Source organism: Anopheles coluzzii, chromosome 2 (genome assembly GCF_943734685.1).
Source record: "Anopheles coluzzii chromosome 2, AcolN3, whole genome shotgun sequence".
In the NCBI taxonomy this organism is placed as follows: Eukaryota; Metazoa; Arthropoda; class Insecta; order Diptera; family Culicidae; genus Anopheles; species Anopheles coluzzii.
The window spans coordinates 72,351,887-72,420,364 of NC_064670.1; the positions used below are offsets into that span (position 1 = coordinate 72,351,887).

General features: G+C 40.3%; 10 protein-coding genes, 1 long non-coding RNA gene and 2 other non-coding genes across 23 annotated transcripts in view; 7 read left to right on the top strand and 6 right to left on the bottom strand.

The window, feature by feature from the left end:
- Positions 1-2,209: 2,209 nt before the first annotated feature.
- LOC120952407 (lysosome membrane protein 2) lies at positions 2,210-8,831 on the bottom strand. Its single transcript, XM_040371718.2, has 6 exons — positions 8,439-8,831; positions 4,652-4,743; positions 4,346-4,567; positions 3,991-4,275; positions 3,320-3,914; positions 2,210-3,246 (listed from the first exon to the last, which is right to left on the bottom strand). Exons 1-6 carry the CDS (start codon positions 8,614-8,616, stop codon positions 3,023-3,025), a joined length of 1,596 nt encoding a protein of 531 aa, XP_040227652.1. The 5' UTR covers positions 8,617-8,831; the 3' UTR covers positions 2,210-3,022.
- Positions 8,832-9,934: 1,103 nt separating this feature from the next.
- Positions 9,935-11,935, top strand: LOC120953747 (cytokine-inducible SH2-containing protein). The gene is made up of 2 exons (XM_040373972.2): positions 9,935-11,078; positions 11,152-11,935. The coding sequence occupies exons 1-2, from the start codon at positions 10,180-10,182 to the stop codon at positions 11,444-11,446; spliced, it is 1,194 nt and encodes a 397-aa protein (XP_040229906.2). The 5' UTR covers positions 9,935-10,179; the 3' UTR covers positions 11,447-11,935.
- Positions 11,936-12,113: 178 nt separating this feature from the next.
- On the bottom strand, positions 12,114-16,050 carry LOC120953748 (ubiquinone biosynthesis protein COQ9, mitochondrial). The gene is made up of 4 exons (XM_040373973.2): positions 15,740-16,050; positions 12,642-13,321; positions 12,354-12,563; positions 12,114-12,283 (listed from the first exon to the last, which is right to left on the bottom strand). Exons 1-4 carry the CDS (start codon positions 15,786-15,788, stop codon positions 12,245-12,247), a joined length of 978 nt encoding a protein of 325 aa, XP_040229907.1. The 5' UTR covers positions 15,789-16,050; the 3' UTR covers positions 12,114-12,244.
- Positions 13,446-15,733, bottom strand: LOC120953746 (uncharacterized). Its single transcript, XM_040373969.2, has 2 exons — positions 14,721-15,733; positions 13,446-14,638 (listed from the first exon to the last, which is right to left on the bottom strand). The coding sequence occupies exons 1-2, from the start codon at positions 15,406-15,408 to the stop codon at positions 13,467-13,469; spliced, it is 1,860 nt and encodes a 619-aa protein (XP_040229903.2). The 5' UTR covers positions 15,409-15,733; the 3' UTR covers positions 13,446-13,466.
- Positions 16,051-16,164: 114 nt separating the features above from the next.
- On the top strand, positions 16,165-24,700 carry LOC120953745 (F-actin-uncapping protein LRRC16A). Of its 5 annotated transcripts, none has more exons than XM_040373966.2 (20): positions 16,165-16,395; positions 17,122-17,219; positions 17,324-17,374; positions 17,498-17,626; positions 17,697-17,780; positions 17,840-18,228; positions 18,303-18,400; positions 18,468-18,655; positions 18,741-18,818; positions 18,895-19,781; positions 19,854-20,106; positions 20,188-20,363; positions 20,460-20,622; positions 20,697-20,768; positions 20,913-20,933; positions 21,168-21,429; positions 21,494-22,270; positions 22,343-22,402; positions 22,653-22,966; positions 23,200-24,700. In XM_040373966.2, exons 1-20 carry the CDS (start codon positions 16,359-16,361, stop codon positions 23,290-23,292), a joined length of 4,230 nt encoding a protein of 1,409 aa, XP_040229900.1. In that variant the 5' UTR covers positions 16,165-16,358; the 3' UTR covers positions 23,293-24,700. The 5 variants fall into 5 exon arrangements, with proteins under 5 accessions (XP_040229900.1, XP_040229901.1, XP_040229902.2 ...); XM_040373964.2 differs by lacking the exon at positions 16,165-16,395 and adding an exon at positions 16,872-17,016; XM_040373967.2 differs by lacking the exon at positions 20,913-20,933.
- A 476-nt stretch (positions 24,701-25,176) lies between these two features.
- Positions 25,177-27,050, top strand: LOC120953749 (uncharacterized protein F13E9.13, mitochondrial). 2 transcript variants are annotated; one of them, XM_040373975.2, is made up of 5 exons: positions 25,177-26,012; positions 26,074-26,156; positions 26,219-26,559; positions 26,624-26,760; positions 26,819-26,931. In XM_040373975.2, exons 1-5 carry the CDS (start codon positions 25,940-25,942, stop codon positions 26,830-26,832), a joined length of 648 nt encoding a protein of 215 aa, XP_040229909.1. In that variant the 5' UTR covers positions 25,177-25,939; the 3' UTR covers positions 26,833-26,931. The 2 variants fall into 2 exon arrangements, with proteins under 2 accessions (XP_040229909.1, XP_040229908.2); XM_040373974.2 differs by having other exon boundaries at positions 26,624-27,050.
- On the bottom strand, positions 25,178-25,342 carry LOC120954293 (U1 spliceosomal RNA). The gene has a single exon (XR_005751667.1). It is a non-coding gene; the product is annotated as a U1 spliceosomal RNA (small nuclear RNA).
- LOC120953750 (39S ribosomal protein L52, mitochondrial) lies at positions 26,942-27,578 on the bottom strand. Of its 2 annotated transcripts, none has more exons than XM_040373976.2 (3): positions 27,449-27,578; positions 27,258-27,391; positions 26,942-27,186 (listed from the first exon to the last, which is right to left on the bottom strand). In XM_040373976.2, the coding sequence occupies exons 1-3, from the start codon at positions 27,495-27,497 to the stop codon at positions 27,001-27,003; spliced, it is 369 nt and encodes a 122-aa protein (XP_040229910.2). In that variant the 5' UTR covers positions 27,498-27,578; the 3' UTR covers positions 26,942-27,000. The 2 variants fall into 2 exon arrangements, with proteins under 2 accessions (XP_040229910.2, XP_040229911.2); XM_040373977.2 differs by having other exon boundaries at positions 27,258-27,388; positions 27,449-27,572.
- Positions 27,579-29,335: 1,757 nt separating this feature from the next.
- LOC120952152 (respirasome Complex Assembly Factor 1) lies at positions 29,336-31,423 on the top strand. Its single transcript, XM_040371318.2, has 3 exons — positions 29,336-29,571; positions 29,836-29,939; positions 30,001-31,423. Exons 1-3 carry the CDS (start codon positions 29,464-29,466, stop codon positions 30,194-30,196), a joined length of 408 nt encoding a protein of 135 aa, XP_040227252.2. The 5' UTR covers positions 29,336-29,463; the 3' UTR covers positions 30,197-31,423.
- On the top strand, positions 31,253-31,417 carry LOC120954294 (U1 spliceosomal RNA). Its single transcript, XR_005751668.1, has one exon. It is a non-coding gene; the product is annotated as a U1 spliceosomal RNA (small nuclear RNA).
- A 5,473-nt stretch (positions 31,424-36,896) lies between the features above and the next one.
- On the top strand, positions 36,897-48,837 carry LOC120947328 (osteocalcin 2). The gene is made up of 3 exons (XM_040362550.2): positions 36,897-37,747; positions 44,457-44,598; positions 46,192-48,837. The coding sequence occupies exons 1-3, from the start codon at positions 37,704-37,706 to the stop codon at positions 46,870-46,872; spliced, it is 867 nt and encodes a 288-aa protein (XP_040218484.1). The 5' UTR covers positions 36,897-37,703; the 3' UTR covers positions 46,873-48,837.
- Positions 48,838-49,413: 576 nt separating this feature from the next.
- Positions 49,414-68,478, top strand: part of LOC120948309 (uncharacterized) — a 92,914-nt gene continuing 73,849 nt past the window's right edge. The window contains exon 1 of the long non-coding RNA XR_005750948.2: positions 49,414-53,424. This is a non-coding gene — a long non-coding RNA (uncharacterized LOC120948309). The remainder of the gene's footprint in view (positions 53,425-68,478) is intronic.
- Positions 67,195-68,478, bottom strand: part of LOC120948307 (uncharacterized) — a 71,828-nt gene continuing 70,544 nt past the window's right edge. For all 5 annotated transcript variants that reach the window (XM_049606545.1, XM_040364489.2, XM_040364491.2 and 2 more), the window contains one exon: positions 67,195-68,478. This exon is cut by the window's right edge and continues 5,473 nt beyond it. The gene's annotated coding sequence lies outside the window, so the exon portion shown is untranslated.

The following is a 68,478-nucleotide window of genomic DNA, read 5'->3' on the forward strand; positions in this document are numbered from 1 at the left end:
CAAGTAATAACGAAAACAATATTGGTTAAAAAAGATTACGGTATAAGGCGAGAAGGAAAAAAGCAGGAGGAATAATTAGAAAGCTTTTTAGCAACTTGGCGAACAACCGGAAGTAAAAGTGAATTGTAAGTTTAAAAGAAGCATACGGGGAATTGAAGCATCCGCGATGCAAAATGCCAACAATATGGATGATGATGTGGAGCGCGCTTCAGAATTGGTCAGATAGTGCCGATGGTGTAATGCGTTCACGTCATTGCTCACTAACAACGGCTTCCACACAGCCCGAAAATTATGTCAATGATACATATTTCGCACTCCAGGCGAATTCAAATATATCACACTCTCCACGCTATTCTTTGCCCACACTAATCGTTTGCAATATGACAAGCGAACTGATCATGATCGGTGGCACCGTTACTTTCTTTCCTCAGCTTAGACCGGAGCGATCCGGAGACCGTTTGGACCGCGACCGAAATTTTAACATCCGTAACGGGATTGCGAGCTGCAAAAAACAACAAACTGAAAACTAAACACACCACCTTCACCCTCGTGCACCACCACATACACACAGACGCACTCGCCTACCGGACGATGACGGAGGCAAAAAGGGCACACGCTTGGGCCACAGCACAACAACGAAAGAAACCGCTAACCGGCTAGTGTACGCATACGCAAAGCAATCACTGAAGGACTGGGGGAGCTGAAGCTGAACCTAAAACGTATATCCGACTGTGCGCTGGACGGTTCCACCACGCCCGCGAGACTTACTTCCGAACGTGTCGAGTTCAACCAACCGACTGAACCAACCGATGTAAGTTGCGCGATCGTATGCGATCTGTGGTGCGTTTCGTGGGGGCTGACCACGGTATAGATTATAGTTTTTGCTTTCTTGCCTCACCATAACCCTTGCTTACGATTCATTCGTCTGAATGAAACTAGCATTCGTGCTATTGTATTCTATTTCTAAAAAAGATATGATTTGATGTTAAATTACGAATTATGATTTTTTTGTGTGAATTTCTGTCAGCTCCTTTTATTGGCCAAAAAGCTTCAGTTTTATCGATTGTATCCGTCATACACCCCGAAGGGTTAAGCGCTAGTTTCAATACACTCTGGAACAGGCTTTTAAGCTGTTGGCATGTGGAGGACGCTAAATGTAAACGTGTATGCGCTGGTGGGGCTTTCCTTGATTTCATTTCATTACCTTCAGCTTTTGGCATCGACGATTCGGTCACTCATCGAAAGACTTCGATGCAAGTCAACCGGGACACCCAAACTGGCTGGACAGAGTGTTTACTAATGTTCGAGAGTGTTATTTGTTTGTTTAGTTGTACTCAGTCATTCCAGCAGCTGGATGTACCCAAACGATGCCAGTTATTGGCCAAGTCAATCCGGAAGCGTTAGATTCTTCCACACAGCATAAACCTTGAGAAAGAAAGTTAAACCGCAGAACAACAGACCACACACGCCACGGTGCGGCGTTCACGGGGGCAGCAGCAATGAGCAAAAGTGCTGATGAATTATACAAAAATGTTAATGTTTTTTCATACGTTGTGTGGTGAAACTCTGTCCCGAAAAGAGCAAACCTTATACGTTATAGTAACGTCCTCTAGCCCACACGAACTCACCAACAGCGTTCCATTCCGTGGGTGAAAGAAATGGTTGCAGCTGATTATATTAGAAAGGTTAGCGATTTAAAAGCTGTAATATATATGTACATTTGAAGAAGTATATCGAAAGTTTATCACAAGAAAACGTAACGAGAATTATGAAATTTGAGAAGTATTTTTTTAAATTATAAAAAAAAACTTCAGATACATTCGATAGTCAAGATTAAGGCATAAAAATTGTTTTTTTATGTTTATCAGAATATGATATATTAGAAGTCTAATTAAAACTGACCTTGTAATTTTCCACTAACTGGAGGGAACCAGAAAAAGAAAATCGCGTATGATGTTTCTTGTTCAACTTGTTCAGCCTGTTCTCTGTTTAACTCTATTATTGATTCATCTATGGTATTACCACACTTGAAAGTATAAAAAATCCTTGTAAACCATACTTACTTATCTCTGAAATTAGTAACCTAACTACTAAATCATACCATTGTCTAATCATCGACCAGCTCAAACAGATAACACAGCAACGCAAATACCGGGACACCTTTTTCCTTCTCATCAAACAATGCAGGTCGAACGTTGGAGACGTTCAATTTATATCCACACAACTGCAACGAATTTGTTTTATTGCTTTGATTGAAGTACGTCACTTACGGCAAACGGCGCTGCCATTATCGTTACCTATTATCAGACCACCGCCAAACGGTTCTCAGCGGTGAAATGAACGGGGCTTTGTAGTACGCAACACTGAAGCATTCTGGTTCGCTAATAGCTCGACAATCGGCTACAAACGGCAGCTACACTGCAGTGAAAAGCAATGCAGCGCATCGAAGCACGTTCTAAAACGATTTTTCCCGCGCATGCATATCGGTGATCAGTAGAAAAATACGCCGTACGCCGACTAGAACCGGCGGGAGAATGATCGTACTGCATTTAGGTATCGGCTAAGACGCAGGGAAGGGGTTAAGCTAATTTACAAGGTAACAAAAAAAACAGGCACACTACGTAATGCATATTCTAACTTATTTCGTACTAACTGGCACATTTAGATGCGCACTAGCGCGGGAAAATAGCAAGCTAGGAGGGGTGCTTTGAGAACCATCCCTCATCTTAAGAAAATAAAGCAAACGTCTAACGAGGCGCTTGTAGCTGCGTATCAGACAACCTGCTATCGATATTTCGAACACTTAACGTACTGTTGCTAGCTATCCTACACTATTACAGGAGGGTAGGTCGGTATGGAAGAGCAGCATCGACGCCCTCGGAACTTCCTCGTAACGCCCAGCCAATTTTATGAGTATTCATGTGGCTAGTTCGAAAGGAATTTCCTTGCGAAATCCGTTTTGTTTTTACGATACTAGTGTTTGCGTTTCGGCTCGAGTGCGTTTTCAGCAATTGAGTTGCGGTTACTTTTTACTCGTGCTTCTTGTACTGTAGAAGCATTTGGCAATCAGCAGGACGACTGATAGAACGAAGAATGCTAGTGAACCGACACGTAGCGACATCTGGATGGCGTTGGCACTGTACGTGCTGTGATATATCATAGCACGCAGATCGTCGGATATCACTCCTGGTACGACTTCCAGCCAGATTACCGGTAAATATTGACCTTCGGTGAATTTTTCAAGTCCTGCAAGCAAATAACGATGCATACGTTAAGTAAAGCTAGTGTATGTGTTCTTATGGTGGCTCATTCTACTTACCTGACACCATGGCTGCCTTCTGCACTTGAATGTTTATCTGAAATCGAGACGCTCCGTCAATCGGAAAAGCCAGCCGGGGATGGATGTCAGCGTAGGTTTCATGTTTTTCCTGTACAGGGTTCACACCTTCGATCGACTCAATCAACTTTCGATCGCCGGTGTAGAAATGCGGAAACGAGGCGAATATAGGTGCCCCCATCGAGCAGCCGGTTATGTTGAACAGTCCACTAGGAGGGCATGATCCGGACTCCAGGTGGCAGAAGCAGTGGTTTGGCATGTGCTCGTCCGGATGCGAAAACACATTGTTGGGGATTTTGTATCGCCACGCCGGTATGCCATCCAGTGCCGTTACCTCACTATCGTAGACAAGCGGGAATTTTCGGCATAGTGATTTGATAAACACCTGTAGCGGGTGCTTGCGATCCATCAGATGGGGCGGAAATTGTGAACCGTCGGTTCCACCAACACGATCACATTCGTCGGTGTGCCACAAATCTAGCCGCGACTTGCCATCGAGATGTTTGATGACGGCCAAATCTTCTAAGCTAGATTCTCCGGAGAAGATTGTGAAATTCTCGGCACTAGTTCCATTGCGCTGCAATGAAGCGTTGGAAACAACGATTAATGTTTGATTTGCTGCGTAAAAGTCAAAAACGCTATCGCTTGCTTACCGTCATGAGCATGCCGAAGGAACTCGACACAATATCGGAACCAAACATTGACTTGGCCAGACTCAGCAATTTGTCTTCGTATCCCCAGAGCATGGATTCTACCGGTTTCTTGATGAACGCCGATGAACCGGAAGAGCTAGCGGCCATATTAAACGCGATTTGGTTCCACGTTCCTTCTGAACGTTTTTTGGAAACACCGGTAAGGAACACCACGTTCGGAACCACTACTTGATCAAATGGTTTTCCTTTCGATTCTTCCGGCAGGTACTGAATGTAGCGATGTTCCTAATCAATTAAAATAAAGGGACACGTTTTGCATTCGTTTCGTTTGTGTTACAGTAATCACTCCACTTACCCGATACGAGATAGTTCCATCTCCATTATGAGTTATATCGACTTTGTTTGCCGTTTCTTTGTAAACGTATGGTCCGAGGTCTTCTACTTGTAGCTTGGTTGCTTTGCCAGCAAAAAAATCTTCAGTGTTGGTGTAGTTAAATACGTGCACCTTAAGTAGAGGATATACAGGCGGGTTTTCCCACCATTCTGCTGCAGTCGAGTTTTCACTAAGTATTAGTTTCTGAATCACGTGAACAACAAAAAATCGCAATAAGAAAAATGTTTTTCATCGTTTCGTAAAATGAAAAGTTAAGTATTCAATTACCTCTAGTAGAGAATTGTTGTACATGTTAGTGAACCACATAATGAAGAATCCAATAGCACTTGTTATAAATGTAACAAACAAAACGACAAATGCTGAAAAGATATTATATTTAAAAAGCCGTTCATTATTGAAATGTTTTTTTTCCATAATATATGGTAAACATTTGTGGCATTGCTAACGCAAATGCAAGAATTTAGAGAAATGAATCTAAAATATATGGAAAGATAATTAGATTGTTGGTATTTCGAACTAAACGCAAGGAATGTTGGGTATGGATTTAAACCGATACCAGTTCTACCAAAATATTCAATCCAAATGTTTTTGGACCTTTTATTAGGTTCGAAGTATTCAGTGCATTTGAGAAAGTAAAAATTTTATAAAATTACAAGCATTGAAAGTACGTGTAGTAAATTAAATGACATAAAAAGGATTATTGAAAACACTAATCACTAATTTGTCATAACGTTTGCATTAAAAAAATGGACAAAAATGTGTTGATTTTTCATGGTTTCCCCTTAACTTGTTTTTCAAATTTTCTTCCACATTATCATCCTTAGCTTTATTTGCTAACTTATGAGTTCCAGGCCAAAATTTAACACCTCCATCAGGTGAACTCTAACCGTGATGGCTAAAAAACTCAAATAACTCTGTTTAGAAGCGTGCGCGACCAACAAAATTGAATCCCGTAGCGTCTAAAACGGACTCCGTGGGTCAGTTTGTTGTATAAAGTATTTTAGTATCCACAACATATTGGCGATATTAGAAAACATTCAGAGCACCAAAACAGGGCCCGGTACCGAATGGCCGACGACCCTGAGCAACGTGAGGATCTAAAGGAAGCTGAAAAGAAGACCGAGAGACAAGTACAGGTGTCGAGATACGACTGCATTTGGGACCGAAAAAATGTCCCAAAGCAAGGCGTAAGTCGAAAAAGTCGTATGTTGAATATCTATGAATATAAAGTTTATAACCGAACTTGAAGAGTTGGAATCTATGATATCGTGTATTTTATTTAAAATACAGGTGTCCCCCGAGATACGACTGTATTTGGGACCGAAAAAATGTCCCAAAGCAAGGCGTAAGTCGAAAAAGTCGTATGTCGAATATCTATGAATATAAAGTTTATAACCGAACTTGAAGAGTTGGAATCTATGATGTCGTGTATTTAAAGTAAAATAATGTTCAATAATGTAATAATTATATTTTAAAAGCCGTATAAAATATAGATATTCAATATAGGGTAGTTGTGGAATCTTTGGAAATGTGTGTATAACGGTTATCAGCCCAGAAATTCAAAAAAATACATAAATTTCTTGTCAATGACAATTTTTAACTGTCAAAATCAAAATCGTCGTATCTGCGAATCGTCGTAATTCGAGGGGGTCGTAACTCGGGGGACGCCTGTAACTATATCGCTGCGTAAGCTTGGACGGGAAGTCGATGCATCCCGCCAAACAGTGAAATAGTATCTGGGAAACATAAACAAACATATCAGGAAGCAGAAATTGGGTCCAAAGGCTTCAATGACGCCAAAACTCAATTCGACCATTTCAAGTGAATTACGGCTGACTTTCCATATGACACCCTAGTACGCAAACCGGTCCAACATCCTCCATTTGCGTTCCATCTAAAATGTTCCGACCAACATGATGCAAAAGCTCTGCTCCAACAATCTACTCCAAACGACAGTCGCGAAAACTGAAGATAAAGTATTAAAAATCGGGATGCCTGCTCGCATGTCCGCCACGGCGAAAATTCCGGATTACTTTTATAGAGACTTTGAAGATTCCGAATAACTGAGGAAAGGCAGCTCGCATGGTCGTAGATTTCTTTACTAGAAAATCTAAATAATTATTTTAAAGGATGTCAATGCAACGAAATTACCACTCTTAGTTTTTTGTTCTATGGCCTGCAGGAAACATGTCCATTTTTTATGCAAGCGTCAAAGCAATATATAAAATGTTATCTTTTGTTGCCCGTGAATCACACCATAACAATCGTTTATTCTTTTTTTTGGCCGATAACGTATTACAGTCGCTTAAACACGGCAGCACGGAAAACTATTTATTTTTCTAAAATTTACCATACTGAAATTAATTATTGGTAAAAATAAGCAATATAGCTCAAGAAAGGTCCTAGAGGCCATACTAGAATACGTTTTTTTTTAGTTATTTTAGATCTTTTTTAAATAAAACAATTAGAATGTTTCTAACGTCACAAGCAAGAGTAGCTACTAATCACTTATGGCGCTAGATGAAAGGATCCAAATTATTATCAACAGCGTGTTCTGATGTGTGCGTAGTGACCTTTTATGGCCTTGGTACAAACACATAGCGGCAGCAGTAGAGTGCACATAAACGAACGAACAAATTGTAAATTTATACTATGAGGGCAGGATTTAGTTGAAAATTTTGTTTATGTCTCCAAGCTGAGAGGCCGCATACTTTTTTTTCGTTAACTGACACGGCGCCCTAGCTGTATGTGTTACATGCGTAAATGTTTTTTTTTTTCCTAGAAAATAATGTATGTCATGTACATTGTCGATAATAAAAATTGCTTCCGACTCAGGAGCGTGCCACGAACAAAAGGGTATGTTTTTTTTTAATTCCCTTGACATGCCATGCAGGTCTACCGGCAAGATCAACGCTTTGCGATAATGGCCTGGTAAGCTTCGGCAGGGTGAGATGCAAGTGTTATAACACAGAATAAAACAGCCACTGCACATTTGATTATGATGTGCACCACACTACCCTTCATTCAGAGCGACTGGTTTGAGGCCGCTGTGATTGTGACCAACAATCAGCAAAAACGGTGCATGTGCAAAATGGCGTCACAGTATCGATAGGTAAGCGATCAACTGGAAAGTATTTCATTTGCAGTACAAAGGATTTGTGTGGCTAATTGAATACAATAGCTAAAAGCAAGACGCTGGCGGCAGAGTGCGGCTCTGGGGTGTAATCTAAAGCCGCGCACTTCCTACTCGATTAGAGTGGTGCGCAGAATGAGAAAAATAACAAGGCAATCAAGAAGCTTCCATCGTTACACCTAACCTTCTGTTTCTTGGTGGACAGGCAGCACTTCGAATGGTTCGCAATCCTTGACCCAGGATGTCATGTTTTCTTTTACAAAAATTGATATTGCGTCTGAAGCCAGTTTGCAGTGTATCAGTCCCGAATATGAGCTCCTTCCATATCACCGATCGTCGACCGCGCGCTGTTGATACCGCCGCAATGACGATCAGAGCCCTAGAAGATGGTGCGAGGCGCCAGTGTAGGGGCCTTTTTCGAGACGAAACGATGAAAAGCGCGTACGCGAGAAGCCGCACGGGCAGAATCTAATGCGGAAGCAAAATTGTGTCGACATAAAAAAGGCAAAATACATTACACTTCAAATCACAGCCGCGCGGGATCTGATTCAATGAGGGCGAGGGGGTCTGTCTTGGAGCTTGGGCAGTAACACGGCAGTACGATCGCGATACGAGCAAGCACGTACGACCGGGCCAATACGCGCATTTACGTTTCACTTTCGTTGACGGACCTTTTTTCGGGCCCTACCGTGATAAATGGAACAGATAAGGCGCCAGAGGTCACCGCAGTTCATTATTTAAATCTACTGCTCGAGCAGCCGTCACATTTCACCTGCCATCAGCTGCCAAGCACATGTTCACGCAACATGGTCAGCAGGCCCCCGTGCGTAATCAGAAATTCAGAAGTTACAGCAATTTTTCGGTACGATGTACGTTGTGCGATCGGCTTTTAATGGGTAGAAAATGGCACGCTTAACTCACTAAGTATTCGAATCCACTGGTTTTCTTTGGCATCCTCGCCGGATCGCTGCTCTAAGCCGAGATAGTAAAATATCGTATTTAGCGCACTGGTTCTTCTCTTCAACGGTTTCCGTGGTTCAGTATCGGAGGTGGTCGGAATAACCGTCTCTGGACTGTAGAACGCAACCATTTCGGGCATGTTGGACGGGCAGTTCGGAGCGTTTCTGTCTCGCGTAAGATCATACGACGTTGATTTCACTACAATTGCTCACTGCGCTCAACCTAACAGCTGCACTGTCCAATATGTTATGAACTTCCTTCTTATTGTGCCCTCAATCAACGAGGGCCCCAAGAAGAACTTACTATCACAGACCGCACACTTGTCGACTCGCAGCACTAGACTGAAGTCCTTAATCTATTCTTTGAGCACTTTTGATGCTTTCTTCCTCTCGCGGCCTCGACGTTAACGCACCCCGAAGCCTTATCTCTTGCAGTGGGAATATGTTAGTATTGGTCAGTTAGACTGATAACTTCACAAGCTGGGAAAAGAAATAGCTCAGCATGGCATTAAACGATCATCGATTGATGCGCCCTTCATTCACAAACACCAGCAAGACCTGTTCCCATCATTGAAATAGTGCAGAAGAGGGCCACTAGCCAACGATCGGGTACAACAGCATGGAAGTAAGAAAATATGTGATGTTCCCATGTGATTCCATTTCGTTTGCTGTACACAGTGTAATAGGGAAAAATAAGTTTTACCAAAATATTAATAGGATTCATATTTTCAATGCCGTTTTTCTTTTAAATTCATTTAAATTATCTTGACAAAATTAGGCCTTTTTTAAGGAAAAACTCACATCGTGTTTTTCCGCAATCAACGCCTTCAGGTTAATTGCGCTCAGTTTTGATTGAAACAATATTTATTGGTAATTTCTTTATTAAACAAAAATATAACTCAATCTTTATTGGATATGGTCCAAGCAAGGTGGTAATTGCATAGTTTTTGGTTTTACTATTTATATTAATATTAACTGTTTCTTCTCGATAGTTTGCGATAGTTTGTTGCGTTGCTATTCCATTTTTTGTGGACAAAATCACGACAAATTACTTTTTCTTTACTTTTCTGAAACATCAATTATAATCCTACTTGACGTCAAACTATTCCTTCAACCCTTTTCTTTTCCTTGTACGTGCAGAAAGTGTTTCATACTTTCACATGTATAAAGAATTTTGAATCCAACGTGTTTGGTAGCATATTTACATTCCGAATTCCAACTGCATTGTTGGTTGTCAAAAATGCAGGGCCAGTGACATCGAGAATAAATATTTTAAAAAAACTAACTTATAGTCGATGAAGATATTTTATTTCGATCCTACTATTGGTCAGACAATAAACTTGGATAGCGAAGAAATGTCCTAAATCTCGTTCGACTTGATTTGACGATTAAATATTGCAAAAAGCTTACTATTTTCAGAGGATGTTCAAGATGTGTATAAGAACCCTGTACTTCATTTGACTTTCAGCATCGCTGCTGTCAGTCTTGCCCTCTCCTAAACATTGCGATATTTTTCTGTACGTCCTCCATCAACAAGAATGGCTTCGATGTCGACGACAATTTAGTGCTACTAACGAATCCGAGAAGAACGCAAAGCAATTTTTAACTGTAGTGCTCAAAAAACAAATTTCCGTTAAATGTGAGTAATACTCGATTATGGTGTGCTTTCGTCGCTAGAGTACGCAAACCACGGTTTACCATCAATGAGAATGGAGGAGACAGACAGGCTCAGTGGATCAGCGGGGGCTTGTGGGCAGAGCTCGGCTGGACGGGCAAACACAAGCAGAATATCAAAAGCGGCCACTACCCCACGCACGTCAACGGCAGATGGACTTTGCCGGTTCAATTGGTTTCCATCCCTGCGAAGAAAGCGTTCCTCGTCAACAACTGTTGTGGTGGCCACAGCCCACAGCAAGAAGAACGATGGAGCAGGAACTGTCAAGGAAGAATTGTTTACCGCCAGCGATGAAAACAATCACGACAGCCAAGCAGAAGGGGGTAGCGTGTTTTACACGCTACGAAAACGGTTCCAGAAGAAATTTACCTCGGTCAAAGTGAAAGCCTTTGAGCCGAATGTGGCCGGTACGTTGGGTGGCGCTGGCACTCCAAATTCTACCACCTCGAACACGAACTACAATGACTCAAGCCACCGTACTGGCACGGCAGGGGAACGACTTCCAAGCGATACCTGCGTGAACGGAAATGATTTTGCACGGATCGTCATTGAACGGCATAGTCAAAACCCTATCCGGTTTTCGTCACCCAATGCTAACTTACCTGTGATAATCAACAGTAGAGATACTGAACCAAATACGGGGGAAGACCGAAGACCCCTATCAGTAACCGCCCCATCCGCTGACACATCCGAACCTAGCACCTCCGAATTGGACGATATGATGGCGCAAATGCGTATCGATCTGCTACAGTATGGATGGTATTGGGGGAAACTTACGCGTTTAGCGGCACAGAAAAGGCTAGCCCAACAAGTGAATGGAACATTTTTGGTACGAGATTCGCAAACCGAAAAATACCAGTTTACAGTGAGTTTTCGAAGCTTCGGAATAACCTTGCACTGTCGTATAGACTTTGAAAATAATTACTGGTAAGACCAAACTCTTCATTTGAACATCGACATGATAACCAAAGAAAAAATACAAACGATCTACGATTTTCAGGTCTTTTTCTGGCTTAGCGACACCCACGACGTACAAAACGATGGTGGATTTGATACAGGATACTATGAAGAAGTCCGAGTATGGGGTAATAGGTTATGTAAAGCAAGACACAACGTTAATGCCTCCGTTTCCTGTGCGACTGACTAGGCCAATCAATCGATTCTACGAAGTTTCATCCCTGCAGCATTTATGCCGGTTCATTATACGGCAAAAAATTGATGCCAAATCCACCAACGAACTGCCACTACCGGAAAAGCTGAAAAAATATGTAGAGGAAAACTTCTATGATCTCTAGTTAGGCATAGTTCCGTACTGCAAGAACAAACATTGACACAAGGCGTCTACCAGTGAAATCTCAATAAGTTAAGATTGGAGCGATTGTAGAAGTGGTCTAAATGCGCTAGAGGATGTTTATTTGAAGGAGAAAATATAAACCACGTTTGCAATGCATACATGCATGCACGTGTGCAACGCGAATGCAACAGTGCACTAGAACGCACAATCTTTCCGACATGCTCACGTAACTTTGGACTGTTGCATCAATCATAACGGCAAGCAATGTTACACAGAACCGTTTGTTCGCCACAGCAATTAATAAGTAGACAAATTTCAACATGAAAATGATGAATTTCTTTATCATTACTTTCCTTCTCAAATGGAAATACACTATTTGTACATAGCTAGTTGGCTTCGTCACGATTGTATCACCAAAGATAAGCAGAACGAATTAATCGACTATACAATAAAAACAGTTCCAATGCAAGAACAATCATGTGCGACTAAATGCTCTGTCTGATGATTCAAAATGACTCGTAACCGTATTTGAAGCCTTTGAGTTCACATGTTCATGGTGCTTCTTTTCATTATTACTTCCAAATTGCGTTCCATGCGCTTTATTTTGTAATGGTTTTTGTAATGGTTTTTGTTCTTTCTGTCACAAATGCTTTTACATTCACATGAAATGGTTTTTATTAATTTTATTCCTGAGCCAAGTGATTTGGTATGTTGTATTTTAGTGACCGTGAAATGGCTTTGTCTAACTGCGAGGAATCTTTTCGGTTTTCACTACGTTAAATTTATGTTGATAGTCATATCATCGGCGTTCAAAGTTTAATCCGAGAATGTTTCGCGCCTGAAACAAAACAAAAATCATGGTATGTTATGCCATTGGGTATTCTTATGTTAACTTTGCTAACCCTTACCGTTGTGAAAGCCGATCCTACAGCGTTTTGTAAATGATGGGTGGCATCTTCCGATTTGACGAGAAAATCGTGCACTAAGCTAGCCTCTTCCATTCGGCGTTCAAGAAATTTCCACGTTTTTTCAAATCCTGTGGAAGAATCTTGCAACATGTACAGTTCTGTAGTTTTGTAGATACATGCTAAACCTATGCGTCGTGTATACCAGTTAAACTGTAATGAGTGATAAAAAGATCATATAGCTAGACGTTGAAACACTCCAAGGATTCTGGTGCCTTCTGGTTAACTTACATCGACCGAGCGATCACCGGCATAATAGCAAATATCGTCCACTAGCGTTAATACGTTTGCTAAAGAGTGTGGTGCATTTGGTGGTAGTGCCATAAGACCTAATGCCTGTGGCCAATACTTCAGGTATGGTTCGAGCAAGCGGAGTCGATATTCGATTGCTTTGCGAGCGAATTCGGACGGATTTGGGACTCGTTCCAGATCCGCCGTCTCTTGTTTGAGGTAGTCGATGAGTTTCAAATTACACTGTTTGTAAAAGTGATGAACAAGCTCGATTCCACCGCGTGGGAACAATCCATGGCTGACACTAGGATAGTTTACTGTTTCCGCTCCTTTCGCAATGGCCTGCTTGGACCAGCCATGTGATTGGACAAATGCTAATGCTGCATCGAGAATCATTTCCTTCGCCCGTTCCACATCCGGATCAGGTGCTTGCTGATCGTTAGAGGTGGATGAAAACGAGTCGACCTGCGAGCTGGAGCTAGTACCTGCCGCTCCCGATGCTTGCTGTTGTTTGACATACTCCTGCTCTTTTTTCTCCTCACGAGCTCGAAAATCGTCGAAGGTTTCGTTGGCCCTGCAGAGAGTTCCAGTAATTCCAAAGTGCCTCGTAGGTATCGCAATTACGCTTTTAACGGATGCGCCCTTGCCAATTGTCCTAAAATTCGCCACAACATTTTTGCCTAAAATAAAAAAAAAATGAGAGAACAAGATGGGCATAATGCAATTAATACTGAGAGATGTTGTATGGACTGATAATAATAAGAAGAAGAATAATGACAAAATTGTTTCAAGATCCAAATAATGTGATTTTCATTTAAAGTATATTTATTCAGTGTCCATTTGTTGCGTTGAGCTACATTTATCCACGCCCATAGTACGTCTCATTTGATCAATCGCACTGTTAACCCTAGCCAAATGGAAATCCAACATATCTAGCCGCAAAAGCATTCCCTGGCACAGTTCTACTTTTTTTGCCTTGGTCATAACCGGTGGCATCTCTCCGTTCAATGTGCTGACCGTAATCTCTGGCAATTGTTCTACGCTCGAATGTTTTCCTTTCATTTCTGCTGCAGCCTTCATCTCGTTTTGGTAGTGTGCGCGGCTCAAGTCGATTCCTGTCCTGAGCTCGAGTAGGAACTGTTTTTCCAGCGTCTCAAAATAGTTCCAAATATGGCTCCGGTTAGATCGATCGGTTTTCAACAACACCCAGAGTGCCGACAATGCGCTGATAATACTGTAACTATTGTCCAACAGATCGGTCTTGGCGCCTTGTTTTAGCAGGCAGATATGGTGTGTAAGCATGTTTTTCAAGACATCTCCACTAAACCACTTGATGAGTGGCTCTTTTTGCAGTTTTTGGCGCATATCGTTCATGATCAAATCCTTATACACGTTGATTGCGTATGATCGAACCGAGTCATCGTCGAACTTCTTAAGCATGTAAGACACAATCATGTATCGGCCTTCATCATCGAAAGAGTGGATATAATCCGTGAGCACCGCTATGCCAACCTCTCGGTTACGCACGCTTCCTGACCTTTCCAAACCTCGTACATAGTGTTCGCAGAAAATGCTATGGATTTGAGCATCTAAATCACGTGCGGAAAGCATGTTGTCCTTTACTAACTTTACCAGGGCTTGCATTAATCGAATGCCCTTGAAGTACATCACGGTCCAATCCCCGCTCATTAGGACCACCACGTAACGTAATCCCATTTCGAATACGTAACGAGGATTGTAAATCTGAGGAACAGTTCCCGGTAGCAATTCCTCGCCAAGCAAAAGGTAGAACAACATGGCAAAACCCTCGGCCATATATGTATCCTGACATAGAAAGCAATCGTAGCTGGACTCTTCGTCGTAATCGTCATCCTTCTTTTTGCTTTCAAAGTGGATTCGTTTTTCTCCGTAAGGCAGCATAAATAGTGGATCTTTAACAAGCAGCAATAATGTTCCGATCATGTCTTCCGCCACTTGAATGGAATAACTTTTGCTAGCTAAAATGAGATAGGGTAGAGTATGGTTACTTTAAAATTATTTGGCAATTACTTTTAAGATTTTATCACCGAGTATTATTACCTGGCAGTTTTGGCGTTTGTTTGAGACTTTTTCTCAATTGCTCGGTTCTTTGGAGATGGAGAAATGGGAATAATTTGCCCACCAACCGAAGCAGAAAACATATCACTGCATTTTTCTGCGTCAGGCTTGTTTCGAAGAAAATATTGCTCGAAGGCTGGTTCAGGTGTTTTATAATTGGTTCCAAAAAGAGTAGCAATGTAATGTACAGCTGCAGCAATCTTCGAATAGATTCTTCGCATTCTAAAAGCTCCTCTTCCTGCTCATCCATGTCTTTGTTGATGACTTCGGGCAGCTTTATCTTGTCGAGGTATTCAATAAGCGTCTGAAAAACCCATTCCATACAACGGGCCCGCTTTGCAGGTAGCCGCAAAATAGCGACTTGCATACACTTTAATACGCTGGTAAATACATCATCGCTTGTAGTAATGCGCACTTTTTCCATCAACTCGTACAACACCTCCGGCGGACTGCATTGTTGAGCCACACGGGATAGTACCGTTTCTGTGGCCGAATACAGGTCGGGTTTTTTTTCGGCATTTTCATCCGTCAGGTTTTTAGAAATGAATGAAATAAGCTCCATAGATTGCATCTTTACAGCGATATCGTTTGCAGGGTCGGTTATTATATCAACAGCCGATTTATAGCTACCCTCCTCTAGCTTTGCAAGCACTGCTTCAAGAACATCCATGGCTACGGAAACCGGGAGGTAGCCCTTCGGGGGATGGACGCTTTATGATTGCTCAACAGTATGCAACACAAAATTCTCACAAGACAGGCAGATATACACGCTGTTGTTATCACTTCTAGGTGACGAAGGAAATATATTTATCACTGACTATGGTTTTGCTGATAAATTCTAGCAAAACGTTTCGATTGGTTGCGCCATGCGTTCACTGTACAATATTTTCTCCGAGCGAATCGCCCCGACTGAACCCATCGCATGTAAACGGTTCAATGAACGTCATTTGCTTACGAAACAGGTCCATTTTTTCTGCATCGAAATAAGCACTGCAACTTACCTGAACTGTATGTTGAATGACGAACGAGGATAATAGCACGGGGAAACATATTTTATACTCTCGTTTGTGTTCACTTGTGCACCAGCAGAATTGATAAAATTCGAATGATCTCGAGTTGCTTTCTGGTGAAATACTTTCATCAACAGTGTTTGACAGCTATGCTGAATACTGCTGAAAGTTGATGTTTATTTTCCTCGTCGAACGTGCTGCTGCATGTTGTTTTCGCACATTTTCGTTGTTGATTTTTACTCTCATCATTGTATTGTAACTTGAGCCACTTTATCAAAAAATTATTATCACTCGTAAGATGCCTATTGATTGGAGTGACTTCAACAATCTGTAAACAGTTCAAGTTGCAAAGTGCAGTGCTGAACTCGGTATGTTAAACCAAAGGGACAGCTGTCAGTGTGCGGGCAACAGACACAATCGAATTTTTGCATAGGATTATCAAAGATGGTTGTCAGAGAGGTCGTCTCTGAATTTGTAATCACTGCACCCAGTTCGTACCCCTATTAAAGCACCGAAAATACAGCTTTAACTCGCGATAATTATGTAGGTACAGACAGTGTTGCGCGGAGAAAGTTGCAGGCCTGTTACGTGCATTCCAAGCGGCTTGATAATGTCGACCCGTTCGCAGCTAACGAAGGATCTAAATGGTAAATAATGTTTGCAAAGAAAATGTTTACACCCAACCCACCGTTAGCCAAAATGTTGGTCGTAAAAGACTAGCAATTACCGAGCGCGGCGTGCGAGCTGCTTCCAATCACTCGCTTGTGATCCGATCAATGGTTGAAGAAAGTCTGAAATTCTTGGGGTTCATCTTAATGAATGAAGATTCAATAGCACAGACAATGACGGCGTACCATTGTTGGAGTACGATACAAAGCCACAACCCACCTAACCAGGAAGCAGATTGAGTCACACTGCTGTTTAAAAAAACTATGCAGGCAACCAGGCCCCTTTTTGTTATGATACATTCTTTGCATATCAGCAGTGTTGTTGAGGAGTTACGCCAGCACATCGCAGCACACCTCAAGTCTCTGCTATTGGTGATAATGATATCACATCGATTCGCTGATAAGCGAAACTTAGATATGAAGCGCTTTGATGTGTCCCAATCCTTTCTGGACCCCAGTATAACTTTGAAACACGTTTGGTCAAGATGCTTTCGAAACGCAGTAGTGAAGTATCGACTTCACAAATAGTTGAAAATGCTGGGAAATATTTGGCAAAAGTTTTGCAGTTGATCCATTTGAGTGCCAATAAAAATATTACAGGTGATGTTAGAAGCCTCCCATCACCCAACGAGTGAAGTACAGGCTGAAGTGCAGACTAAGCTGAAACATTTTCTGTTTTTTCTTCTCTTTTATTGTAACTTCCAGAGAGTGTGAAGACACTTCTCGGCCGCCACACCAAAATCCTTGTAAAGTACATGGTTAAACTTGAGGTAAAGAGCGATAAAACGGAAAACAGAGTTTTGGTAAGTAATTGTATTAGAAAAATGATGATGCTCATATTGCCTTTAGCGACGCGACCTTCGATACGGACTCACTTCTATCCAACTAAACCGACATGTTTCTTTAGGTTTTCACGCCCGTGCGAGTGTATCTTCTAACAGCCAAAGTACCGACAAGGGTAGGTGTTGCAACAAATGCTTATTTCACGCTTTATCATTCACTGCGATACGGGTGGATACGATAAGAGTTGCTAACTAACTTAACTAACTGGATCGAATGTATATTGCTTACCACCTTGCAGATAGACTGCCACTTTCACTACCTAGATATACAATCGATCGAAAGTCGGAAGCCAACGCATTTTACAATAACTACCAATGACAAAAGCTATTCCTTTTCAACGATTGGCGATGCCGGAAGTTTTACATCGGTCCGTATTTGTATTCCATTATGATCTGTTCATCTTTGTAAGTTCAATTTTTGTGTTGCTTCTTTTGCAGAATGCTGACGTGATTTTAACAGATTTATCATCTGCAATTAAGCAGATATTTCCCACGGTGCCGCTGCGCTACATAATTCGAAAGGTAAGCCATTTGTCTGCTTAGTAGGATCTATTAAATGTTCAAGTCATTTTTCTCTGCAGATTGATGTGAATCCCATCGAGCGTACTTCGATTTTTTCGGACGAATTGCGCCCATCCGATCCACGCAATGTGGGGCCGTGCGGTGGTTTTAGCATGCAATACGCTTGCATGTGCGATCTGCATGCGGTGCAATATCGGGAGGAGGTAGCATGGGACATCGATACCATATACCTTTCGCACGATGCACGAGTACTCAATTTGCGCGACTTTGATCATTTGGAGCAGAAAGATCTGATGGCGATTGTGGCCGCGCTAGAGTACAACACCTTTTTTCGTGGATTGAAGGCGTCTCATACACGATTGTCTACGGAAACACTTGAGCGGGTGTTGCAAGTGTTGCGGCGATCACTGTGGCTTGAAGAACTTCATCTAGAATCGTTGGGACTAAAGTAAGTTTACCAGTGTAGAGGAAATAATGGAATCATTTTAAACACGCTCGATGTATTGCTATTCACTCTTAAAGGTCTGACTTTATACATAAGCTAGCTGTTGCTGTGATATCAAATTCTGCGCCTGCATTACGATCGATTGACTTAAGCCATAATGTGATTGAGGACAAAGGTACAAATCGATTCGAAGAAAGCTGCAGTAACGTGAAAATAATATGTTTCAATTGTTGCTTTTCCAGGCGCTACACATCTGGCTGGACCAATAGCAAAAATGTCGAAAGGGTTTTCGAAGCTGGCACTTGCACATTGCGGTCTTACGGCCAAAGGTGTGAATCAGTTGGCTCATTCGCTTTCGTTGAATCAGAATATTTCGAATTCATTGACTTATCTGGACCTCAGTGGTAACATTCTGAAAGATGACGGAAATGTAATGTATTGTTACATGTCATGCCTACCACAAACTGGCAGTATGGCTGTCGAAAACTTATTGAATGTTTTGTGTGTTTTTGCAGAATCTTTACAACTTTTTGGCACAACCTAATGTTATAGAACATTTGGATATTTCCCGCACGGATACTACATTGGAAAGTGTAAGCATATGCACATCGAATTGGCATTCACGCGAGATGGAACATTCGTTCATTTCAAGATACTTATCAATCGTAGGTTTTTGGAGCTCTCTTACGTGGCTGCGCGACCCATCTTCTACACTTGAATGTTTCGCACAACAATTTTGGTACGAAGAAAGGCAAAGAAATACCACCTTCGTTTAAGCAGTTTTTCACGAGCAGTCTAAGTCTGAAGCATCTTAACATTGCCAGCTGTAAACTGCCATTGGAGGCCCTTAAACATCTGCTGCTTGGATTGGCTTGTAATGAATCGACGGCCGGTTTGTATCTAGATCTAAGCGGAAATTCACTTGGATCACAGGGAGCTCATGTGCTGGAGTCGTGCATTCACGGTGTACGAGTACTAGCATGTCTTGATATCAGCGACAACAACATGGACTACGAGCTGGCCAATGTTCTTACCGCTATTGGCAAGAATCCATCGATCCGATCTTTATATATGAGCAAATGCTTCACAGGCATGAAGCTGAAGCACATTGGCACTGTGATGGATTCGTTGGTAAATCTAATTCAAAAGGAAGACTTTCAATTGCAAGAACTAGTACTTGCCGAAAATCGACTAAAGACCGACCTGCACAACTTCATCAATGCCCTCGGCAGCAACCAACATTTGCAGATGCTGGACATCACGGGAAATCTGATGGGTGACATAGGTGCACGGTTGCTTGCAAAAGCGCTGCAGATCAATAACAAGCTGAAGACCATCGCACTAGATCGAAACAACTTTACGCTGCAAGGTTATGCGGACATAGTTTATGCTTTAGAGAACAATTTCTCAGTGCGCAATATGCCATTCCCGTTGCACGATATTGCACCTTGCCTAAAGCAGCATCCGGAACGTACCGATGTGTTGATGAAAAAAATGCAAGAGCTGTTGTTCCGCAATGGAAATGGATTCAAGCGCACACACGGACAAGGTTTTCGGTAAATTTATGATTGTTTTATGTATTTTTATCAATGTGAATGGTATTCACTGTCTGTGTTTGTATTTTGCAGGCTGCAACATGGATTTTTACTATCGTCCACTCATCAAGTGTTAGATAAGCTAGTTGCTGAAACCCAAGAAACGATGTCATCCCGCCAGAGCTCTCTTGATGGTAGCCTATCGCGTTTATTGGAAGACGCTGAAAACTGCAAACAATTGCTACCGAAGTTGCAAGAATCGGTACGATGTGACCCTCATCCGATTGAGGTGCGCCTCGGAAAAATGAAAACAGAGCTCCATCACTCGATCAAAAGCTACCTCGAGGTAACAAAACAAACATGAAAAAAGACGAATCATTAAAACAAACATGAAATTGATTGAATATGTCAATTTATCACTTTCTAGGAAACGATGGAAACCATGCTACGTACTGGAATCGAGCAGTGTCCAAAAACGTTAGGCTCTCAGGTAGTTCTGACCGAGTTGCGTAAAGGTTGCGAGGAACGACTAACAATTTCTGAAGAGTTTCTACAAAGTTGTCTCGTAAACAGCGCCGGAGGAGAGGTTATGAACCGTATTAGGTACAGTCTCATAATGTGTGCTGTCCATCATTACCCATGGACCGTCAAGTATTACGCTGGTGTGTTTTAATGTTTCTTTTTCCTTTCTCACTATAGCGAAGTGGAGCAATCATTGGCAAGTCTAATTTCTGATCGAGCCACAGATGAGGTATTGGAAGCACTAACACGTTATCGTAAAGGTCTGGGAATTGCCGAGGGGCCACTCAGTTACACAGACGATTTGCATTCTTTAGATGGGAGCAAACATAATTCTAGTCAGGTAGTTGAGTTCACATCCTCTTGAGTCACGAACGCTAAAACCCTTAGTCTAATCGCGCTTACTTTTTATTGTAGAGCACTGAGCCGATCGCAAACTTTGAACTGAGAGGTTTAGATTTACCCAAACTGGGCCTGGATTCACCGACGGTAAGTTGAGCAGATATCTGTTTTATGTACATCGTTACAAAATGTACCTCATTGTTTCATCATATTTTACCAATATTCAAATTCATTCCACGTTTTCATCGATTACCTTCATCCCATTTTTACCACATCGCACACATTCAACAGAAATTGGAATACCTAAACCTAGTGAGTATTATAGAATAGTGTTCACATACATACACTTACACACACTCTACCTTTGTGCATGCCTCCTTCATGGACCTACAGAATATTGGCTGAACAGTTATAATTTGCCCTGTAGTCCCAATGTCCAAAATCTATTAATTTAGCTTAATCGTTGATAGCAATGAAATGTATGCTTTAGCTGTACGCTACAATTATTGTTATGTCGACTAATGTAAACAATTACTTATTTACCAGGCTACACCCCAATTGCAACACAAACGTCGTTCTATCGCAAGGAAAGTAAGACCACAATCGGTAGTAGGTCTAGGGATCGAAAATCTAAGTCTTGCTAACATTCCCGATGTCACGGAGACATCGATGGCGAGTGTGTCGCGTAGTAGCAGCAATAATAGTGGATCCAAAAAGTACGAATCGTCCAATGCCAAGGAAGACGAATGTTGCGATTCTATTACGGAGCTTCCAAGTCAATCCCTTACCCTGCAACACTTGGTTAAAGGTATGAAGCTGGATGAGCTAAGCAGAATTGTATGAAACTTATTATTTTTCTTTTACATTCATAGGTCGCCCAAAACGAGCAAAAACAAGAGCACCTAAAAAACCTGTCATAACGGATACTGTAACGGCTGGTGGGACTGTAGTGAACGAGGGAATTGAATCATTCTTCCGACCAGGTTCGGCTACACCCTCGACTCTAACACCACTGGTTTCTCCCACCTCCGAGGAGTGCAGTTCGTTAAGTTTCGTCGATAGTCCTACGTTGAGCCGCGATGACGGAGGCAGATTCAGCAATGTCACTTCCGGCGAAACAACGCCAATATTGGAAGAACGCAAACCTCTTAAACTGGATCGCTCTTCACCACTGCTGAAAGGAGTGAATTGGACCTCCCGTTCACGCTCGTCAGACAACTTGGAAAAGGTATCACCATCTGTTAACCGCAAGTCACCATTGGTAAAAGCGGCAACGGAGGTAGTAGAAACGCCGGTGCGCGAGTCTCGACCGGTCGATAATGGTGCTGCTACTCCTATAACGGGAAGTAAGTCGCCTAGTAACGAATCAGTACGCAATCATCATGTGGAATCAGCTCATGGTGCGTCGAGGCTTGGAAATGGCACAGGCCAAAAAACACCGATTATTACACCGAAGCCCCGTCCGTGGTCGGTACTAGGGCATGAATCGAAAAATGAATTCAACGAACCATCTGTCGACAGCATCGACACGGATGGGGATCTCGTGCTGATCTCCGGACAAACACCTGGAGGATCGATTGTCGGCATTACGCCCGGAGCTATAAGTTCCGCTGGTGTTACTGGTGGAAGTATACTGGGTATTACTCCAGGTAAATACAATTAACTGTTTGCCTGATGTTAATAGTTGTATAGTTTAATGTACTCTACATTTCATTTATTAGGTGCTGTTATAGAAAAGAAATCCGTGAGGGACATGGCGGCAGGACTAAACAAACTTGGAGGTAATGCATGTCTTGCTAATGTCCCATTGTGAATTGCATGTTAGAATTTAGTTTGATTGGTTTATTTTCTGTTTTTGTTTGTATTTTACACCTTTTTTTTACATACGATTCTGTTCCCTGTGGTTTGTACGCCTTGATGGATGGTTTTCAACGTTTGCGCACTTTTTGTGTTGTTTTGTTTGTGTTTTCTTGATTTCGGATGGTCACCCGATTTGGCATGCGTTATGTTGCCGCATCTTGCATCAAGCAGTAGAGCTCGAGCGGAATTCGCTGATGAGGAGTTCGATTTCCTCGCACTCGGCATCGGCAGTGATGCGTACCTCACCATCCTCGATACTGGGGCGCAGTAGTCAAAAAAATAATAGCATGACAAGTGCCAGTAGTAGTAGCAGTAGCAGTCCAACTAGCAGCGTAAAAAATGGTGATTCTACTACTTCCGACGGAGCACCGACTATCAGTTCGGGTGCTAATATCGAGGAAACCGGTGCTATCAGTGTGCCTCAAAAGGACGAAAAGCACGTAAAACGTATAGTGGCTGGGAAGAAAATTACTGCTTTGTTTGAGGTTGGTTTTGATTTGTTAAAATTTAGTTACTCGCCATTTTTACCATCATTATTTCACGATCATTTTTCATAGAAATCAGTAATGTTAAGCACGATCATAGTTTCTGCACGTAGTTTTGCTGGTGTTAATGATTAATAACCCAAGGCAGATGTCTCAGTCCATTTGCTTCTTATACCTGCCTGCAATTTGACGGCATTGATTTGGACACTTTTCCTATCTTTTTTTTCATCCAGGAGACGCTAGTTGAAGGTCTGCAAAAATCATCACGAAAAACCATGTACAGAGAGTCCACCGTGTATAAGGACGAAGATACGGTGGATGTGTAGGCATGTCGTGGAGGGATGCAGGAGGGTTTTAAAATGGGAAAAAATCAACATTAGTTTTACCAACACCCACTTTAAGGCATTATTCGTAAATACGTGCGGCAAAACACAGCAAAGCATCACACAGAGCTGCGGTATAATGAACTGTGAGGCGAGACAGTATTGATGCAAAGGATATTTGGATACGGCAGGGTACATCAGATCAGATGGTTTCTTTTATCCATATATGTGGTTTACGTTCGTTTTCGTTGATCTATTTTTTTTATCGATCTTTTAAATAACTGTAACGCGCCTGCACAACGACTCAATGCAATGTACACCAAGAAAAGTATTATTTTTACTCAAACAAGATTGACTGCGCAATTCAAAAGTAGCTATTCGTTTTCATGTGTCGATTTACACTGCTATCGTGAGTGAGGTTCAGTGGGTTTTATTTTAGTGTATTGTAACTTTCTAGCTGTACTATCGCAACACCATATGGTAGCTCATGAAAAGACTGTTATTATTGTCCTCCAAATTTGGTAAAGGAATGGTGCGTTATTAGGATCTATCGGATATTAATGTGAAAGCATGTTTGTCTACTTCTTTGCCACTTGAAGGCGTGTTTTTTTGAAACAAGGAATGTTAAAAGTCTGAAGGTAGGGTTTAGGATAGCGACGTTCATTCCAATGGCTATTGCAGAATACATAATGACACAGTGTGTGCAGTGTGGTCTGGTAAACAGTCAAAAACAGAAACATTATTCGTTTCGATACGGCAAGACACTCAATGCAAATGGAGAGGTAACAGTGGTCGATTCAAATGTCTATGTCCTTCCGCAAGTTCGTACGATTAATTGGTGTATATTATGACAAAGGAAAGCAAAGGAACTGTGCCAAAATAAGGTAAAGTAAAATAGAGAAGAAAATCATTACAAACAACATAATAGAAGGGTAACCAATGTCTAAAGACATCGCTAATCGTATATAGTTTATCATGGCATCGAGTATAACACGAATAAAAACCCCAAGGATAAAGCATGGTAGAATAGATCACACACTAGATCAATTACACGTATTTGAACATAATATTTCGGGACCGTTTCATGATAAAGTTTGATAATTTCATTGACAGTGAAGATCCAGCACAAATATACGCTATCTATGGTTATGGTCCAAGTTTTGTATGCGTACCACATGGAAAAAATATATACCCATAGCGAAGACTAAGCCTACCGTACATTCGGAGGAGCATCGTTGCAATATAATGTCCCAGAATAATGGACGTGCAAGATTTGGTGCAAGAGAACGCATCCGTTTGTAATCGATTCCAGCGAGACTCTTAGAAGCACACGTTAATATGAATTGTATGTATTTTCAGTAGCTTAGACTCTTGTGGGTCGTTTCGAATAAATAGCAGAAGTGAAAAGAGCTCCCATACACTCCAGGAGCAATTGTAGTGTTGGTGGATTGAGAATTGTTTGATGACTGGGCGTATATTAATTCTACCGAACCATATATCTGCTGTAAGGACTGAATATCGGATAACAGTCATTTCCTGCCTTACGTGGATTTGGAGATGCGCGTTTTACTAAATTTGGCAGTGAAGCGAATTTAACTCGTGGACATTTGGTAAGTTGATTGGTGTTCTCATTCAAAGATTTTAACTAAACTTATATTCAAACCACGCTGATATTTTCGGAGCGCTTTCACAGCGTTACTGAAGAATAGAAAAAGTGTGACTAAAATGAGTCGATAAACGAACATTCATAAATGGTATAGAACGTCACGCCATAGAATCGGGATACTTTCAGCTCATCACATTACTTTTTAACATTTTACTATTTTTTAAAAAATCATGGTTTGCTCTTAGTCGAGGTGTACCAATATTGATGTTATTAAAATTTATCTCGGGATGTGCGCGGACGCACTTCCCGGCTACCAAAAATTGCGCATACGAGTTATCCACATGAGGGATAATCGCAGGGGTCAACCCAACCCAGAGTGCAATGGAAGAGCCTCGCCCTGGGGGAACCGCCTTGCTGATCACGGTAACCCCTATGCCAGGTAAGTATGCTTTCTTCACCGCTTTCTGGCCCTCCGGATCACTCGCCGACATGCTGCGCTAGCGATTGCTTACCGCACACACATGCGAAGGGATGCTAGCCGCCTCTTTGCCCTTATGCTCTCGCCGAGATCAACGGCTCCTCTCACCGGGCATACCTACAGCGAAGATACTCTTCTCATCGCAAATCACCACCATCACCATTGAAAGGACCAGAGCGAGATAGCGCATTTCTTTTCTCAGTACGCAGCGTTCATTTGTGTAGAGGGTGAATAGCCTCTTCGTGGAAATGCATGTGTTATGTTCCTCGTAGCCAGGGTTACATTTCTACCGAGAATAATCATGAATAGATGACGATATTTAGTCAATGCATATGTTGCCAATCGATTGGCTTTCGAGGGATGACACCGATTTAGAAGTGTACAGCAAATGAAAACCATGCCTCATTTCTCTCAGCGAATTATATGTTCTCTCTTGTGTATTTGTAAACAACTCACTTTGACATTACACTGCACAAGTCTCACTGTTTTGGTGCCGACAAATCAACACAGCTTCTAAAAAGCCGGCTAATTGCATCTACATTAACAATTTATTAAAACGTTTAAATATGTCTAAATTTTGCTCACTTTTTGCCAAACCGTTTCCAATCATTGGAATGATCCACGTGGGTGCTCTGCCAGGTAGGAAGTGAATAAAGTAAGCTTGATGGCTAAATATTTTCAACATATTTTGTGCGCCCAGGAACTCCCCTTTACAAAGGACATATGAATAAACTTATTAGTGAAGCGCAAGCCGAAGCGAACATTTATCGGAAATGCGGAGTGGTAAGCTTTTAACCTAAATTTTTATTTGATAGTGTTAGCGAAACTAACCTACCGCCTTTCAGGATGGTGTGCTGGTTGAAAACATGCACGACATTCCTTACATTCGACCGAGGGATGGCCTCGGTCCGGAAATTACATCTGCGATGACCAGAGTAACGTTGGCGGTGCGAGAAACAATACCGGACATACCATGCGGAGTGCAAATTCTAGCCGGCTGCAATCGTGAGGCTCTGGCCGTAGCCAAAGTATGCCAGTTGCAGTTCATCCGTGCAGAAGGATTCGTATTTGGTCACATGGCTGACGAAGGGTTTACGGATGCATGTGCCGGATCTTTGCTACGCTATCGAAAGCAAATCGATGCCGAGGATGTCCTTGTCTTAACCGATATAAAAAAGAAGCACAGGTACGAAGGTTCCTTTGTAACGCTGTCTGAAGGATGTTGAAACCGGTATAATTTTGTATTTTAGTTCGCACGCCATTACAAGCGATGTCTCAATAACGGAAACGGCAGGTGCGGCTGAATTTTTCCTTTCAGATGGCTTGATAGTGACAGGAAGTTCCACTGGTGCAAGTGCTGAACAGGGTGATTTGCAAGCCCTACGCGGTAAAACGAATCTACCGATAATCATCGGATCTGGACTGACGCTTGCGAATTTTCCTAGCTATTGGACACTAGCTCACGGTGCAATCGTTGGATCCCACTTCAAAGAGAACGGACATTGGAGTGCTGCGCTTTGTCAGAGACGAGTCCAAACTTTCATGGAAGGTGTAGAAACACTACGGTGTCAACATTCAAGCTAACGGCTAGCAATGGGATTGTTTATTCATATAGCAAAATCAAACTTTATTTTTTCTGCAACAATAAATGACCTTTGGGCTTCAGCTTTGCGGCTAGCAGCTTTTGTTTGGTTTCTTCGGCCTCGGCCATATTTCTTTGATGTCGTTCTACGGCAAAATCCATTTCTTTGGAAAGTGTCACTATATGCTTAGCAATTTCGCGCTGCTGAATAATCCGCTTCCTTTGATTGGCCTGAGAAATAAAAAAAGGAATAGAGAATGGTCATTGTGCTTTCCTAGAATTAAATCCAGACATCGACTTACTCCGAAAGGTGTAACACGTCCATCCATGTAAGTGTAATCGGGCAGATGAGTGAGCAAGCTAGATTTGTTCGGATTCCGCACGCACTTCTTCGTTTCGCCGTTTAGCACGGCTGAGCCCCGAGCAGATTGTACTGCTGTGGAATAAAGTTTAGCTATCAAAAGTGTAATTAACATGAGTGGTAAGCATTTACCTTTGTGTAAATATCGCATAGACATAGGTAGATTCTTAAGCAGAAGCATTTTGCCGGACACCGAAGCAGAGGACTGCACACTTTTCGTTTTATTTTGATTATCCAACACACGGTATTTTGACAGCCAGATGATGACACACAGTGGTAGTTACTCTTGGCCAGATTCTGATTTCATTTTCTTGAATGATTTACGTTCTTGCAAAACATTTTGGTCTTAAAATTAAAATTGGGTTGCGTCCATAACTGATCTCATTTTTTCATAATCAAGCGTGGTTATCGCCATCCAAAACAGCTGAACATAATTTCTTGGATAAACAAAAAAAAAATTATTTAACATGAACCCGCAGGGCAAAATCCAGTTTTCACAAGCTCCAAGCGCCAATGCTCTGAATCGGTGCAATTTTCCCTCGCTGGCGAGCATTTTTGAAAGTCGTTGTGAGGGTTTTTGAGGTTTCAAGATGGCCACCAAAAAGCTCACGCTGGTGTGCGATTGTGTTGGTGGACAAAATTAAATTACCAAAAAAATTATAAATTCCTGGAAACGAGTGCGTGCCAATCTGAAACGATTCGGCCCCGTGGGTGCAGCAGGTGCGCTAGGTTGGAGTCGCAATCAACGAGTTCGTGATTGACCCGAATGATTGAAACAAGAAATCATAAGCGACGTTGCTTCATTTGTGCAGCAGGTCGGGTCGGCTTTTGAGGCTTCTTTGGTCTGATCTGATTCAAACTGGATTGCTTATGCTTTCTTGCATCTAATGGACATTTGCAGTATTCGGGTTTACCCGCACATCACTGGATCAAACAACTCATCCTTCGGACCATATTAGACGGTATACTCGAACATGATATGTGGAGAAGCGCCATGAACCATACGGAAAACCGCTGACGGGAAACCGAACATACCGACCCCAAGCGCCACAGATTAAGCTTAAACGACTGGAAAATTGAATATCCATAGAAAAAAAAATGAAAGCTCCACAGTTTCATTGGTTTGATCAATAGATGGCGTATTACAACTCATCATTATATTGCTATCCTTTTCTTGCAATGTGTTTCGGCAAGTTTCATCTTATCATGACCTATATAGCCTTCTAACTTTCTGAGCAAAAATCTAAATTAATGGTCGTGTGATCAGATACGTGGGTATCAACACCAACGACCATTTCTTAAATCTCACTTGCTTCAGTACTGGTGGTATCCGTTGGAGTTTAGTATTTAAACAATCGTATCGCCGTTCTAGTTCTAGCGATGCATAACTTCAATGCGAAACCATACAACAGTACAGAGGAAATGAGAAAGCTCTCCTCCAAACGATGAAGCTCAACTGGTTGGGGTATCCCACCAACAGAGAGCGCCACCAGCTTTTTTGCTATTTTTAGAATGCATGAGTCGTTTGCCGTCTTCTAAACGAAGTCTTTCTATATTCCGTTTAGGTAGAGAGCTTGGGTCATTTAGAACCCGTTTAGTGGTCGTTTAGTGGATTTGTGGCACTTGGGATTGTAGTGACCGGAGGAGGAAATACGGTTTTTCGGATCTCATTAATACGCCACGCACTCACAGTATATGTGTTCCAGCTGACAGTTCTAACTCAACTGACGATTTATTTTCTTCAATTATATTCCTTGTCCTTCTCTCGCTGTTGATACAACTATCCATTTATCTCTTTTTTTCTCTTTTTCTCTCTCTCTCACTCTCTTCCTCCTATACCTTATAATCCCTACAGGGATATGAACAAAGGTGGAGAGGGGCACAAAATCTTACCTCGAAACGAGCACTGTAGGCACGTAAAGGAAGGGTAGAGAAAATGAGCGAGATGCAGCAATATTCGAACGTCAAAAACCCTCGCCACGTTGTACGGGATGTGTGTTGTCACTGCATTTCTGTCATTTTATAATTGATAAAATTTCGCAGGCTAATAATAACAATAAAAAAGCAAATCGTACCGTGGCTTGCGGATTTTACCGATTTGAAAGCGATACCAAAGTCGTGGAAAAGAGTTCAATTAATCAGTAACAATGGTAGCTAAAAGCCCCAATCCCGAGAAAATGGCGAAAAGCAAACAGTCCCACATCGCATCAGTGTGGAATCGTGCTATAAAACCCAACTCAGAATGGACAGAAAAGGTATGGTACACATGCTCTAGTGTAGAAGCCCCTGCTAAGTTACATCCCTTCGGCATTGATTTTATGAATCAAGACCGAAATAGATTAATCTGGCTTCTACATCTTTACAACACCTCATCTTGCTTGCTCTAAATCCCGAGAGTATTGTATGATGTGACATGTTATTCCTCAATATTGTATCATTAGCCATCTCCCTTGCAACATTAGATTATATCGATAATTTATCTCTTACAAAGTTATAATACTAATCTGGTTCATTTACAGGACGATTTTCTGGATGTCGTGTACTGGGCCCGGCAAGTGCTCAGCATTCTCATCGGCATAGTAATGGGTCTCATTCCGTTGAAAGGCTTCATCGCACTTGCTTTGTAAGGAGAGAACGATTTGTGTTGACGTCGTAAAAGTAACATAGCTGATATTTTCTTGCAGGTTTGCTCTACTGAATTGTGGAGCCGTCTATCTGTACAGCACTAGCTTCCAAAATATTGACGAGGATGCGTATGGCGGCATGTGGGAAGTTGTAAAAGAAGGCTTCATGACATCTTTCGCGTGCTTTTTGGTCACGTGGATTATCTTTTACACCGGCATCCATTTCGATAGCGTAGTCATAGAAAAGAGTATATAGAGATAAAGCAAAAAAAGAAGAAAAGAAAAGATTTAACTATAAAGGAATGGTAAACTGAAGCGAAAAATAATACACCCGTTGTTGATTAATTTATTATACTGTTACAATTCCCTACTACATACACACTCATGAAACTAAATCCGGCAACATGAAGCATCCTCAATTATACATATCTGGTTCGCAAGACCATCTCATCCGGAATCTATTTGGGGCATATTATTTTCATTGTAGTGGATAAGAAAATACATTTGCCACGTTTTTGATAGTTGTATGTTAAATATCAAAACAAATAAATGTTTTGCTTTTCTCTTGATTTGATCAATAATTTTCATTATTTCTTCTTGTGGTTTATGTACAAATTAATTCCGTGTTTTTATGTTATATGGTAGACAACTTAGAAGAATCGTGACAAAAATTAATCAAACTAATTTTGTTTTCTAACAATCAAACATAGATGCTACATTTCAGTTCTGCTCATACAACATCTAAGCTATACATAATCATCTTTAGAAATAAAACAATCCTTGTAAAAAGCTGGGGCGCAGGTTCTTGAATTTTTTGAATCCGGCCCTTTACTTCAATCAAACACTATTTTTCCCAAAAAACGCCACGAAAAAAATTCTATATGAAGGAAATGTTTTTCAGTGTTTCTCTCATTTGGTTTGAAGAGAAAATTATCACCTTTGATTGAGTTGGTTTTAATGACATTAGATTTCAAATACAGGCCGATATTTAATAGAACTACTATTTTCCGAAACCGTTTAATGCGCAATGAATTGAATGTACAAATCACAAGATTCCCATTCAAAAATGGACGGGGCGTACTGAGAAAAGAAATGCGCTATCTCGCTCTGGTCCTTTCAATGGTGATGGTGGTGATTTGCGATGAGAAGAGAATCTCGCTGTAAGTATGCCCGGTGAGACAAGCTGTTGATCTCGGCGAGAGCATAAGGGCAAAGAGGCGGCTAGCATCCCTTCGCATGTGTGTGCGGTAAGCAATCGCTAGCGCAGCATGTCGGCGAGTGATCCGGAGGGCCAGAAAGCGGTGAAGAAAGCATACTTACCTGGCATAGGGGTTACCGTGATCAGCAAGGCGGTTCCCCCAGGGCGAGGCTCTTCCATTGCACTCTGGGTTGGGTTGACCCCTGCGATTATCCCTCATGTGGATAACTCGTATGCGCAATTTTTGGTAGCCGGGAAGTGCGTCCGCGCACATCCCGAGTTAAACTTATATTACAATGACTTCTTTGAAGTGATGATACTAGCAAAGGACAGCTATATGTTTTAGTTCTCCTTTATTTCAGAATTCGTACATTTGATACAGAAGAAATATTAATAGATCCTTGATGAATAAGAATAAAACTGAGAAAGAAATGATTACGAAACCATTAGAAACAAATGAGCTCTACTCGAAAATTCCTAGACTGCTTGGTTCAAGCATCGTTGAATTGCTTATGTTAACATGAACCTTTTGCTAGAAAGCTGGAATTTATCAGACAGAAAGTGCTATAATTAAAACACTGGAATTACAATTGTATTTAACACCAGATACGTTTTAATAAATACGCAAACGGAGATTATATCAACTGAATTCATTAACTTTATAGTGTGCTTTCTGTATTTTTGGTTTTGTTTATTATTTTATTTAGATTTAGTTTTTTCTTTCTTTGGTACAACAACCGTTTTCGGTCAAGGCCTGCCTATTCTACTATTAGGTTTAGCTTTCAGTGACTTACTGATTACACATAGTAGGATAATCAGTCCTACATATGGAGGTATGGTCCATTTGGGGCTTGAACCCATGACGGATATGTAGTCAAATCACATAGTCAAAGATTTTACCACCAGACCGGTCTTATTTAGTTCTTTTTTTAATTTAGATGACTTCTATAAAACAGTTAATGCATCCCAAAAAGCTAGCTCATTTGATTTAGTTTTAAATGTAGTTCAATTATTAATTATTGATTATTATTGTTCGCGCCCTGTCGGATTCTTAGATCCAATTTCCATCTCCGTGTACCGCGCACCCGCAACAACCATAGCCATGGACACCCCATTATACGTATGTCCCTCGAGTTCAATGAAGTGTTAGATTTGTTCGATTTTAGTATGTCTACTTCTACGTTCAAGGAGAAATTGCGTCTACGTCACATTTAATGTTAGCTAGAGGTCTATTTATATGTTATAAATGATCATTGTCATATATATCTTAATTTAATTATAAGGTTGCCGATTAGACACGATGGTCCGTCGGTTGTGTATGAAAATAAATAAATAAATAAATAATTTATTATTATTATTATTAATTATTTTGCAATGTAAACTCTACAACGTGCTTTTTGTAAGGATCTGATTATCTGATCATCATTAACTGATTGTTGCTTGCATTATTCGAGTCTATGATATATATTTATTTTCCTTGATGTCTCGATCCATACACATCCATACTAGAAACAACAGGCATGGCAATTTTGTTATCACAACAAATTATAGCACATGATGTCCGCACCAAAACGACAAAAGAAGTGTGTCATCAATAATGCATAACTTTTAAAGTATCTCTGTTTCATTCTGCAGAAATGGTGCTTATAAACGAAAAATTGTACTGATTTACCGTTTGAAAATGGCTTTACTGCACATAATGCATCTACAGATGGGTGTTACAGATTGACATTTCTTTTGTAGCAACTGGTACTAACTCTAGAGAGTTCCTTTTGACAAAGCTTTGTTAATCATCATGCTCGCCAGTGTAAATTGCGATGGGTGATCCGTATCGCATGATTCCATTGCATCACGACATCTGTTACATTCCCTTTCTTCTATTCGAGCTCAATCGAATTAATAAAATTTGCGAAACGACGACCTAGAACTTTCGTAATACATCGTGGCGAATGAATGAGTGGGGAACTGCATTCTCCTGTTCTTATTTTTATGTTACCTCACAAAACCCTTGGGTGGCGGGCTGCATACGGGACTGTATATATTATCTTTAACTATTATTGCTATGCTATTTCAAGCAGCATTCGGTTAATACTAGCAAATTCATACTCATCATTATTGCACTTTGTCGAATGCAGAACTCATATTTTGTGACAATTGACCCGTTACATCCCAAAGGGTTAACGGATGCAGCGGCTAGAATTGGCAGCAACAAGCTTTGAAAGGTTTCAAAACGAAATCCAAAAATTGAAGCAAAAAAATGACCATCGTACGATGTTGACGACTCCTACCTCCCGGGTGATGCGCTTTCTTCATTACTCCGCTATTCTGTTCCACCTTTCACTATGGTTTCAGCTATGGTGCGTTCAATTATACTGTTTCTTTTTATGCCTTTTCCCTTATTGTATGATACTTTTCGAGTTCATCGGAAGAGAGTGTGTGCTTATTAAATCAGATAGTCTGGCTTTCGGACATTCTCACGATTTCTAGAACACCGTATATCGACACATCAAGTAAACGATAATTTTTGAATGAGATGAACGATATCAGTTAATTTTTAAACTGTACTTTTATCTGTATCCTTCACACTAAGAGAAACCATAAACCATAATGCATACAAATTCGCAATATAAAACAAATACAATAAAAAAAATCTTCCAAGGATTTACAGAGCATTTAAAATAATAGTATTACATAATCATATATTACAAATTACATAACATGTTTAAAACGCTTCAAAACATAGATTTTAACATAAGATTTGAGCAAACCAACAAATTCGAACATAACAAATCATCGCAAGTTAAAACGAACTAGAAAATATTTTTTTCTTCAAATATCATACAATGATCTTCCATTTTTTTCCGAAACATATATGTTGTTGGATCAATTGTGTCTAGAGCACTACAAGGGAGAAAATTTGTAATACACGTACTGTATGGCTAAAAGGAAATTTTCATTATCATCCTTCTGTAGCCTTTAAACAGAAGGATTCAACACAGACAAACTATTCTTCATTTTTCTTCATTTGGCACAACAACCGTTGTCAGTCAAGGCCTGTCTGTACCATCTAGTGGACTTGGCTTTCAGTGACGTATTGATTTACCCATAGCAAGATATCCAAGTCCTACGTATGGGAGCACGGTCCATTCGGAGCTTGAACCCATGACGGGCATGTTGATAATTCGTACCAGTTGACGACTGTACCACGAGACCGGCCCAGACAAACTGTAGATACTCGGGTTATGGCGGTAAATAAAATATGCATTGCATATCATAATAAATTGTCCATAACTATTCTAGGAGCAGTAAGCACTCTGCATTCCCTGGGCAATCGATACGGTCTCAATTCTCTTAAAAGTAATTGACAAATTAATCATTGCAGTACAGTAAATACACAGACTATAAGCAAATTTAGATCCAAGATACAAACCGCAGAGAGAACCAATCTCCATGAACACCGCAAATCAAGGATGAATAAACGCAGGACAGATTCATAGCCAGTTTCGTGGTACTGTCGTCAAATCATAAGACTCAACAACATGCCCGTCGTAGGTTCAACCCCCGGCTGGATCGTTTATAGGACTACGAAGGACTGATTATCCTGGTATTAGTACCCATGCGCCACAAATTAGGCTTAATCGACTGGAAAATTGATAGGACATACAAAAAAAAAGAAAGCTTCAAAGATTCACTCGATTGTGCTCAATAAATGTGTGGCTTTTTAATCATGATTATATTATTGCTGTCCTTTTCATGCTGTGTGTTTCGCTAACTTTCAACCGATTAAGCTTTTATAGCTATCTAACATTTCGAGCAAAATTATATAATAATTGGCCGAAAGGTCAAAGTCAGATACACGGGTATCAACACCTTCGACCATTACTCAATCTCCATTCTTCAGCTTGAGTTCAATTAACTTAAATTCTTAAATTCAATTAACTTAAATTTAACTTCAATTAAATTATTATTAAATTTGTTTATTTTAAATATTGTTTATAAGATAAGATAAGAGATTGCGAGATTTAGCGTCATCGCTTTTCATCGCCAAATTCAAATTTGTCAAGAGACAGTTTTGCTTTTCATTTAAGATTTAACAATGTAAGGCTTTGGCCATTTGCATAACTTCAATGCGGAACCATACAACAGTACAGAGGTAAGGAGAAAGCTCTCAAAGCTAGAACAGATACACTGGCTATCTAGAACAGATACACTGGGATAGCACCAATAGATGGCGCCACCAGCTTTTTGTTAAATTAAAAATGCATCAGTCGTTTACCGTTTGATAAACGAAGTCTTTTTAGATTCCTCTTAGGCTGCGAGCTTGAGCTATTTAGATCCGGATTAGGGGTCGTTTAGTGGATTTGTGTGGTAAGCACTTGGGTAAGCCTAGATGCAGTTATTTTTTGTGGTGTATGAAATGTATGCCAATATTCATAGGTGTTTGTTGCAAGAATATGTTCTTAAATCTTTAAGAAACATGAACTATTCCTAATAACAATACGGCCTTTTTGGACCGTTCCTCCTGAATTAAAAAAAAACTAATCCTTATCAACATCGAATTACTTATAAGATGTTTCTAAAAGCAGTTCTACATTAAGCGTGATTTCAATCGCTGTCAGTGCTCTCAATTTGTGGCAAAACTATCAAAATCGTTTTCGGGATTGAATCAGCGCAATCAAAGCGAAATTGGGTGGTAAAATATAAAACTCACATTTTTTGTAACTTAATGCGAAATTAAAACACTTTCATAGTACTTTTTGCTCTATGTGCTATTTATTTTTACGACAATATTGTTTGAGTTTTCTCCAAAAAATATTTCAATTACAAAAAGTGGTAAAAACTATTGCGTCCGAATTGAACGCAACTGCACTTATCAAAATGGATGTCAAACCGTATTAGCAATCGCAGTTGCGCTGTGATTGCGTTCAATCTACCGCGAAGTGGAATGTTTTTTGTAACAAACTGAAAAAATACACAGTGAAATTAACTATTGGACAGGTGAAACATCAACGAAAACTCGATGTATGTAATGTATGTAACGTATGTCGAGGTTTTCCTGTAAAAAAACTTGTACAATAGTCCATCGATTATCTGGGAACGGATTAAACTATAAAAGTTATACAAAATTAAAATATCAAAAAGCTATCACTCTACCTTATTCTTAATTCTTCATTGATTATTCGTTCAACTTTATGAGCATGAAAGCGTTAGATGCTCTTTTATTTTAAATGACTCTGTTTAGAAAAATTTGACCTGACAGTAAGTGTTGAATGCCCACAATGCATTGGAAACGAATGGTCGTTTTGATTTTTTACCAGACAGCTTATTCACGAATTTTGCACACACTTCCACGCTTGCCTGAAATCAACCAATCAGAGGCCGCCATACGATCAGCCGATCCGTTGAATGAGACAGTGAACCCCCAGGCATGTTGATGCAAGACAGAGAAGCACTGAAAGGCTTGACAGTTTAGTGAGCGCGTGTGTGTGTTGTACAGTGCATAGCGTATGTTTTAGAAGTATCATTTTTCGGTGTTTCATGACGCGATAAGAATCTAAGTGAACGCTAATTAAAAGCTAATCAAAAATTAACCGAGAAATTTATTCATAACTAATACATTAAAAGCTTATTATGATTTTTTTTTTAATGTTCATGCATTATTTTAAATAACTGCCAAAGTTCTTCGGCGCAGTAGTCTTAACAGCACGCACGGCACTGTAGGGCTGAACAGCAGCGAAGCGTTTACTTTGCTTTGCAGTAACGTATTTCTCCCAATTGAAAGTCGCCCGTCGCGTCGCGTAGGTTGTGTGCCTGTCCGTGAGAGAAAACGCAAACGGTCCGCGCCTTTAGCAGGGAAGCGAAATTCATCCTAAAACGTACAAGTCCACCGCGAGGAAAAGTCTCCGTGCGCCTTATATAGTTATAAGGCGAAGGCTGTCGTCGTTGTTCCGTGATAGAAAATTTGGCAGCAGAATTTCGTTTTCCACACCTATTCATCGAGGTGTGTGCTTGTGTGTGTGTGCGTGTATGTGCGTTTGTCTGCAGTAGCGAGCGTGTGCAAATTTTGAAGTGTGTTATGAGCATTGGCAAGGCAGGAGCAGCGATAATTAGGAGCGTTGCACTTAAACAGAATATCAGAAATATCTTCTAGCAGCTTCCAAGTGTGTGTGTGTGTGTGTATGTGCGTGCCTGCTCGAAGAAAAGGGCGTACATCTCTGTGTTAAATCGAGAAAGCGGTATAGTAAAAGCCAGCAAAAGCGAGCGTTCAGCAAAGGCATATACAAAAACCGCCTCAATTCAACCACAGCTAGCAGGAAAACATCAGCTTTCGAAGCGAAACGGGGGGATAAAACCAATCATACATTCAAGTAGTTGCAAAACGAAGAGCTGCGAGCTGCGCTTTTGATACTCAAAAAGTGTGTGATTGTGTGAGAAAGTGCCGTACGTGAAGCGATAAATTGAATTCGGAAAGGCAGGAGAAAGTTAATCATAATCCTGTGTCTTAAATTGTGAGCAACAATTTCCACAACACAAACATTTGTCCCGACAGCCAAGACAGGACGACATGAACGGATACACGGATCTGCCCACAAACATGGAAAACAGCCGGTAAGCTTTCAACACCATTGTATGAGATTCTAAAGCTGTGTTTTGGGGAAATCGTATCGTCTGCACCGTTGTGCACATCCTTCCTTGACTTTTGCTAGCAGACTTACTCGCTACGATTGATCGCAGTTGGCCATGGATCAATGTTTGGTATCTTCGACTCGATAGATCCGAGGATACACGGAGCTCGACATGTGTGCCTCCCGTTACTTAAGGTCAACACTTATGTACAACTGATCAAGGTAGTACAAACGGATTGCAAACCCGTCCGCAAACACCAGTAATTGTGCAACTACGTTTTGTTTCAGTTCGTTGCAAATGGTATTTCGGATACACTTTATGCCTCAGTGATGGCCATGGGGTGGTGATATGGCAATGTATTTTTTTATGTGAGCTGTTTGAGTGCGGATAACACTCGATGCACATCAGTGTATGTAAGTTTGTTGGAAAGCAAATTAATGATGTTATTACAAAGAATATAACCATTTTTGTATGTGTCGGTCGGGGAATTTTTACAACGATGATTCAGAAGATGATTCAATAACGGGAAGCCCCTATCTTGCTAGTGCCTGAAAGTACTTATAAAGATCATGGGATGAGTTAGGAAACGGTATATGATATCGTATCATCAGATGAGATAACGCCCGGCTGGCGGTTTTGAAGTGTCATAAATTGCCTCACCTTTGCCAGGGACGGAACAGTGCATGTGTGTGTGTGTGTGCGTTGGTTGCTGCAAAGGTTTTTCTGTACCCACTTGATGGTGGTGTGGTCTGGTGCATGCGCACTGGATACGTTGCACTGTTGCCGGATACGAACACATACAAAGATTGCTATGACGCTAGGTGTGTAAAAACCGCCTAACACCAATACAACCAACGCTATTGCTACACAGGCCGTTGCGTATTGGGGTTCCGCGTCGATCAGATGATTTTCTTCAGTCGCTTCGCACAGCCGACCGTCTGTCGGAAAATCAAGAGGATAAAGAAGAACAGATTACAAAACGGTGGGGCTACAAAAAAAAATTGTGTGTGTAAAAGCCTTCTAGAAGCGGTTATCACGTGCATGTATCCTACTGCTTATGTGGTCCATTTTCCAAACGGAAACGGCTTCGCGCTGTATCGGCGCTTTTTTGTTCGCATCAATATTATGGCACTGGAATGTTCCGCACTTTTTGGCTTCCCACAGGCTTTAGTGGAAATTGCCAGATTGCTTGCCCATGGCTTGAGTTACGCCGGACGCTCTCCTTGTGCAGGTGCTTCGTTTAATGGTATTCGCTGTAAAAAAGGAGAGAAAAGAAGAATAAATAAACCCCTTTTATAACTTACCTGTCAACGCTGAGGTAATTGTCTGGTCGAACCGAGCGGTGCAATGGGAAGTGCGATAAGAGTGATTAGTGTCTGTGTAGCTATGGAGCATTACCAATTTACGAACTTGGGCAGTGTCCCAGATGGAATACGGGTGTGTGTGTGTGTCGTGTCAGAGATCCAACCGGCAAAACCAGTTTCGGAAAATCATTTTTGATAACACTAAGTTGCTAAATCATCCGCTAATGAATCGATTCGTTTTTTAAGCCCTCTTGAAGCATAGCTTAGTTCTATTGATCGAAAGCGTGTTATATTTTGAGGCCAAGGAAACTCAATTGCACAATATAAAGTAAAAACAATAAACGTATTGACGATAGAATGGCCAACAGAGCCAACACATCAAATGGACTGTGCACAACCGGCAGGTGAATTAATTATTCGATCACTGGGTCAAACTGCTCAAAGCATGTTCTTCGCTGTGGTTAAGTGATATTTTAATATGGCAAAACAAAGGCCAACCTTACCCTGGGGAGTTCGTATGCATAATTAATATTGTTTTGAAACTTTTTGCGTTTGAACGTTGGTGACCTGTTGTCATCAACCCGCAGGTTGAATAGTTTAAATTTAAATGCCTATTAAACCTCTGTTCCAATTCCGGTCTATGTAGATAACGCACGGTATGGAAATGAATAATCGATTCTTTGTGACCCAGGAGCGATATATTCGTTCCTTTTTCCATTACTGATATCTCTTTTTGTAAAACATTTACATCGTTACTGTGATATGAAAAACCTTCAATCCTTTTTTCAATTTTGTGCGCAATGAATAGTAGGAAATGATCTATGAAGGACGTCGGCAATATCGTCAGGCATCTTTATGATACAGTGGTTTATAAGGACCATCTGTCCTTGGAAGAATGGAACGACCCCTCCGGGAGAACATTGAAGAAACGGAAACTTGGATTGAAATAAATTGGAAACAACTTTTACTTCTCAACGCGAATGTGAAAACCTCACTACCCGGAATGCTTCTGTGGTGTGAAATAATCCCTCGCCGTTCTAGACTTTGTTGTTTGCAATTATATTTCAATATACCGGTTGTCTCCAAGGTACACCGAGGCTTTAGTCCGTAAATTGTTTATTTAGTAGGCTTTAAATAAAGAATACGTGTTTCCTTTTAAAAGTTACGATATTATTTCGCATTTGATATTTTTTCTGTCGAATCAGCAGAATTTGTACATTAAAACATCTGCTGAACTGTGCAAATCGTGTACTTTCTAATCCGTAAAGCTCGGAGACTGACTGCCTGCAATTTTATTTGAATCCAAGGTTTTTTTTAACATTTTTTTTTTGATACACCTAGTCCTGGAACTAGGAACATTACGTGGATTATGGAGAATATGTTTTGTTTGTAAACAACCATTAAGCTGTTATGTCACCTCAGATTGCCCGCAATAATGCCTGAGACGAGCATTTTTTTTCGTCACCTCATAGCATTTCGTTTCGCTAAGCATGTCGAGGACACTCCCGCCAGAGACGGGATGTCTAGAGCATCGAAAGTTGTCCGAAAGTTTCGCAAAAGTCACTCCACCGTAACCCGGTTACGTCCTGGGGTTTTGTTGTGCCGTTCCAAATTAGTGGGACTCGCAATACACCGATCTGTGGTGGTCAAAATGGTGGGATAGGTCTCACGACGACGACGACTCTTCGACGAAGCTGTTCTCGCCTGGCAGTTAAGATTTCAGTTTCCATCCATTGCCTGATCATTGGAGTATGGGTTGCGCTTGTGGCATTACACCCTCTTTTCGCTCCCAATTCCCCACCCAAGCGGTATTGACTGGTCAATCTTTTATGTAACCGCTTAGATACAGCCACACATGCATGCCGTGCAATGCCTTGATCACATGTTAGGCTGCGATGTATAGAGCGACGAGATAGTTGGCAGGATAGAGATGTATCATGATCAAAGATATGATAACCCATTGTTCATTGAATACAAAATTCTGTCTATGCAAAATGCCATAGCAGTAGTAGTAAATATAATAGGTTAGTAATGGTAGGACAGTAACTAGTATGATGCGAAATGGCTTTCCTCATTAATGGTTAACGGAAAAAGCAATATCATCCTGGCACTTGATTTTCGACATCGAGGAGCATGCAAATGCCGCATGTTATCCTGTGTGTCATGGTTTTATTTTTGTGTGCATCGATGGCGTGTTTTCACGACTCGTGCCAGTGCCAATTCACCTGTCGAATGAATTCAGCACCGATTTAGTCAGTCCATGGCGGGCGTACGTCGTGTCGTACGACCTAGGAGGGCGGCGTCATAGAAGGCTGTAAGTTGTATAGTGGCGCACGTTCGTCGATCAGATCGCGTCTCGTTCATTCACAGTTAATTTTTGCCAAGGTCGACCGAGTGAACGTCGTTCCTTGCCGACGAGTGTGTGTGAGCGCGCGCGCGCGCAGCATACAAAGGTGGACCGGTCAGACCACTAGCTCTCTAGGGTACCACGAGAGGCGACGATGAAGCAATCATACGACCCGTCCTCACCCAAACCCAACATCGTCACTCCGAATAGAGCGGTTCCCCTGCTGCATTGCACTCTGTGTCTAAGCGAGATGGTGGGGAAAATCTTTGTAGCATTGCACCATAGTCTCTACGCCACCATCTGGACAATGCAGCCAGCCTGCCCAATACATTGAGTTGGGCGCGAACACTGGTGGTGGAAACTTTGTTTTGATCGTAAATGAAAGTGAGAGTGTCTTGACAAGTTGAGGGGATAAGATTGTACGAGAAAAGGTGTCCTGTCCTGACCAAATGCTGCTAGAGCGAAGCGATTTTAAATGTGTTTCTAGCTTCAGTATCGTCTCTAGCTTTGTACATGCATACAGCTAATGTGTTTGATGATAATTTAGCAATTAGCTTAATGTTGTTGAACCTAGCCACTAGCCTAGCATTGAATTTTGCTATTACTAATATAACCTTAAACATGTCTGCTGGTAGCGTGCCGTTATTTCGGAATAGGTGTTTGATATTCAAGACACTTCCCCAAATTATGTGTGCAGTATCGCGACATTCACTTGCACCTCGACCTTCCTTGTTTGGCGAACCGTGTGGCACACAGCCTTTGCTATCAAAAACAAAATAGCCTTCCCACCTGTCCCGCGATGATGATTAGGGTATGCTCGTGACTCTCATTTTTCCACCACTTAGTGTATTGCTCTGCCGGACCTTGAGACAGCGGCGAATGGAAGGGGCTGGTTTGTCCGTTAGGTAAAAGAAGGCACTGTTGGTCCTCCTCCAACGGTAACCGTCAAATTGTCACGACCTCAGCAGAAATGGTACGCACGGTACAGCACAAACGGCCTCAAAATTCGTAGAGCAGGCTCTCCTATGCGTGCTTTTGGTGAAGCCATTTCCTTGGAGGTAGGTAGCGCGACATGGTAATGGTTGGACTTTGGAATTTCATACTTTTGTGGTGAGTGTACTTGATTTTCGGTGGCGACACAATTGGACGATTGACCTCCAGCAAAACTGCGTGCCAGCGCGGCAAAGTTAGCCATTCCAGGGGAATAGGTACACTTTCATCGGGTACTTTGAATGCTACTTGTGCGGGTAGACAAGACAGGTGAAGGAACGATACAAGCAATAGCAATGCGACGTGTGTTTGCTGAGCAATTACCGTACGTTTGACTGTAAAACTGTATTTTTGTCACACACTACCAAAACCAGAGAAGGTCAATCGTGTTTCGATCGAATGTATTTGCAAGATATGATAATGCGCCAAGTGCAATTTTGAACTTGAACGAATAATTGTTCATACGTGTTAGGTACGTGCTCGTTATTCGAAGACAAAAAAAAAACTTATGGCATATGAATAGCTCTAAAACTGCATAATCCATGGTTTAAGGCAGGGGTCTCCAAACTACGGCACGCGGCCCGCATTTCTTAATAAATAGTTAATTATTGTGACTATTTTTAAAGAGAATGCAATTGCTGCTTTTCAGAGACGTAGACCAAGATTAAATAATAGAAAGCTATAGAAGTTTTGTGTATTATATGTTAGTATTTTCTTATAAAGACGAAATTTAAACGTTTGCATTAGCTGCAGGCAACGGAAAAATGATCCTCAACACCATTATTTATGAACCAATGCGGCCCGCTTAATATAAAACAGTTCATATAAAACAGTTGGACAGTTCCTTATTTTCTATATATTTACGTGTTCTCACTGGAAATAGCAGCTCTGGCAAGTTGTACATGTGGTAGTTAGGCGTCGTTCCTGGTTGGTTATGCCATAGCAACTCGTTTAGTTACGTTCCAGGGTGCTGTGAATGCAATTGGCACACTGATTGGCTTACAAGATCATTCGGATATCTACTAAAACATAATATAATTAATAAAATTGTATCTGGACATGGCAGGCCAAAGGCAAATTGGTTGTTCTTCATTGCTTGTTAGAAGTTAATCGATAACGATCTTTCACCTGCAATGATGATCTTGTTATTGAAGTACCTTTTAAGCAGGTTTTTGTTATCTTATTCGCTTGCATTGGATTCAAATAGATAGCAAAGTTTGCCAAATTATATTTTTTAAGGGCAGTTGTATGGTGTATCACCATTCCTTGCCAAGGACTGTATCCTCACTGTACGCTTAAAAAAAAAAGAACACATATGGTAACTACTTGTGCTACTTTTGAACTTGTTGGCAACTTCGTTGGAGTTAGTGCAACAGTTCCACGAGTTTTGTTTTCGTTTTTTAATGTGTGCAAAATAAACACTGTGAAGAATTAAAAACATTCTGAGGCTGGCAGTCGGTAAATTGTGCTGGAAACTACAAAATTTGGCTGTACAATTTTTCAGATTAAAAACAAACATAATGGCTGTAACTCTAGTTGTACGATATCAGCATTAATGACAGTGTTTTGTTTAATATTGAGTTACATTATTCCTTACGTTATATGATTGTTTAGTATTATTTGTTGAATAAAATTATGCCTTTTTTTACATAAATTTATTAAACATGTCGTACAAAAGTTGACTTATGATCCCGTTTTGGTCGAAATAATCGGAAGGTCATGTTATGAAATGTGATAGCAAATAAATTGTTGTATTTCATGAAGCTCGAAAAAATAACTCATTAACCGCCTTTAAATAAAACTCGCTCGTCCAAGGACAAATGTTGTAGTTGATACGTCTTTATATCTTTATCATTCACTAGTACATATTTCATATTTTATGACATTAATTGCACCAATCACTCTTGAAATCAGACATGCCAAGTGTTGTTATTCTCACGTCCCATTGACTATATGCATAATGAATTTCCAATATAAATGAAGTAAATGTGGGCGATGCATGTAACACTTACGGTGTAGTACATATTTTTATTTTCTTGTTTCACTTTAGGAATTGCTTGCGACGAATCGCCCGCCACGATGACCAAGAATTCTCTAACCAAAGCATATTGAATGCGATGGAAACGTTTGTCAAGACTGTCAACATGATGGATGAAACGATATTGGTTCCCTGCAGATTGATGGATCGAAAGGTAAATTGAAAATCATTTAAATAGCTGTTAATGCTAAACTTTAATAAATAAATAAATAAATAAATAACGTCATTTATAACAGTGATCATCATGCATACAAATAAAATTGGATACCATTTTCAACGTCTTGTAATGTGGTAGAAAACATGGCGATGAATAAAACGTTTGCAGAAAGTATGCTTGTGATGTCAGTAGCGATATGGTGTCCACCACCACAACAAGCAAGCAACTGTTCATGTGGCTCATATAGCGACTGTTTTGCTTTACGGGCCTTGGCGAGCCATTGCAGGTTTTTTGTTTTCCTTTGCCGGGGCTGTTCCGCGTGCAATTTTCACTTCTTAATGGAGCCACAGAGGCATTTTTGCAATCCACATCTACAACGCTCTTTTCAGCCAGCTTGGTTAATGTCGATTGTTGCATCAGCTTGATTGGCCCTTATGCATTGTATTTCCTTCCTCCTTTCACTCACTGTGATTTTTGTCTGTAGGTGTGCAATATAATATAAATAAAAAAATATAATTAATTTATAATATAATTGTGAAAGATTCAAGAGTTTGCATGGACGAAGGCGTTCGTGCAGATTAGGTAGAAGCAAAGAATGTTTAAGTTTAACTATTTATTAGTCAGAAGCAGTTGGGAGGACACTTCTTACGACCAATGTTGTTCTTCAATGACGCCATCATAAGGAAAACTCACCTACAAGGAATAAAGTTTGCTTAGTGGACTATTTTCCAGAAAGAAAAACAGTTAAAACACTTTGTGAACACCGATAAAACTTTCACAGCCGCAGTTATTAACCGCTTGTTGCATGGTTGAATGATTTCTCTTTTCTGTAGTTTATTGTTTATATTTATGCTACCGAAGAGCTTTTGTACTAAATGAGTTTTGACAAAACGAAAGTGAAACCTTTTCATATAGATGCATTGTGGTATTTTGTGCCATTAGTCCGTAGGTGCACATTGTAAGGTGTTGGCAAGATGCCGTGCAGGCATACTACAGACAATGATCATGCGCAGCTACATATGTAGCTGATCATGCGCAACATCCGTTTGAATTTCAGAAATGTCTTTCTTTTGTTAAGTGAAAGTCCTATAAAAGTTACCAACCTAACTGCATGCCCTTGCAAGGGTTAAGCCTCGTATATACCGAATTCCTCACATGCAAGTTTGACTATCCTGCGTTGGTTGGATAAACCAACAAGTCATTTTAGCTTATAGTTTAGCAAAAATAGTTCAGCTTATAGTATAGCAAACATTTGTGATAATAAGGCCCTTAATGGACTACCACTATGATTGATGCGCTAAACAAAAAAGAAGTTAACTAATAGAGTATTATGAATGTAAAAGGCCTGCTAATATCATCATCGTTTGTTTTATGGATATGGTAAATAGAAAATCATCTTAGTTTTATATCGCCAGAAAATGCATTATAGATTAGAAAGACATAGTTGCTGGAAGAAATTTGGCCGGAAGAACCGTTTGAATAAAATATGCCCTACTCTAAATATAAATTTGAATTAAATACATTATAAAATTGTATGCGTACAGCTGATTTTCAACCTTTACATATTTTTTCTATTTTCTATTTTCATAGGTTGGTGATGCTACGGACACGGTACCGGTTGCACCAAAAGCACAACACCATGGAGCACATCATGGAAAGAAATCAAACCGTACTTCGATACGCGAAGTCCTGAACACGGCGGAACTGTTTCAAATTTACAACATGTTGAAAATAGTCAAAGTAGATTTGCTTTGGGGACGCCAGGATGCGGAAGATAATATGGAAGAGTCGGTTGTTATGGGTTCGACGAAATCAACCTCGTCAAAGGTTAACAGCAATAACACAGACACCAATGTTACGAACAGCTCCGCCACAAGCAGCACTAGCAGTAACACAACCTCGGACGTGACCATGAACACCAATAACAGCACCGGATCCTCAGTGGCCGGAAGTGAAAAAGTAGAAGCAAACAGCAGCATCAGTCCTGCCACGACGACGGCGACATCGGTGAAGGGCCATATTCGACGCCCGAGCACGGTATCAGTAGCTTCCTCCAACTCGGCGAGTACGCTGAGCGATTCCGACAGTGAAACGTCGGCGGAAAACGACTCAGGTATCGAGTCGGAGGGCAATCAAGAGCAGGATCGTAGCGCTGAGCTTGCCAAACAGTTTCGCATGCATCTGATCGGGCTGTACCGGTCGCTTGAACAGATGAGTGAAGCAGCCAACTATTTGACGGCTCGGTACCAGAGCGATGTTGGGCCGGTTTAGACAGGGCCTTGCATTTTCTGTTCGGGTTTGTAGCAGATTGTCAGCTCACATCCAATATTGATAGTACACTATTAAGCGAGATTGTTGTTGGTTTCTCGTGACCAGAGATGAGGTTCACATTCCCGGCTGGATCATATTCTGTACATTTCTAAAGCAATCATCTGTGCTATTCAATTCAATGACCTCATAATAAGGAAAACTCACTTGCATTTGCTAAGAGGATCCATAAGCACGACGTGCAGTGTAATTGAACAGCAGATGTAAAATATCATCATTTATGTAGGCAGAATGATCATATGTATCATGTGTAATGGATAAAGTGTGTGCGTGTAACAATGAAATTAAGATCTTGCAAATTGTTGACCAACCGGATATGATGATCTTTAGTGCCTGATCAGCAACAAAAGAAAGGAATGAGGTACGCAATATGTCACAAAACTGAGGTGAGAGATTTGATGAATGTATGTTCGTTTTTTCGTATGTGTGCGATGTGTGCATGTGAGGGATTGGGTTAAGAAAGAGAAAGGACGTATGTTTGGTTCAGGTGGATTGGATCAGATAAATCGAAGTGAGAATTCAAAATCTGTCGATCAGTATCGGAAGTAAAAACAAAAATCACGAAAGCATATAAGTGCAATCCCAGTAATGCTGTTGCATAGGCAATGTTACTGCGTTTGCTGAATTTTTCTTCGAATCCTGTTTGATAGAGTTCATGTAGTGTTGTTTCTTTTCATAAACTACCATGTACCACACATGCGTGCTTTGGTGAAACAATCCTAAATAGCGATCTTCTCACGAAAAGGTTGCGTACTTGAGACTTTCTTTTCCAAGCTTTATGTATATTAAATTATTTATAGCTTCTGTAAATTGTTTCCTTTGTGGCAAAAGAGTTGATCATATTGGAAGTGCTAGATATTTGTGACCGGCGCTGATTTGTTTGGGTGCATGTTTTCGAATACGTCATTGAATACACATGCTTGGGTTGTGGGGACACATTGAGGTATAAGTTATCCTTCGAACTGCAACATACATCTGCAAAACGGATAGTAGGATAGTCTGACTTTATATGTAGAGGTTTGCATTATCAGGTACTATTTTAGGACGTTTTAGGATTTTCGCAGTGAAGTCATCAACGTCCTAGATAGTAAGATTGCCGAATGATTTGAATTGAATTCCTTGTATGTACAACAAACTCGAGAGTAAAGGAATAGTACTGCTCACATCCCACACTTATAGAAGCTGCAAAAAATGGAAGGTGTTAATTTGCAGATAATAATTTATTTATTCCGGCTTATTAAATTGCCTATCCCAGTTACAAAATACTCTTTTCCAATCACTATTCGGAATATAAAACAAATGTGATGGTCAATAAAATATGTATGATTTTTTTTTGTTCCAATTTTCGATATACGAAAACGTCTAGAGCTTAGTACTGAGGAACCGAACTTCATACATGTTTTCTCGAGTCACTTTCCAATGTGAACAGAATTATTCGCCCCTCATGAGACTTGTTACGAACAGCCATCACATGTTTTACATTAATCACAATTATCTCTTTTTCATTTATTCTACATGATTTTCAAACATCCGTAGTTCGAATTTCCATTGATTATTCACAGGGATTTGAACCCTAAAAGATTAGAAGCATATTTTCAAAATTAATGTTACCGTTACTTGCAAATTTATTTCAATTTGTAAAGGAAATGTTGACTATAATGTGTTGAAATTCATGTGGAAGAAATAAAAGAAGCTATTGTGATCGAAATAAAATAGGTGATAGCTGTTGGAACATATCTCATGCGCGACTAATAATGTTATAGAAACGAGACCCAACATTATTGGAAAGCCTGTAAGAGCGGTCAGAATATTGCAAAAACCCTTAAAATGGATTTGTTCGTAAAGTGAAACATAAAGACAGAACTCTACTCACGTAGCAAACCAGGCAGCCCCAAGCCCCCCGTCTTTCATCGGTCCAGCATTTGAAACACGAAAGCATTTAACAAGTGAGACAAAATTTAAATTGTGTAACAAAAACCGAGCGCTCAGTGTACGCTAAAACACCTCAGGATTTGTTTGCACCTTTCATATGCTTGTGCGTCATGCATAGATGATCGATCGTTAGTGTAGTTTTCATTAATCCAAATAATTCATTATAGTTTTATTCGTCTGTTTGTCTCTTCGCTATCCGTATGATGGTAGAATTGAGAAAGTTCACCATAAATACGTGTCACCGGAGACATTCAGTAAAGGTGATTTAATCCATAGAATTAAACTATAATATGTTTGTTTGAATTTGGTCGTTGGGTCAAATCGGGATATGGTTAAGTGAAGCATAGATATGCGGTGATGAGCTATTTACTGAGACAATGTTTCTGAAGGGGAGTTTTCCAAGGTTCCAAATGTGTGTTATGCTAATTGGATTTTTTTCTTCTGCAAAATGCTTGATGTGTTTCGCTGACTGGGAAGGTATGCTTTTGATGACGATGGAAGTGTTCGATTTTCAATTGATTGTTTTTACGCCCGTTTTGAAGAGAAGTTAGGTATACGTGTGCTTTCTGCGATTCACGGTTGCGCTAAACGGCATACTGTAATATTACACAAGCGTTTATCCGAGAAAAGAAATTGTTTCTTTCCATTCGTGGCTTAAAGTAGCGCCAAAAAGATAAGAAATCATTCCGTTAAGAATTATTAAAGAAAACAATACGTTTAGAGCACAACAAAAATAATTGAACAGAACCAATGAACTAAAAAGAAAAATATTAAAAAAGCAATGTATTAGATTGTTTACATTTGATGAATTGGGACAAAACTAAAGGGAAAGACCGTGATAAGATGGTGATAAGGGGGGAAAAAGTTAGAAAATGGATAACACAGCAATGTAAAGAAAGGGACAGAAGCGAGCAAATAAATTTGAATCAACTTAGTGCAAAACAACATTATCAAAAGCTAGGTAGTGTTCGTGGCTGAGATAGCACAACTGTAGAGCGACATATTATCTTTAAAATCAATATCTTGTAGGCTTGTAATTTTTGCCTAAATTGCCTTCAATTGGTTCAGGTTCGTTCGTTGCCAGAAGAATGGGCTTTGAGTCCGGCTTTTATATGGAAGAAAACTTCTCGGGCAACGTTAAAACAAGCATGTATCGCAAGAGCAAAAAAACTGATGAACACAAAACCACAATTGGCTGAAAAGAGTGTTAAGGTAATCGAACGTAAATTCCAAGCAAAGCAAACGACTGCAAACCGATGTTATTGACAGCGCGATCACGATGATCACAAAACGCCGACAATGTAAGTCAAATCGTGTAAAGATTGTTAGTCTATCTTAATGAAAAAATGTAGACTAGTGAAAAGAATCTGAAATGAAATGGAAAAATAAAACGTGACATAGTGAAACATATATATGAATGGCCTTATCTCTGTGTATATATTCGAATTACCCGTGTGCAAGAAGAAAGTTTAATGTGTTACATTGATCTGTATTGATTGATTTTTGGAGATAAGTATCACATTGGAAACATCCCAATATAAAACTAGTTGAAGAGAAACATATTTAATGTGCTAATATATGAGATTTAGATTTGAGTTTAAAACAAACTGAAAGAAACTGTCTGTCCGGAATAATAGTTATTTTTCAAATATGAGTACGGTATGTTCACAAGTTACGCAGTTATTTGCAGTAAAGCGAGTTTTTCAAAAATTTATAGTTTTTTTTGAGAAAGCTGCACTTGTGCATTATAAAATACAAAATGAATTGTCTTTTCATTTCAATATTACATTGAATTGAAGAAAACAAACTAAATATTTTTTTAAATGAGCTCAGGCACGTAACGAATTTGGTAACAACATCGATTTACTAAATAGTTTTTAGTGGTACATCATTATTTTATACAAACTTACAACATCAATTAAAACTACTCGCATTAGCTGACATTGCTTGCCATTGTTTATTTGGAAATTATTAACCGCGTAACTGGCGAACTGACTGCAAGTGCATTAAATTGTAGTAAAGATTAAAAAAATCGGTGGCGTGTACAGTGATGTTTTTTATATGTTCTGGCTCCTTCTTTTTTTTTTCTTCTACTACTTGGCGTAACGTCCTATGCGGACATTTCATTTCATTTCATTTCATTTATTAATTTCAATATGTCTGCCTCTGGGGTTGAACATATAATTGCTTAAAACTTAGTTAGCTCTATTGGTACTAAACTAACTGTAACTAACTAAACTAAGGGGAAATAGAAAAGGATATAACAGAATGGAAATCCATAGTGAAAGGAAAATAAGCAGCGGATAAGAAGAAAATATTTAAAACAAAAAAGAAATTAAGAATAACAGAGACATAATTAGAAAGAATAACAAAGAGCCGGAACATAAAATTAGAAATTAAAATCGCGGTAATGTTCATTGAATTGACGCAAACAAATTAGCCACGGGTCGTTAATGCCAAACGCTGTATTGCGGAAAGGTATTTCAAGAGCCGTCCGATTTCTTAAACACCTGGAAGGAACATACCAACTAAGTTGGGAAATCAAGTCTGGAGCATCTATATTCCCTCGTAACAAATTGCTGATAAATGACACACATGTTTTAGTTCGTCTAGATTCGAGGGTGTCGAGATTGAACAATATGCAACGATCACTGTCTGACGGTAATGCGGTGGTAGAATTTCCAAAGAGGCGACGATATAAGCACCTAGTGAAGCACTGTTGCACGCCTTCGAGTTTGTTATTCCAACCTGCCCTGTTAGTACAGAAGACAACAGAAGCATACTCAACAACAGGGCGCACTAGGGAACAATACAATGCCTTAAGGCACCTCAAATCGGTGAAGCCCGACGTCATGCGAAAAATAAGGCCAAGGTTTGAATAAGCTTTACCGATGACCAATTCAAGGTGACTATCGAACTATCGCCTTTCGTCTAACATAACACCTAAATCGCGAACACATGACACCCTGTTGATAACAGTGTTATTAAGAACATAATCGTGAATAAGAGGGGAATGACGACGACAAAAAGAGATCACGCTACATTTACTAGGACAGAGCTCTAAGAAGTTTGACGCACACCATGAATAGAGGGAGTTAAGAAGATATTGGAGTGCGCTGCAATCATCCTCTTGCATCACTGGAACAAATACTTTAATGTCATCTGCATATAGAAGGAGGTTAGGAGATGGTAGAATAAAACTAATGTCATTTATGAATAACAGAAACAAGAGGGGACTTAGTACACTTCCTTGAGGGACACCAGAAGAATTGGAAAACGGTAAAGAAAAGGACGATCCGTAGCTTACATGAAGATTTCTATTAGAGATGTAAGATCCAATCCAGTGAACGAAAGACGTAGATAAGCCTAATTTAGAGAGCTTCATCAACAATAGTTTATGAGATACTCTATCAAAAGCAGATTTAATATCAGTATAAACTGTATCAACTTGGTAACCTGTATCCAAGTACTGGAACAATTTGGATATGAATGACTTAAGGCTAAAGGTAGTGGAACGTTTTGCTAGCCACTACAGACTTTCGAGACTTAATCAGTACCACGCAGCCGGATAGCCAGTCTTTACGTGATTTTAACAAAAAAAAACTAAACAACACCTAACACAGGGTTCGTTCAATGTTTGCTTACAGGGGATAGTAAGGGGTTTCGTTGTTATTAGGATTATTTTAGCTTCGCTACACTAGTGAGAAGGAATAAGTCTAGCAAAAGATAATGAGCAGCTGGGTCAAGGAATACCAGCAAAACTGTATCCAAATGTACGATATGCACCGATCTCATTGAGATGGTGTAGATGGAGCAGTGTGTAGTGACAGTAGTACATGGTTGGTAGGTGAAAAGTGGTTTGTTGTTGTTGAATGCACCGAGCACTACAAGTGCGTGCAGGTGCGTATAACCGTTGGTGGTGTGACCATTGGCCTGGTTAAGTGGCATCGCATTCTAGGTAGGGTAAAACAGATCGTACAAATAGTGTGTGGCAGTGTGTGTGTGTGTGTGTGTGTGTGTGTGTGTGTGTGTGTGTGTGTGTGTGTGTGTGTGTGTCAGAATACCATACCAATACATGGGGATACTGTGGTCTGCTTGGTTGAGTGTTACTTAGCGTCCTTTGCTACATGAGCGAGGCGGAATGCACTGCTGCAAATGAGTATTGGCAAGACGAAACCCGTTTTGCGTGCCACTGCGTTGCATACTACACCGTGCGTTCGATGCATTGTGGTAGTAATCGGGTAAGATGCCAAAGCAAAGGTTAAATGTCATGTTGGCTGCTTCGTGGCAACTACGTTGGGACGTTGGTGTCTTGTTTAAATGTGCATTTGTAATTGAGAATCGGAGCGGGTTAAGATTATGGGCATTTTAAAATAATAAAAAAAAACAGTATTTGCGGAAGTGTATTTTCTTTTCGATTTTACGTGCGGTCGTGCTGGTTACAGGTTACTGGCTTACTAATTCTTTTTTTATGAATTATATGGAAATCTTCACCGATTGGACTTGTAGGAGCGGGTGCGTTTATTTTAACCAAACCGCGGGACATTGTGGCTTGATTAATTGGTAAGTAATAAAATAAATTATTTATATTCGCAATGTACTTTACATATATTGTATTGTTAGTATCATGGATGGGTTTTGGTAATGTGGTTATCAATAGGCATCAATGAGGGTGATCGATAGTGGTTATTCTTCTTCTTCTTCTTTTGGCTCAACAACCGTTGTCGGTCAAGGCCTGCCTGTACCACTTGTGGGGTTTAGCTTTCAGTGACTTTTGGATTACCCCCCATAGCAGGATAGTCAGTCCTACGTATGGCGGCACGGTCTAGTTGGGGCTTGAACCCATGACTGGCATGTTCTTAAGTCGTACGAGCTGACGACTGTACCATGAGACCGGCTTAGTGGTTATATGGTTGGTGTCTATGCTACTACGAAGTGTTTTCTTATCTTGTATGAAGCGATTAAAAGTTAAAAATGTTTAATCCCACTACAATCATTTCATGATATAGCATTTTTCGAATTAAGACTTCATATGAAACGTACTATTTAAAATATCAGAATAAATGACTGCTAGTAAATGAAACTCGTTCCATTTTAATACAATTATCATGGACAAAAATCAGATTTTTTTAGTAAGTATTAGTGGTGGGACATACGATTCATTTCAAGCCCCAACCCGGAGTCTGGTGCGAGCTAGCCGGAATCGATTCCGACCTATGGGTGTAGCAGGTGCGCTAGGTCGGAGTGGGAATCAAATCCGATCCGCTGGTGTCACGAGTTCGGGTCCCGAATTCGGGACCCGAATGATAAGTAGGTGCGAGAAAGCATAGGCGACTCCGACCCGTTGGAGCAGCGAGTTCGGTTATTGAACCTACTATGATCCGACCCCCCTCGAACTTGCTGCAACAACGGGTGCATAGTTTTTTTCTTTCCTAGACTTTTCCCTTCATAGAATCGATAAGGATGAAATTATATTAATATATGTTGTATTTATTACTTTTCAATTAATAACGTGTATGTGATTTAATATACAAGAACTTGACCAAATAATTCGATCAGGTGCCACTATGTCCAATCATCTTCATTGACTTGATCCATGTTTATAGTCTACTTTACGTGCGTGTGTATCAAATCTATGGTGCTTTTGTAATGTTTTGATACAATGGTATATGCTTGGTAAAAAAAGAAATTAATTAAATAAATGTATTTTATACGTTTGTACTCTGAAGGTCTGTACTTCAAAATGGTAAGGTTAAAAATGTTTATGTTTAAACATTTTAATGTTTAAAAATTTTTATTTAAGTTTAAGTATCTCGTACTGTATTTATCTACGATGAAGTTAGTTTTTCGATTTTTTATACAGATGCTCACTATGCATTGGTAGAATCATTAAGTTAAGTTGATTATTAAGGATCATTTACCTTGGCGGTCCTACGGTCGATGCATTAAATAACAAGCATACAAAGATACTCATGTCACATCGATATATTAACCGAAAAAGCTATAATTATCTTAATTCATCAAATCAAAATCACGATTAGCTCTTCGTAGCTGCTACTACTAATAACTACAGTGGCGGTAACCTAAAGCCAGGCACCTCATATTTTCACCTATTATTTGACTTTGCGGCACCCTGTGACAGTTCTCTAGACAACTTATCGGATTTTTTTAAACCCATCAGTGAGGACTATGCTATGCAGCTATGCAGCTATGTCCTTGCAAAATATCAGACCGATATCGTTTAAAATCTGAGAACACTATGCATAAATGTGATAAAAGGTATGAAATTTATACGGTCCACTGAAAGTCGGACAGTCTTCATTTCGTAGCAAAATGACCACTTAGGTTGCCAATATTGACCAATATGGTTCTTAAACCATTTGATATTATGGTTAGTTATTATTGCTCCATCGACTATTTTGGGGTGGCCAGATATGTACTACATAATCTAGACCAAGCGCTCTGCGGTCCGGATTCACAAATTTAAATAGCAGCGTAATTTTGAAGAAGATATTGTTATTCATTATTTCAAAGTTTTTAAATCTTGTAGAAGTATCAGGAATGATGTTATAGAGACATTTTTGTCACTTTCTCTACATAATACCTTAATTAATACAAGTAAACGACGATAAAAAATGAATATTAAGGAAATATTTGGATACAACCAAGTGGAGAAGTCGGAATTTGAATACAAAAAATTATAATTCATGTTTCAGTCATCGAGCTTAAAACTACGTGAGCATAATAAATTGATAACAACAAAAAAATGGTAGAAGACCGCCTTAAAGCTATCGGTTGTAACAAATTTATAACGATAAACTTTACGCTTGTAAGGCAGTGACATTTTGTTCAAAGGTTAAAGCATACGGGCAAAGAATCCTTAAAATTTTATTTTTGATTTAGAATTTTTGCATCAATAAAACAAAAACATTAATTTTGATGCGGAAAATGTCTAGGAAAAGGAATATTCATACTTAAACACATTGAACTTGTTCATGAGCGCTTATAGCACAAACTCTTAATCATTACCTTGCTAATGATAAATACGATTCATGATATTAACATGTTCAAACATATTCAGTAACCAAACCAGGAACAAAAATGTTCTACCAATTCGAAACAGTAGTTATTCTATCTAAATAATGACCAACGGCATTGAGGCAATTAGGTATTTAGTGGTAGGTAAGGCAGTAAATTTCCACTACTCCTTCATTTCTAACACTTTTAAAGGTTTAACTAACTCTAAAATTAGGAAAAATAATAACTCTCTTCAAAACTACTATGCTACGTTTGTTGGAACCATCCACCAATAGTATTTGGCTGATTCAGACCGTAGAGCGCTTGGCCTTTGCGGCACCCGCAAAGTCTCGAAAGCTTGTATATATGGGTCGGTCTGGTGGTACAGTCGTCAACTCGTACGACGTAACAACATGCCCGTCATAGGTTCAAGTCCCGAATAGACCGTGCCCCCATACGGGTAGGACTGACTATCCTGCTATGGTAACAATAAGTCACTGAAAGCCAAGCTCACTTCACTAGTGGGTACAGGCAGGCCTTGACCGACAACGGTTGTTGTGCCAAAGAAGAAGAAGAATAAGGAACACTGAACCGCTTTTGGATTTGATCCGCAAGTTGCATTGCTAAAAAAGTGCATGGATATGCAGCAATCGAATTACTCAATCCGGAACTTGCAATCTTTTCAATCATTGAATTGCGCTTGCGTTTTTTATCGACTTAGAACGCCAAGTAATTGTTTTACTCGCATGATGATCGCAGTAGCCCTGATAACGTGTAACCTTTTTGATCGTTCGGGCAGCGTGTATCGCCTTGATCATAATTTCACCTTGCACACGGCCCCAGGCCTCGTAAAGTGGTTGAATAAAGTTCTTGGAAATAATACATCAGCAGTAGCTGTACGAAAAATAAAAACGTTTTTAAATAAAACATTGCACGCTAGAACCGAGTATCATCGAAAGGGGTTTAGTGCTGTGTTCAGTTTTAAGGGACGTTTCAAAACAATGATCTTATCAGTCAGAGTGTTCCATGTTCGACTGGTTCGGACCGGTTCTGTTGGTTTAGCATCTAGCGATACTCACGGTTATTGTTCAAGGCTTAGGAAGCGGCTTACATCACAGCCGAAATTTGGTTCGGGTCTATGCCCTAACCTTGCCGGTCCGGGTAGGGAGAAAAACAAGACTAATATTAATAACACGACGACCGGAATCAAAGTCCCATTCACAAAAGGGAGCAGTAAGCGTCTTAAACCGGAGTGCGACATCTCCGTGTAGCTTTCACACACGCTGGTCTTCACGCTGTTCGTGAACGCATCGAAGAGCACGTGAAGATCACGTGGCTCCAGGCATCTTCGGTGTGTGTGCTTATCGTAGAAGTGGGGTGTGCATTCAAAGCTACATCCGTATTGGTTCGTGCTGTTGTCGTTCGTATGATTGTGCTCACGAAGGCTATGCACCGATCCGGAAGCGATCGCATGGTAATCATTTTTGTTTGGACTCATTTTCTGGGGTAGTTTTTGGACTTCGGTGGTTTTTGATGGGCATGTGATGCGGGCATGCTTTCTCCGGGCAATGAATGCAGCTGATGTCTAATCAGCAGTTGACCTTCAAGAGCGTGTGATTGAATTGGATGCTGGTTGGTGGTACATACGTTTTATATTGACAACACGAACTGATCACGTAGCATTTACGGAGCAGCAACGGGTGTATGCCAAAACGAAGTGCATGCAATTGATGGTCTATTCGGGTAGTTGAAGGGTAAAATAAAGCAGCAAGAGAGAGGAAGAGAGAAATATATCAAGAGTGTGTGTGTGCGAGAGAGAATGAAAAAAATATCATAAACCAGACTAACGAACGGAGTCCGAAATCGAAAGCGATAACAAATTTTGAACTAGACCCGACCCAAAACATAATTCTGTCCTCATCACTTTTCTTTCGGGGTACAACTTTACGTTTACCATTTGAAAATATCCAGTAAAGGCCTGGCAAGCCTAATGTTGACTAGCCGGCTACCGCCTATCATTAGTTTGAACCTTCCTACGATGATAGGGGAAGGCAGAGAAGCAAGAATGCATCGCGGGCAACAAAATATGTTGGACTTTGAACCCTCGAATCGAAGGATGGCTTCTTCACGGCTGGGAACAACATTCCATCAGCGGCCAGTTTTCGGTCGAAGGCTAGATCGATTCATACAAGATTGAGTTTTCGAGAGTGATGGCGCTACAAACATGTGCACGCAGCATGGCACAGAACATAATCGTGTAGTAAAATCGAACGGAATGCACGAGACACACAGCGAAAGCGTGATCTGGTTCGGAATGCACCTTGCACCCAGTCAAACTGGGATACGAAAAAGGGACAGCTAACGTCATTGATCGTAACACTAGTTCCTAGGTAACACTAGGTGCTTTAATTCCAGCGCGACGAACAATAATGCACATGCACGGTGCACAAATGTGATCCACCCAACAGGAAAAAATAATAAAAGCTGCACATAAAAGAACACGTATATTTGGACAACAAACAGAGTTTAAGCATTCCTTTAAGCATGAGGAATAAAATGAAACTTAATTTTTTTAATCTAAAATATGAAATAGATGTTTTATTTAAACCATGATACATACATGTGAGAATTAATTACAGCTTTCAGTAAATATTGAGTGTCCTACAAAATGCAAAATAACATAACGTGAACAGTTGCTGGAACCAATACCGCTTAGCGCATACTGCGTTGAACTCGATGATGTCTGTATTTTCGACACGTTTGAATTGAAACCGCTTTTAACTTTTTTTTTTTTTATAATAATAGCCCATCTTGGTGCTTTCAGTTTGTTAAAGGTACATGTAATACATATATTTTACGGTTACAAGGGGAAGCAGAAAGTAAACATAAAACTATACAATTTCGTCTTTTCTCGTCATTTTATATATCCCATAAGAATTGAAAGCTCTCAAGGTTATTCATTCTGCCTTTCAAGAGAATTTTCTAAATATATATTTTTTTAACCTTAAACATCCACACACAATACAATACATTAGCCGGTAGCCAGACATGCTGTTGGTGATACATGATCAAGTTTCACTGCGGAGAACTTATGCGGAAAATTACCCATTCAGCACGTTTGATTAAATTGTGGTAGGTAGTTTGCCTTCGAAACCCCACCATGATTTGTCAACTGCAACCTTTCTACCGCAGTTACGTTGTGACAGCGGAAAGAAAGAAGGCTATAGTTAATTACCATCAAACTAACGGGTGCGGATCAGCTATCGGATGTAGTAGGGTGTGAATGCCGAATGGGATTAAATATTAGGTAGAAAGAAAAAAAAGAAACTTACACACACGCGTATAAACAATTACTCACCGTCTCAGGGATGTGTCGCAATGTGTTTTATGGAAATGGATGTTATGTGAACCATTTAAATCAGCAAATGAGCGGCCAGGATTACTTTGTTCTGTGTTAATAAAGCGAGGATCAAACAAGATCGAGCTCGAACTTGGTATCAAATGTCCAAATGCCTTAGTTATCCTTCGAACAAGTTAATTGCTTATTTTGATGGCATGTTTGTAAGGAAAACAGTACAGATTTATTCCATCCCCTAATATTTTATTCTATTATAGCACGTAATGTTGATGTAAACTTTGTTAGAATCAATTCGTTTTTAATGTTACAGTTCGGATAAGAAATACCCCTTTGTCACCATTACCAAAATCATTGTCGTAAATCCAAACAACGACAATGAAATCAGTTTATTCATTTTCCAGAAGGCGTGATACGATCGAAGAAATTTGACATTTGCTTTATGGCAACACGATGAGAATGTTTATTGAATATTTGTTTGGTCTCAAACAATAAGATTGATTATCATGGCGTTTGTTATATGGAAGCACAGCTGCCTTTGAATTACAGCAAACATTATTTATTGGTACAATTATTTAATTTGAACTAAATTGCGTCACTTTAACATCAACAGTTCCAGTCGTTTATATTTGCAATAGGTTAATAAATAATAAATGAATAAATAAATTGATGTTGTATGGCTATATTTATTTAAATGCCTAATTTTGCGTGAAATAATGTAAGAATGATTGTGAAGGTCGTCAATATAGTTTAATTTGATAGGAAATTGATAAGGGCATATATGATATGTTTGATTGTTTGTATTTAAATGTAAATTACCAAACCCACTAAAATTCGTTTATTTTCTCGCTATGTATATTTGCAAACCATCCGCAATTTATAGCAGTGTGCGATGTGACTACTTGGGTGGAACTCGATATGTAGTTCTCCTTGTTGCAAGTTGAAGGGATTAGATTAGTATTTGAACCAAATCCTTATAGGTGTGCGCATACGTCATGTATCAATTGGCGTAATTGGTGATTTAATAGTAAAACAAAACAACAATCATACAACAATATCCAAAGATAAGCAAGGTATATCTTAGCATTTCTCTTGTCTTGGTTCGGTCTTGCTGTGGTATGTGTCTGAAGATATGCAAAATGAGGTAATACAATATTTCTGTATGTTAAAAATAACTTTTTAAAGTATTGAACATTTTCATAGATACTCTACATATACTCCACATTCTTACCATGATCGAGTTCTATGCTGTTAATCTAAATCAGATGGAAAAGTTATAAAAAATATTATTTAGTTTCCATTAATATTTGCTAGTTTCTGATATTTTCTATTATCATTACTTTCTCTTTGACAAACCATTCACTGCTAACAAGTGTTGATGCCAGGTGTTAGACGCTGACCGTACAAAAACTGCGAAGTCATTTTCTGCTGTCGTTTGGAACATCTGTAAATGACCCATGCAGATAGTTTAGCGCTACATTGAGCCGGAAGTCTGCTTTTGCCTACGTCAAAGAGCGCACCTCAGAGGTGTGGTAGCGAATTTGTTGGAATCTTCTGTGAAGCCGCTTCTTTTTAAGTTCTCATGGACCGGTTTATACTTTTAAATACTTGTTCCAATTAATTGCCAATGCTATTATTCTTGACAATGAACAGATCCCGATGTGTAGTTTGTTGTGCGTGTTATTTAACAGCACGATCAATATTACGCACGTACACGTCACTGGCTAGAACGTAGACCAAACGACACAGCACAGTGAGACGTGTTTGGAATGCATAGTTTTTCATTGTGAAGAATTGAGCGTAAATTAGACGCGCGGTACATTTTTTATTTTAGTTGTCAGCGTGATTTGGCATCAACTCTTGCAGGGATGTTAGATCCAATCCGAAGATTCGTCCATGTAGCTAGCTACTGGGGATGATCGCTGAATCGAAAGGAATTACGCGAGGGTGGGTATATATTGAGGGTAAGTGGCTCGTGGTGCGTTTTTTTGCGCGTTCATGCGGGGTTTATTTTAGCTCGCTCAGGTCTAGAAACGGTGATGGGTAATTTTGGCTGACGCAAACGGTCCCATGGTGTAGCGTAATTGAAGTGAAGTACTTACCTCACGGGTATTCCACTGAAAGATGGTTGAGAAAGCCTTGAGATTGTAGACCTCGAAGATTTTCCTCTGTTTCGCTATCTGTTTGTCTATCTGTCTCGCTCTCTCTCTCTATATATATATATATATATATCTCTCTCTCTCTCTCTCTCTCTCTCTCTCTCTCTCTCAGTCTCTTTTGGCGCTTCTCCGGATGGAGGTCAGTTGCAGAAAATGTGAAGCCAACTTGTATTATTGCGCAAATCCGTTCAAAATGGCTTTCTTCAGGTTGGTTGTGGGCTCGAAGAGCCACTCAAGAGTTATTTTGTGGAATGTTAAAGCTGGAACCCTAATAAGGGTATCTACTGACGTACACAATAGTTGCAGCACAGAAATTGGTAGTATATTTAGAGTGTGGAGAAGTTAAGCAAGAGTACAAAATAACGCGTGATTTACGGTGTGATCTTGCGTGCCTGCTTCAAGTGGCAAATCGTTGAGTTGTCTTGGTCCTTTTACCGGTGTGCCGGTGGCAGCGGGTTTTGGTGACATACCTTACCCATATACATAAAAGATACAACTGCCAGTTTGACTGAATCTACGGACTTCAAATGCGGAAGTAATCTCTAGACCATACCGGTTCGAGTTCGCTTTGAGATGCCACGTAGCGGTTTATCACTTCCGGATTCGGAACAACAGAGCGGTATGTTTATGTTGTGAATCTGAATGATCGGTTATCCGGCATACTTGCCCGGTTGATGTGGATACGTTGCAGCTTTAAAGGGACATTGCTCAATTTGCTTGGCATATCAAAAAAACTGACGAAGCCAGGTGATCTTGGCATGATCTTCATTTCGATCGTTGACCCAAGAACAATTTTGGGCCGAGATGAAGGTCTTCGCAGACGCATCGTACTTCCGCAAAGCGTGGATGGTTTTAAACTTTGTAATTTACTTTGATTTCGCAGTTGAATAGAAGAATGGAAAACTGATGTAATGGGAAGAATAAACAAGTATGATAAGAAGGGAGTAATAATGTCCAGTTTTAGCTTTAATGGGACCAGTTTCATTTCCGAGTATTCGGTATCGCTGAGCTTTACTATCTTAGTATCGTTTACTGGTTTTAGCGTATCAATGCAAATTATTTTTTTTCGTGTGTAGAGATCGAATGATCGCTTGCTAATTTGTTATTCGCTTTTGAATGTTTTCGAATAAGATTCGCTTTCCTCCTCTCCCCCACCCCCCAAATCCCCTAAAAAGAATCTAGAAATGTGTGTTTCAATGTTATATTAGCACAGTGGGGAATCTTCAGCATCTGCTTTGGCACATTGCTCAAACATTCCAGTCCAAAGTTCGGCATCTATTGCTTTCGCCAAATAAGCGCGAAGCTTTTGTCTGCAGGCCATTTGGCCCGATACGCATTCGAGAAGCTTCCACCATCATCGTGAATCGGATTGCATGCGGATTGGCTGCGGCGTGTATTTACAGCAGTCGATGGGCGATCGCGATCGCACACGAATACATTCATCCACTGTCAGCGGAGTGTGATTTCGTGGCGTTGTTTTTCTGGGCGTCCTTGGACCGCGCCGATAGATAGATACTTCATCGCCTTTCCGCGTCGACTCGATGGCTTGCATTGTTTTTCTGTCGGAGACGGGGTTTCCCAAGGCACGAATCTCGTTCATTGTGACGTCATTTTCTGTCTGAACAATCGCGCATAAGACATTGCTCCAAATGAACGAAAACATTGCAGAGGGATCGTCAACGGTATGTTGTTAGTTTTGACACACTCATGTTTTACGTGGTGGTTGGTTGTTATGATCAAAAGTTGAACGGGTTTTCCGACGATAAATGATAAATACATGACGCACAAAAAGAAATTTAGAATGTTGTTTTTGTTTTGATAGAAATGATCGTCTAATGGCGCACTTTAGTGTTGGGACGTTTTAGCATCAATTTGCGTTCTTACGTCGTGAATTTAGGGACGATGATAGGAAAAGATTTCACGATCATGAGGCTTGTAATTTTATTTAAAAAAATCCAGGAAGTGTAACTACTGAGTGGCCCACACGACAACTGTTTTTCGCAAAAACCATTTCCGTTGATGGCAAAGACGCATAGTATGCCGTGTGACATCAATTAGAGCTTGTTTTAATTGAAATTTGCTCAGTTTTTGTCCTTTTATATTGAGGTAATTGTACAATGTTAGTTGCCCTGTGGAAGGTCAGCCGCACGCAGATGCATGAATTAGTGTTAATTTCTTAATCTTGAACGATGGGCAGATAAAAGCTTGTGTGACGTTAATGTTTTAAGTGCAAGTGTTGATCATGGAAGGTCAATCTGGTATATTAAAAAGGGGCACAAAAAGATAGACCTCCTAATTACACATGGACGTTTAGTTAGTTTGTAGCTCAGGTTATATGCGCTTCGCGGCATAGAAAAAAAAATTAAGTTAAGTAAGTAAGATAATCAAAGGTACAATCATAGAATTTTATTTTATTTTATTATATATTTTTATTATACATTTTTATTTTTTAATTTTAAATGGATTAGATTCATGTTTGTGAATTAGTAGAAGGCATCAACAAATTGGTAAATAAACCCTTGGTAAGTAAAACGTTCCAGAAGAAAAGTTGCATAAAGCACACCGATGTATGCAACCGTCGATTGTAAATGTACAACATGGAAACAAGCAGCACATGTAATTGTGTAGGAAGAATACCAATCATAATATTTATTCCCAGTCTAATCAATCGTCGGATGGGAAAACGTCACACTGGTCGTCATAGCGTGATAATCTCGTGGTTTACCGTTGCCGTGGGCAAGCAGAGACTTTGCGCCGTTTCGTCATCAAAGAGATGCCATGCGATGATGACTTTTGATTTCTCGTATATTTGTTTGCAGTACTGCGGTGTAGATGTGTGTGTGTTGTTTGGGGGTGTGTTATTCGTTCAACTTCAAAGATCGGGAAGGGAGCTGAGAAGGTCAACGTGGTTCGCAGGATGCAAGGTACGTGCTGGTGAGCTAATCAGCGTTCTTGTTCGCAGGGGGGCTTTGTGTTGTTTGTTTGCCTGACAATGTGCAATTTCTGGTGACCCGGTTTGTTTGCCTTTTAACTATCGGAAGACTAGTCAAGATAAGAACACATTTTTAACACGTAGACTGGGTCGGGAACGAGGCCTCCTTTTTCGTTTGCGTTGGTAACATTTCCTTCATCGTTTGTTTTCGTTGCGTTGTTAAGTCGGATGTTTTTTTTTGTTTAGTCGCGATCTTCAACAATTCGACCCCACGTGAGCCCAGCCTGTCAACAAAGAGGTTAATGGTCGTCAAACGCGTGCGGGAAGGCATCGCTGAGATGGTGTGTTTCGCGAAAGTTGCACGCTCAAGATTGATGGCCGCATCGTAATCGATCGGTTAGATTGCATCAGATTAAAGCTTCTGGCTTACGTATTGGCTCGTCTGGCTTACGTAGAAATAACGACGGGCAGTGGTTACGGTGCAATTACTGATGTCAAGGAATCTATGAACACCTGGCGAAGATAGATATTGGTCTATATTTAGGCGAGACTTTAAAGTTTGGGTGCTGCGTGATAAGTAATCTTTAATTGTCGATGTCGGATGTCGTTCGTGGCACACAATCACCTTAGCAATTTCAGATGTCTGGGACCATTGTTTCAATTTGACCGCACACTGGAACGATCTACAGATTTAAGTTAATCTTATAAAGAGGTACTTAATGATGGAATTTAGCAATGGCCAGGAGTGTCATTTGACGCCAATAAAATGGTGTTATTTCCACAGATATAAAATACAAACAAAAAAGTACGAAAATATTCAAGCAATCAATTTTGGTGTTGATAATTTTATTCAGCTCGTCCAAACCGACCACTGCTAAATCATTTGGTCATGGATAATTACTAACAGCACAATTGACTCCCATCAGCGAAATGGTGAGGAATATTTTGTGGTGAGAAGTTGTAAGCACTGGTACTGGTTGCTTGGAAGTAGCATGCCAATACTTGCATGATCGTTTGAAGATCGCCTGAAGAGTAATTGTGATGTGTGCCCAGATGACGCTAAAGAAATGACGTCAAAGACTGGTAAATTTTGTTTCAGACCGCGAAAGTTGCTTCTAAGCGGAAGATTGAAAACCCGTAGGCTTTTTTGCGCTATATCCTTTATGACAAATCATTTAGCAACGCACTGTAAATGAGCGTGGGTCATAGTATTTGATCAGCTGCAAGAAGGTGAGTAAGTAGAACAGTTGAGGCGTATTGCCATGTTTCACAGCATAATGTAAATTGACAGGTACGCGGTATCCAGAATACCACCATACTGTACAGCACCTATCGTAGATGATCATTTACATTTAAGAATTGTATCATATACCGTTGCATAATTTTATCTTTGCTATTTATGAACTTCTCGTTTGTCTACTGCAATTAAATGTCTTCCGTGTTCTGTCCTATTTTTGATTAATAGATTCTGCATGTATTAATTTTAAGTTTTGATGTAGATCTCAAACCTGATGAATAAAATAATAAAAACCTATAATAATATTGTTTGGCGCATTTAAAACTGTAAATGAACATTCAATCATTTATCGAATAAGTTTTCGGCAATGGTTTCATTAATCTTTTGTTGCATCATTCGCATCCTTCGTATTCGGCGAATTGTTTGCGATACATCTGTATGTGCATTCCCATTAGCAATGCAATGTGCAAGTAACTTATGGTGACACATCGCATACGCAACTGGAATACACTATACCAGAGATAACGCTCACACACGAGCTTTTGTTGTTGCTGGACGACCAGTTTGTTGTAATGCGTATGTTTTAGGGCGTGTCGGTTGAGCTGAGGTCTAAAGCAAAAGCATCCACCGCCGCGCGATCGGTCAAGGTTGTTTGCTGACGAGCTTAGCGTTTTTGAAAGGGTGCTTTCGTTACAAAATCATCGCGGTCAACGCACACTGATATGGTGTGATGAAACGAAAGTGAAGACGCGGCGAGCTTTTGCGCAGTATGGGACCAGTTACGATTGGTCAACGGTTGTCGAATCGTACGACCAGTGGTGTGATCGAAAGATTATTGTTCAGGGAAGTCGCAGATGCGTGTTTTTCATTATTCGAGTAAGGAATCCATAACGCAAGTGTAATCTATGATTCGATAAAGAGTGATGATATAGTAAAACAGAATTGAGTGAGAAAGTCTGTGAAGTGCGCCGTACTTGTTCAAACAGTTCTTATCGTGTTTCGTAGCATTTATAGGATGCCTTTGAATGCCTGTGCTCAATATTGATGTGGTTATTTAATTAATACTTTGTCGGCCGCACGATTCGCACTCGTTTCTTCGCCAGGCGCCATGGCTATTGTTGTAAAAACTGCGCGTTCTTCGGGATGTTCTCCTGTTCTATTCTGCTCTGAGTTATTTGGGCAGGATTTAGCTGTCTATATTATAGGACTATATGAATGCCGTTAAATAATGAAAAACGCACAAAAAAATAACCTGCGCGAAGCGAATAACTGCATCACACCACATTGGTGTGCTCGATTGTCAACCAATATTTTTTTGATCGCACCACAGTGGTGTGCGCAGCCGTCGAAGTGTTAAAATATCTTATTCAGCAATTGCTCAGTGGCAGATCAAACGGTGGGTGGACAAGGTGGTCGCCTGGGCCTCGTCGGTTTGGGTACTCCGTTGATCGGTAGTCTATAGTATCTAGTATGTATTGACAGCGTACTAGCGACAAGGGACACTGGGACCCTGGACGATGGACGTTGGGGCCCCAAGTCTGCCGAACAATTTCCTCCTACCCCCCCCCCCCCCCTTCTCCCCCTCCGCAATACAATTTAAGTTCACTGTTCAATCACATTACAGGTCTAATCTAACGTAATAGAGTTCTTATTGCAAATATTGGACATTGAACAATGCTTTCCAAGGTCGTCATCAAATACTAATGTATTTAATATATTAGATGTAAGTCAGTCATCTGTCTAGTGCTTCCTGGAAGGAATATGGATCGAGGCCAAAAACTGCCGGCGCGATAATTTAATATTCACGTGAAGTTGTCGGTATGCTGCTTTCTGTTTGGAAATTCACAGAGCATACCGAGAGCGTCAAAATTGGAAAAAGAAACTATTCCATGTATGGTTGTATTTCCGGTTTTGGCATCTGCCAAACGATAAAGACAGCGGCGATCCTGCACGGGAATCTTCTCGCACATTGAGAATTGATTAATTTGCATTATTCATTGAGAGCGAACATGCGACTGGCAATATCATCCGCAGTTGCGTTTAAGTGTTGCCATCCCAGGCTCTCAATTGATGTGCGTCATCTGTCGTTTTATGGGCTGGTGCAGTCAGTTTATTCAAGATAGCCTAATGGGGGGGCCTATCTGTGTATTGAGGGTGGAAGTTGTTTGACTAGGCTAGACAATCTGCTGCGGGAATGAATCGTCCATTGAGGCAAGATCGATTTTTGTACCAACTGTCTGTTTTTATAACGATTTTTACAATACAGATTTTCAGGTAAAATATAAGTGTTATCACCTTGAATCAATTGTAGCACATGGTACGGACGAGTTCTTGGAGTGCTGTAACAACATGAACGTTTGTATCGTACTACACAAAGAGAGAAGCAATCAACCATCTCGACAATGAACTTGGATTCGAAGGTTGGACGTAAAGAGTCTGTTTGAGGCAACGGTTATTTGGCCACCGAATTTCTAGACTATGGTTTCCCCTCCCTTGCATAGCAGGTTGGCCTCGTGATAATTAGCTTCCATTGGAATGCTTGCAAGCGTGAAAGGTTTAGCTGTCAGGTCGATGAGAAGGTCGCGTGATCAAAGCCGTTTCTAGCGTGAATGATCAAATTTAATGATCTTCTAATGTACCCAATACTTTTTTGCTAATGCTTCTGCGGGGGACACTATGATGAGACCCAGCCGAATGTATTCGTTGTAAAACAACAATTCGCTTTTCCAATTCGGAATGAGGCTAGTAGCGGGCACTCGATGCGTCACTATTACTACGGCTTTATCGAAACTGTTACAATCTGGCATGAAAAACCGGAGGCTGGTTCAATGGTGCAGTGCACATATCTCATGTATCGATAGTGGGCTTTTAGCAACTGGTCTAGTGGGCTGGGTCCGGTTTTAATCTCACATTCGGT

Excerpts from the sequence above, each read along its gene's own strand:
- LOC120952407 (XM_040371718.2), bottom strand. The coding sequence starts at position 8,616 with ATGCCCGAAATGGTTGCGTTCTACAGTCCAGAGACGGTTATTCCGACC. Across the intron at positions 4,568-4,651 it reads ACAACAATTCTCTACTAGAG|AAACTAATACTTAGTGAAAA; the intron begins GTAATTGAATAC and ends CACGTGATTCAG. Across the intron at positions 3,247-3,319 it reads GAAGGCAGCCATGGTGTCAG|GACTTGAAAAATTCACCGAA; the intron begins GTAAGTAGAATG and ends ATTTGCTTGCAG.
- LOC120953747 (XM_040373972.2), top strand. The coding sequence starts at position 10,180 with ATGAGAATGGAGGAGACAGACAGGCTCAGTGGATCAGCGGGGGCTTGT. Across the intron at positions 11,079-11,151 it reads GACTTTGAAAATAATTACTG|GTCTTTTTCTGGCTTAGCGA; the intron begins GTAAGACCAAAC and ends TACGATTTTCAG.
- LOC120953746 (XM_040373969.2), bottom strand. The coding sequence starts at position 15,408 with ATGGATGTTCTTGAAGCAGTGCTTGCAAAGCTAGAGGAGGGTAGCTAT. Across the intron at positions 14,639-14,720 it reads ACAAACGCCAAAACTGCCAG|CTAGCAAAAGTTATTCCATT; the intron begins GTAATAATACTC and ends ATCTCATTTTAG.
- LOC120953748 (XM_040373973.2), bottom strand. The coding sequence starts at position 15,788 with ATGTTTCCCCGTGCTATTATCCTCGTTCGTCATTCAACATACAGTTCA. Across the intron at positions 12,564-12,641 it reads CCGGTGATCGCTCGGTCGAT|TTTAACTGGTATACACGACG; the intron begins GTAAGTTAACCA and ends CACTCATTACAG. Across the intron at positions 12,284-12,353 it reads TAGGATCGGCTTTCACAACG|GCGCGAAACATTCTCGGATT; the intron begins GTAAGGGTTAGC and ends GTTTTGTTTCAG.
- LOC120953745 (XM_040373964.2), top strand. The coding sequence starts at position 16,902 with ATGCTTTCGAAACGCAGTAGTGAAGTATCGACTTCACAAATAGTTGAA. Across the intron at positions 22,271-22,342 it reads TATACTGGGTATTACTCCAG|GTGCTGTTATAGAAAAGAAA; the intron begins GTAAATACAATT and ends TTCATTTATTAG. Across the intron at positions 22,967-23,199 it reads AAATTACTGCTTTGTTTGAG|GAGACGCTAGTTGAAGGTCT; the intron begins GTTGGTTTTGAT and ends TTTTTCATCCAG.
- LOC120953749 (XM_040373974.2), top strand. The coding sequence starts at position 25,940 with ATGTCTAAATTTTGCTCACTTTTTGCCAAACCGTTTCCAATCATTGGA. Across the intron at positions 26,013-26,073 it reads CCACGTGGGTGCTCTGCCAG|GAACTCCCCTTTACAAAGGA; the intron begins GTAGGAAGTGAA and ends TTGTGCGCCCAG. Across the intron at positions 26,560-26,623 it reads GATATAAAAAAGAAGCACAG|TTCGCACGCCATTACAAGCG; the intron begins GTACGAAGGTTC and ends TTTGTATTTTAG.
- LOC120953750 (XM_040373976.2), bottom strand. The coding sequence starts at position 27,497 with ATGCTTCTGCTTAAGAATCTACCTATGTCTATGCGATATTTACACAAA. Across the intron at positions 27,392-27,448 it reads TATGCGATATTTACACAAAG|CAGTACAATCTGCTCGGGGC; the intron begins GTAAATGCTTAC and ends TTTATTCCACAG. Across the intron at positions 27,187-27,257 it reads GACGTGTTACACCTTTCGGA|GCCAATCAAAGGAAGCGGAT; the intron begins GTAAGTCGATGT and ends TTTATTTCTCAG.
- LOC120952152 (XM_040371318.2), top strand. The coding sequence starts at position 29,464 with ATGGTAGCTAAAAGCCCCAATCCCGAGAAAATGGCGAAAAGCAAACAG. Across the intron at positions 29,572-29,835 it reads ACTCAGAATGGACAGAAAAG|GACGATTTTCTGGATGTCGT; the intron begins GTATGGTACACA and ends GTTCATTTACAG. Across the intron at positions 29,940-30,000 it reads GGCTTCATCGCACTTGCTTT|GTTTGCTCTACTGAATTGTG; the intron begins GTAAGGAGAGAA and ends ATTTTCTTGCAG.
- LOC120947328 (XM_040362550.2), top strand. The coding sequence starts at position 37,704 with ATGAACGGATACACGGATCTGCCCACAAACATGGAAAACAGCCG. Across the intron at positions 37,748-44,456 it reads ACAAACATGGAAAACAGCCG|GAATTGCTTGCGACGAATCG; the intron begins GTAAGCTTTCAA and ends GTTTCACTTTAG. Across the intron at positions 44,599-46,191 it reads GCAGATTGATGGATCGAAAG|GTTGGTGATGCTACGGACAC; the intron begins GTAAATTGAAAA and ends CTATTTTCATAG.